This window comes from Canis lupus, chromosome 23 (assembly GCF_003254725.2).
Source record: "Canis lupus dingo isolate Sandy chromosome 23, ASM325472v2, whole genome shotgun sequence".
NCBI classification, from domain to species: Eukaryota; Metazoa; Chordata; class Mammalia; order Carnivora; family Canidae; genus Canis; species Canis lupus.
In genome coordinates this window covers 45,355,578-45,427,255 of record NC_064265.1, presented here as the reverse complement: position 1 = coordinate 45,427,255, position 71,678 = coordinate 45,355,578, and the positions used below count along the sequence as shown (strand labels likewise).

Below are 71,678 nucleotides of genomic sequence, written 5' to 3'. Positions count from 1 at the left end.
GGCAGGTCGGTGGAGCTAGATCCTTGCCCTGTGAGTCCAAGGCTAGGGGCTTGGATTTCCTCCCAGGTGCAATGGGAAGCCACTGGAAAATTTTAAGAAGGATCTGACTCAGAATTTAAAAACTGGCTCCAGCTGCTCAGCAAAGAAAAATGGTAGTAATGGGCAAGAGTGGGCACATTTAGGATGATACCGCATTAGTCCAGGTGAGACAGAATTATGGCGTGGACAAGGATGGGTGGAGGAGAGCTAAATAGAAGTGGGCAGATTTGGGCTGAGTTCTGTGTTTATTGTTTTATGTTTTAAGATTTATTTATTTGAGAGAGAGAGCATGTGTACTGGGTCGCGGCAGGGGATGCAGAGCAAGAGAAAGAGACAATCCTAAGCAGACTCCCCACTGAGCATGGAGCTCAATGTGGGGCTCAACCCCACAGCCCTGAGATTATGATCCGAGCCAAAACTCAAGAGTTGGACACTCGACTGACTGAGCCTCAGATTTGGGCTGAATTTTACAAGTAGGGTTGGTAAAAGTTGCTAAAGGACTGGATGGAAAGATGGGGACCTGGACTCAGAAAAAGGGAAGAACCAAAGGTGATCACTCCTAGGTTTCTCCTAGTAGAAATAAGGTGAATTCCAGTTGCTGAGATGAACGAGACCCGAGGAAAGAGCTGGTTTCAGGGAGACTCCAGAGTCACATGGGCGAAGGCAGCACCCAGACAGCTGCTTGAGTCTGGAGTTCTGTGGGGAGGCCAGGCTGGAGGTATCGTTTTGGGGGGTCAGCCCCATATGGATGGTGAGAAGATCAGGAGGGATCATCTGGGTGGAGGAGAGCGAGACTCAGGCCACGTCACACAACTGCCACATGAGGACACATGAGGAACCAGACCCCAGAAATGCCACTTCTAAGAGTGGCTGCAAGGTGGGGGAAACCCTCCAAGATTTGGTGTCACCCCCCCCCCCCCCGGAAAATATCGGGTTCAAGTAGAACCGAGGGGCCACTATAGAGCATGGCTAGAAGACTGTCCATCTCTAATTCCTGCGAGACAAGCCCGAAGTACCGCTCCAGTTACTGGCTCCAGTCCCTGGGACAGTGATACCAAGAAAGAGGCACACTGCAGCTCAAAGGCAGAGTTTCCATTACACCAGACAAGCACACGGGCTACCCGAGCCCTGGAGTTACAGAGGCTTCTGCTGACAAGAAGAGATGCCCCCTCCAGAGCCTGGCACACTTGCTACCCTTCTCCCTGGCCAACCCACCCTTCGCCCCTGTCCCCTAAGGGACGGGAGGGCATACATACCCAGAGGTATGCACTTTCCTCTCTCCAGCTATGCTAATGCTACTCACCGTGCAAGGCCTAACTTGGTCCTCCTCATTCAGTACACACCAACCAATTGTTCTGTGCTCTTACATCCTTGACATGATTTCGTTCTCATAAACAAGTTGAGGTGAATATATCATTTCCATTAACAAGTGAAGAAAGTGAAGCTCAGAAAGGCTAAGGAGTTTATTTAAATTCACCCAGCTTGCAAGTGGTGAAAATGGGATTGAAGCCCAGGACTGGGGCCCTTCCAACAGGCCCGCCCACCTGTATAGGTGGCTAGGACAGGGACTCTCACAGTTTGGCTCAAGGCTGAAAGCAGAAGATTTAAAAAAAAAAAAAAAAAGGCCAATTAAGATCACAAAATGTGCAACTACACAAACTATGTCATTACCAAGCAAATTACAGTCAGAGGACATGCAAATTGCTATGGAGTTCAAAGTGAGATCAGAAATGCTTCCTGGAAGAGATGGTGTATGCAATGGGCCTTGAGAGCTGGGCAGGATTTTGCAGGGTTGAGGCAATTGGGAAGATGTGCAAAGAGAAGGACCAGCCTCTCCCTGACCAACCTCAATGCACTCAGTGCCTAGGCCAGCCTTGTCCACCTCCCCATCCCCTTTACAGAGTTTTCCATCTCTCATATTTCCTTTATCCCTACATCCCCAGCCCCTAACCCAAGCTTATCTACACAGAAGGCGAGTGAATATTTGTTGAGTCCAACAGTACCCTGTCTGATCTCCTAATTCTAGCCTCTCCTTTATCTGATCCATCCCTGTCCCGGCTAAGTTGCACAGCTAAAGCTAGCCCATGATTAAACCTACTCCTTCCAGAGAATTTGCCTAGTTTCTGGAAAACTCTATGCAAACCCCAATAACTCACACCCCCACAAACTCACAAAGCTGGCCTCAGTTGGTAATGACCTAACCCAAGGCCAGCCCATTCATTGCATCAGCAACCAACCTGATTCTCTTGAGAGAATGGAAGACTGTCTGTGGTGGACACTGTACCCACACAGTCCTGGGAAGTGGGGCTGCGCCAAGGTAAGCCCAGCAAGAGAAGCAGAGACATGGGAGCAAAGGGGCTCTGAGAGGTGGAGGGAGCAGCCACACTGCCGACCCTTCCAGGTCCCAATCCTCACCCCACAAGGCCCAGTGACACTCCTTTCCTGTTCTAAGCTTTCTGGGAGATGGCCTGTTATGCCTTCCCAGTGAACCCCCTTTGTTACTCTTTACCCTTTCTCAGTTTTAGACTGTATTGGCTCCCACCACCACCATTACAGAAAGTAACACACACTTCCTCTCTCTGATTTTTATTCTGTGATTATCGTGATCAAGATTTATAATGTTTTTAAAAACCTTTTATTATGAAATTTTCATAAGGAAGGGAAGACCATGTAATGAATTTGTTGTACCATCACCAACTCCAACAATTATCCACGCTTGGCCAATCCTGCTCATCTATACTCTCACCTACATCCACATGTGGATTTTTTTAAGATTTATTTATTTGTTTCAGAAAGAGAGAGAGAGAGAGAGTGCACAGGTAGGGGCAGGGGGAGAGAGAGACTCTTCCAGCAGACTCCCCGCTGAGTGTAGAGCCCAATGCAGGGCTTGATCTCACCACCCTGAGATCATGACCTGAGCCAAAATCAAGACATTCAACTGAGCCACCCAGATGCCCTCCACATGTGGATTTTTAAAATAAAATCCCAGGTATTTGTATCATTTCATCCCCAAAAACTTCAGCATAGAGTATCTTAAAAAAATAGATACTTTTTTTTTTAGATACATAACAATACTGTCATCACACCTATTAAAATTAACTCCCTAATGTAATCAAATACCCAGTCAGATTTCTTATTTCTCTGGTTGATGTATTCTGTTTGAATGGGAATCCATGTGAGATCCTACATCATCATTGATAAAGCAGTTATATCTCTTTTAACCTATAGATTCCCTCTCCATCTCTTTTCTTTCTCTGAAACTCTTTTTTCAAGAACCCGGATTTCCAATCACAGTTTGCTGTAGTTTCGTTGCATCTCCTGATGATCATTTAACAGAATCTTCTGCACCTTGTATTTCTTTTAAATCAGTGATTAAGACAAGAGGCTTAATCAAGTCAGACTTGGTTTTTTCTTTTTTTAAATGAGACTGCTTCATAGGTGGTGAGGGTATTGTGTACTTCCATCACAGGAAGGACAAAAAACAATCAATCCCTCAATCTCTATCGGTTATGTTACCAGGCCAGTGATAGCCCATACTCACTCACTAGGGATGACAGAATGATATTTTCCAAATCCATCACTACATCTTTATTAGCTAGAAAACTTCTATAGTAAAAGAGACTTCCCCTTTTCAACTATTTAAAAGTACATTTTACAAAGGAAAGGTAAGATACATGCTTATTTTCCTTCATGAGTTTACAAAGTAGTAAGATAATTTCTATCCTCCAAAGTAACCAATAAAGCAACGTTTTGAAAATATCATTATGTATCATGGATTTAAACTTTTTTTTTGGAATGTATTTCAATCCATTGTAGGTATTATCCTTATTGACAATCACAGCGATCCATGTTGGCCTGGTAAATGCTGATTGAGCTTGATTCCTGGTTTCTTTTAATATGACTTAATAGTCTTTGATGTTCCAGAGTCATCTCATTTCTTTCCTGCCTTCAAGCTAGCATCAACTATGTCTCTGAGGAACCTTCGATTCTTTTAATGGGAAAGAATAATTCAAGATCACAGCCTAACATTCACTGCAGCATTATAAGCATACCTCGGAGACATTACAGGTTCAGTTCCAGACCACCACAATAAAGTGAGTATCCCACTAGAGCAAGAAGAATGATTTTTTAGTATCCCAGTGCATATAAATGTTTATACTACACTGTAGTCTATGAAATATGTGATAGCATTATGTTTAAAAAAATGTACATAACTTTAAAAAGTTCATTGCTAAAAAATGCTAACCATGATCTGAGCTTTCAGCAAGTTGTAATCACTGATTACAGATCACCATAACAAATACAATAATGACAATGAAAAAAGTTTTAAATATTGCAAGAATTACCAAACATAACACAGGGACATAAACAAGGAAATGCTGTTGGAAAAATGGCACTGAGAAAGTTACTCTACGCAGGGTTTCCACAAGCCTTCATTTTGTAAAAAACACAATATCTTCAAGACACAATAAAAGGGATCCAATAAAATGAGGTATGCCTGTATTTACAATAGCTACAACATGGGAACAATCTAAATATCCATCGATGGATGAATGGGTAAAGGAAATGCGATACACACACACACACACACACACAGACACACACACACAAATGGAATATTTATTCAGCCACAAAAAGGAATAAAATCTTGCCATTTGCAACAACATGGATGGACCTTGAAGGCATTATGCTAAATAAAATGAGTCATACAGAGAAAGACAAATACCGTATGATCTCATTTATATGTAGACTCTTAAAAAAAAAAAAAAAGGACAAGCTCATTAATACAGAGAAAAGATCAGTGGTGGCCAGAGCTGGGGGTAAAGTGGGTGAAAGGGGTCAAAGATATGCATTTCCAATTATAAAATAAGCAAGTCATGGGAATGTAATGTACAGCATGGCGACTATAGTTAACACTACTGTATTGCATATTTCAAAACTACTAAGGAGTAAATCTTAAACGTTCTCATCACAAGTAAAAATATTTATATGTAACTATGTGTGGTGACAGATATTAACTAGACATACTGATGGTCATTTTGCAATATATACAAATATCAAAATCTTACATTGTGCACCTAAAACTAATATTAGATGTCAATTATACCTCAATAATAATTTTTAAAAACTAAAATGTTAAAAAATCGCAATCTAGGCAGTAGAAGCATTTTCTCTATTCTTGAACCAGTTTAAATGTATTTTTTTTTAGTTTAAATGGATTTTATGCCAAATACACTTTGACTAGAATTTTCAATGCTGCCACCGAAATAAATCATAAAGAAGCAAATTAGATCACACAGATCTGATTTAAAATTTTCCCGTTTTTAGACAATGATGCCAAGACAATTCAATAGGGATAGAATAGGTTTTTTTCAACAAATGGTGCTGAAATGATTAGATATTTATATTCCAAAGAATGAGGTTGGTCCCTACCTCACACCACGTGTTAAAATTAACTTAAAATGGATCAGAGACCTAAATGTGAGAGCTGAAGCTATAAAACTCTTATAAAACTCTAAGTATAAATCTTTATGAGTTTGAATGAGGTTATTATTTCTTAGATAGGACACCAAAAGTACAAGCAACAAAAGAAAATGGAGGTAAACTGGACATCATCAAAGTTTAAAATGTGCTTCACTGGATACCATCAAGAGAGTGACACGCAGCTCACAATTATTTTCTTTTCACAAATCTTACATCTAATAATGCTCTAGTATTCAAAATACATAAATAATTCTTATAACTCAACAAAAAGACAACCTAAATTCAAAAACTGGCAAAGAATCTAAACAGATATTTCTCCAAAGATATGCAAAAGGGCAATAAGCACATGAAAAGACGCTCAATGTCATCAGCCATCAAGGAAATGCAAATCAAAGTCACAAAGCAGTATCATTTCACCTCTCCTAAGATGGGTATAATAAAAAAGACAGATACTAATGAGCATTGATGAGGATGCGGAGAAATTCAAAATCCCATACATAGTGTGGGGGGGGGGGGCAGTTCTCCAAAATGTTAAACATAGAATATCATATGACCCAGCAGTTCTATTCCTAGGTATACATCCAAGAGAAATGAAAACATATGCCCACACAAAAACTTGTACACGAATGTTCATAGCAGCATTATTCATTATAGCCAAAAGTAGAAAAACTCAAATGTATGCCAACCGATAAATGAATATGGTATATTCATATACTGGATTATCATTCATCAGTATAAAGAAATAAAGCACTGATACATGCTGTAAGGCAGATGAACCTTGAAAATGTTATGCTAAGTGAAAGAACCAGATATAAAAGGTCACATATTGTACGATTCCATTTACATGAACTATACAGGATAGGCAAATCTACAGAGATGGCAAGTAAATTAATGGTTGCCTAGGGCTGGGGATATTGCAAGCCAGTGAAGAGTAGACTGCTAATGAGCATGGGGTTCTTTTTAGAATGATGAGAATGTTTTAAAATTGATATTAGTGATGGTCGCACAACTCTGAGTACACTAAAAACCATTGAATTGTATATTTCAAATGGGAAATTGTATGACATGTGAGTAATATCTCAGTAAAGTAGATAGATAGATAGATAGATAGATAGATAGATAGATAGATAGATAGATAGATAGATGATAGATTTTTTTTTTCATCTCCTCCTGGTAACTTCGTGCTTTCAGGATTTAAAACAACATTCATTCATTCATTCATCTGTTTATTCAATACACATTTACTGGGCATCCACTCCTGAATCATTCATTTATTCAACAAATATATGTATTGACTACGTACCCTGTGCCAGGCACTGTTTCATACACAGAGGATCCAGCAAAACATACCAAAAAAACTAGCCTTTGTGTTGCTTTCATTCTCAGGGACAAAATCAGGAAATAAATAAAATATACCAGAGGATTTTATATCGTGTATTATATAGAAAGTAATTGATGCTATGGAGGAAAATAAAGCAGGGAAGGAATAAAAATAAATCACAGTCAATGGAGGAATAGCGGAGGGGAGGGGTTGCAGTTATAAATGGGGTGGTCGGGTAGGGCTTCACTGAGCGAATGACACATTTAAGCAAAAGTCTGAAGGAGGTGAGGGCGTGAATCAGGCTGACATCTAGAGGAAGAATATTCTAGGCAAGAAAAATAGCAAGTGCCAAGGCCCTGGGGTAGACATGCCTGGTATTTTCGAGGACTATTTGGGGAGCAGAGTCAGTAAGAAGGGAAGTAGAGTATATAAAGTCAGAGAAATAAGGAGAGAGACAAACTACTACTCTTTTGAGGTAGAGCTGAATGGAGAGTGCCCCTGTAAGAAGAGCGAAGATTATTCTGGACACTGGCCCCATGAGGGGCACATAGCCAGCTTGCCTGTTCTCAAGACAGGGCTACAATCACTAAAGTTACAATCACTGGTATACTGGAGCTGACACAAGTTTTGAGCAAATTTTTGAGGAATCTGAAGATTCAATTGATAAGCACAGCTATTATTAAAAATCAAATGTATGGGATCCCTGGGTGGCTCAGCAGTTGAGTGTCTGCCTTTGGCCCAGGGCATGATCCTGGAGTCCCGGGATCGAGTCCCACATTAGGCTCCCTGCATGGGGCCTGCTTCTCCCTCTGCCTGTGTCTCTGCCTCTCTCTCTCTGGGTCTCTCATGAATTAAAAAAAAAAAAAAAAAAAAGTCATCTTTAAAAAGTGTGTCATAATAGGAACCATTACATAGCAAACAGTGAGGAAATCTTGCTCTAGTACCTGAAAACCATTAGGCAGTTTAGCAAAGCATTGGCTCCCGTCATTGAGGACATTGATAAACTAGTGAAATTCCGACAAATGTCTTTGCATCTTCACTCTGGGCCTTCCTAGTACCAGCCACCTGGTACCTAGACTTGTTCCTCGGTTTCAGCCCAAGTTGGTACAGAGGGGAGTCCAGCCAAGAGCAGTGGGAGGCTCCCCGGGAGCTGACTGACCGTAGAGAATTCCCAGTACAGGGAGTACTACGGATTTCTCCTTGTGACTTGTGTGCGACAGGTCATGGGTATGGGTGCGATGTGTACTGTGTGTGTGTGTGTGTGTGGTTACGTGTATTTTCGGAGCGCTGGCTGTTACGCCCTCACCGCCCCCACCGCACCCCTCTGGCTCCAATCCAATTCCAAATCCCTGGTTACGGATCTTAAGGACCAGACGGATAGAGGGGGGAGAGGCTCCTCAGGCCCACCGATCCACGGAAAGGGATGGAGTTATTTGGAAATCCCTCTGCTCCCCATCAGTCAGCCAGGCCCGAGGCCAGACGCTCCAGTGCATTGCTGCGGATGGTTACTCATCGAGGGGGAGGCGGGCTGTCCATTTATGGAAGTGCCACCGTGTCATTTTCAAACAAAAACTGTTTAAAGTACCAGGAAGAAAAGGGCACCTGGGGGGCTCAGCGGTGGAGCATCTGCCTTTGGTTCAGGGCGTGATCCAGGGGTCCCGGGATTGAGTCCCGCAGCAGGTTCCCCCCAGGGAGCCTGCTTCTCCCTCTGCCTGTGTTTCTGCCTCTTTCTCTGCGTCTCTTATGACTAAATAAAATTGTTAAAAGAAAAAAAAAGTACCAGAAAGAAAAAGACCCACTTCCAAAAGAAGAGCACGCAGTAACTAATACAGACCTTGGAAAGGACATAAATTCACACGCAGGCTGCGACGAGCATGCCCTGGGCAGCGCTAACCCGGTGCGGAAGGCCAGAGGCTGGGAGGGCAGAGGCTGGGAAGGGCAGAGGCTGGCAGGGCCAGAGGCTGGCATGGCCAGAGGCTGGGAAGGGCCAGAGGCTGGGAAGGGCCAGAGGCTGGGAAGGGCCAGAGGCTGGGAAGGGCCAGAGGCTGGGAGGGCCAGAGGCTGGGAGGGCCAGAGGCTGGGAAGGGCCAGAGGCTGGGAAGGGCCAGAGGCTGGGAAGGGCCAGAGGCTGGGAAGGGCCAGAGGCTGGGAAGGGCCAGAGGCTGGGAGGGCCAGAGGCTGGGAAGGGCCAGAGGCTGGGAGGGCCAGAGGCTGGGAAGGGCCAGAGGCTGGGAAGGGCCAGAGGCTGGGAAGCTACCCCGGCCCCCTGGGGCATTCCTGACGACCCCTGCCTACAGCCCTGGGCCCCGGGCCTGCCCACAGGGACCCGAGTCAGGGAGACACTGGGAGCCAGGGCCTGGCACTCCTGCCGCTGATCCCGGAGGGGCCTGGAAGGGGGGCAAGGGGGGGCCTTCACCCTGACTTTTGGCGGGCGCCGCGGGCACGTCCTGCCCCTGACAGGTGTGACGTGCCCCCCCAGCCACCCACACAGCAGTTTGCTCCCTAATCGCCTGGGCACAGCCGCCGGCGCCCTGCGGCCCTGACTCAGCAGTCCTGCCGCCCGGGGCCTGCTGGCCGGGAGTTCAGGCCCGGCTGCCCCCAGCAGCACAAGGAACTCCCACCGCCTCTGCGGACTCTGCAAGTACTTTCATGTTCTCATCCTTTGTTTTTTGTTTTTTGTTTTTACTTTCCTAGGTGGGAGATTTTTTTTTTTTTTTAAGATTTTATTTATTTATTCGTGAGACACACAGAGAGGCAGAGACAGGCAAAGGGAGAAGCAGGCTCCCTGCAGGGAGCCCGACGCGGGACTCGATCCGGGGACCCTGGGCTGGTGCCCCGAGCCGGAGGCAGCCGCTCTACCACTGGGCCCCGCGGCCCCTAGGTGGGGGTTAGGGGTGCTGTTAGAGTAGGCGAAATAAACGTGACTAGATACGTACAGGCAGGGGCGGGCTGGCTCAGTCCCTCGGTTAAGGGTCTGCCTTCGGCTCAGGCCACGATCCGGGGTCCTGGGGTTGAGCCCCACATGGCTCCTTGCTGAGCGGGGAGCCTGCTTCTCCCTCTCCCTCTGCCCTTCCCCTGCTAGTGCTCGCGCTCTCTCTCTCTCTCTCTCTCTCTCTCTCTCTCTCTCTCTCAGTCTCACTCTGTCAAATAAATGGATAAAAATCTTGAAGAAAAGAATACAGTGATCCCTGGTTGTGGAAGTTTCGATCCCTCTGCATGGCCTTCAGGGTGGACCCGAGGGCTTGTGCCTGTCACAGGCCCATCAGCCCCGGGCGGCCTGCGCGGGGACAGAGGCCGCAGGCCCCCTGCCTGCAGGGTCCGGCCCAGCTGCCAGGCCAGCGCGGGCAGCAGCGTGTTCCGATTGCCCCCGGGCCGGGCCTCGCCTCGCGCTCCCCGCTGGCCCTGCTCCGCGCTGGGCTGCTTGGCTGGCAGGGAACGCAAACCCGTCCGGTTCCGAGGGGACAGCATCTCCTGTAACGTCACGACAGCGGCAGCAGTTAGTGGGCATTGGTGTCGGGGGGCTCGCCGGCTGTCGGGCCTCCTCCCCGCCCTGGGCCCGGGCGGGCAGACTGTGCACCTCCCCACCAGCCTCCCCGCCAGCCTCCCCGCCAGCCTCCCCGAGTCGCCTCCAGCTGGATTGGCCTTTGGGTGGTATGGGCAGGCGATCGCGGGGAGGGATGGTGGGGCTTGGGGTCTGTGTCACCCCCCCCCATTTCTTCCCTGTAGGGCTGACTGGCCCAGCTGCACTCCTGACCACAGCCCCCAGTTCCTGTCCCCACCCCCAGACCCCTGGGTGTCTGCTAACTGGCCCCTCCTCACCCCCTCAAGCCGGGAACTGGTAAAGCCTCCCTGCAGGTCCTAGCCCCAGGGGCTCCCGTCTGTCACCCACACATTTGCAAAGGGTCCCTCACAGTCTCCTCAGTTACCAGCTGAGAGTCCTGCCCACACCCAGACGGCTACCTGGCTGCAGAGCGCTCCCTACGTGCCCAGCTCCTCCCTAACTCCTACGGTCATCACGAAATCCCACGAGGCGGACACCAGGATTAGCCCGGTTTGCAAACAAGGAAACTGAGGCACAGGGAGGGCAAGTAACTGCCCGAGTTCACACAGCAGTAGGTGGCAGGGCCAGCCTCCGACCCGGGCAGCGCAGGGTCTGGATCGGCTCCTGAGAGCACAGGCCCCGCCAGACACATGGATCTGGGGTCTGGGGCGGGGTCCAGAAACGGAAGGCTCCTCCCGGCCCCTGAGGAGCCCTGGCTATCTCCCAGCTCCCAGCGCTGCTGCATCACTGTGACTCAGCCAGGCCGCCCCTGCCCACCCTGTCGCCAGCACCCTGCTCCTTGCCGCTCTTCCTCTTTTTTTTTTTTTTTAATTTTATTTATCTATTTATTTATTTTGAGAGAAAGGGGGAGCGTGCATGGGGGAGGGCAGGGGGAGAGAGAGAGAGAGAGACCCTCCAGCAGACTCCCCACTGAATGTGGAGCCCACTGTAGGGCCCTTCCTCGGGACCCTGAGATCGTGGCCGGAGCCAAAACCAAGAACCGGGAGCCCAATCAGCTGAGCCCCCCGCCCCCCAGCACCCCTCTGCCCTCCTTCTCTTGTCCTCATTGCTTCTGCCCAGGGCCTTCTCCGTGTGTCCTTCCATTTCTACCCTCCAGCAACTGCTGCTGACCCAATGCCCTCAAGAGAGGGTCTGCCTGATTGGGTCAGTGCCCCGTCGGGATGCCCTGCCCTGGAAGTCAGTGGCCTGGCCCACAAGGCGATGGAAGACCGTGGAAAGGCCCCCTGCAGGACTGTTTCACAGCAGAGAAGTCAGAAACATGCACAAGCTAGAGTCTGCACAGCGTGCACCGGGGCAGAGATACGGGCCTTCTCCTGGCAGGTGAAGGATAGACCTCACCACTCCCAACTGTTCCAGAAGCCCTGGAACCAGCTGGCTCTCCTTGCGAGCAAGAAACGGATGCCAGAAAACCCTTGCACGTCACCACGAACTAGGTGAGGCAAGGCCCCGTTTCTCAGGAGCGCCGCAGCAGGCTCAGGCCTGTCCCAAGTCCGTCCATGCAGACGCCCACCCCGGTCAGTGGCTAGGGCCGGAGTGGGAGGGCCACCCAGGACAGAGGGACGAAACCAGGCAGGAGACACATAAGTCACTCCGGGCCCCTTCTCACACCTCTGGGCGTGTAGCAGCACCCAAACCCCGATAGACTCCTCTGTGTACACTCCTCACGTGCCCCGTTTCGTCTCCCCGAACATTCCACAGGTTCCAGACATAAAGCACTCCTGACTGCCTGTCTGCCCGAATGAATTCCCTCAGCCCCAAAGGTCTTCCTCCACTTTCTTCCAGCCAATTACTTTCCACTCCACAAAACCTCCCAGGTACCCCAAACTGGATCCACTGTCCTATCGCCTGTGCCCCCACCTCTTGGTTCTCTGGAATGGTCTTCGCCACGCCCCACGGCCAGGTCTAGCTACCCCCCTCCTCTCTTAAGCCACCAGCTCCTCAAGAACAAGGCGAGGGGCTCATTCATGGCTATGTTTCAGGGCCCTTCCCCAGGCCAGGAACATGCTCCGTGGCCCCCAAATGATACTAGAGAAACAGAGAGATGAAGAGCCGGGAACATAGCCAGAAAGCAGCAAGCAGGAGGGTGGCTGCTGTTTCCCGCAGGGAATAGTGGCGAGGGCTGGGGGAGAGGGGAGCAGGGGGAGGGACAGCAGCACGGGGGCGTCCCAGCCGGTCCCACGTGGGCACCTGGGGCCTCTGCCCCTGAGACTTCCGAGGAGCCACGTCGAAGGGCCTCAGAACTGCCCACCGAACAGACGGGGGTCGGGGTGGTCTTCGGCCTTCAGCTCCCTCCTCCGTTGGTCGGAGTTGGGCCCACAGCGCGGGGAGCCCCTCACACAAGAGGGCAAGAGGAGACCAGCGTGTCCACACCGCAGAGGCAGGGAGACACCGGACAGCAAGTGTCAGCGCAGCTCAGGGGAGGGCCGTGCGCCACACAGCAGGGGCCTAGGAGCAGCTGGGCCAGAAGGATGCAAAGCATCATCGGTGCAGGCTTCTGGAAGGCATAGACACTGGGGCGCCTGGGTGGTCCAGGGCGTGATCCTAGAGGCCTGGGATCGAGTCCCACGTCGGGCTCCCTGCATGGAGCCCACTTCTCCCTCTGCCTGTGTCTCTGCCTCTCTCTGTGTATCCTCATGAATAAATAAGTAAAATCAAAATAATAAAATAAAATAAAATAAATAAAATAATAATAAAATAAAATAAAATAAAATAATAAATAAAATAAATAAATAAAATAAAATAAAATAAATAAATAAAATAAAATAAATAAAATAAAATAAAATAAAATAAAATAAAATAAAATAAAATAAAATAAAATAAAATAAAATAAAATAAAATAAAATAAAATAAAATAAAATAAAATAAAATAAAATTTTTAGGGACACCCAGGTGCCTCAGCAGTTGAGCATCTACCTTCTGCCCAGGGTGTGACCCCGGGTCCTGGGATCAAGTCCTGCATTGCAGGGAGCCTGCTTCTCCCTCTGCCTGTGTCTCTGCCTCTTTCTGTGTCTCTCATGAATAAATAAAATCTTAAAAAAAAAATAAGGCATAGACATTAAGGCTGGAAAAGCAGGGTGAAGGTTATACTGCAGGAGACTTGATCACCAGGCTGAAAGCTGGACGTGGTAGGTTTCCCAGAACCACTGCGAATTTCTGTGCCACGCAGAACATAGGACGGCAGCACCAAGGGGTGGCTGGAGTTCGTTGTGGTCCCCTCCCTCCCTCCACGGACCAATCTATCCTCTCCCCAGACCTCTGCAAACAAACCTAGGATTTAGTAAAAACGAGTACAACGGCTGCACCCCTTCTCCGGTCGATCAACAGCCACACCTGAGCCCCCACTCCCCCACCCCGGCCTCCAAGACAGAAATACTAAGCCCCAGGTGGTGCTGCTGGCTCTCTCCCCTCCCAGGAGGAAAGCCCTGTAAACACATTTTTCAATATTTAGTTCTTTGTGTTTATCTTCAAGATCTAAAGAAAGAGGAACTTGGGAACCTTTTAAGAAAAAAGCCAGTCGTGACCGACTTGACTTCCTCGTGGCCAGCCACCAGGGTCTTTTAGCTACTGAGGAAGTAGTTCCATTCCAACTTCCAAAAAGGTTTGGGGAACTGAGAGGAGAAAGGAAAAGGAAAAACAAACAAACAAACAAACAAACAACAAAAAAAAAACCTTCAAAATGGTAGAGAATCAAGAGGAAGACACGTGGAAAATGTCAGGACACCGCTGACACTACTTGTTCAACTTCTGAAACAATTCCATTGGACACATACAGTGAGAGCCGGCCTTTGGGGCACCTCACACTTGTGCCCCACGTTCCCTGCATTTCTCTATCTTACCTTCTGACTCTGGGGCCACATTCATCGGAGTCTCCCCCAGAGTCGCTTTCTTTGTCCTTTCGAGACAAATTGGATTTTCCTGAAGGGTCCGAGATCAAAGGCAAGAGGAAAGAGGAAGATTGACTTTCCCGCCTGAGTCATCATCGCCTGGATCACCAGACACAGAGTTTGCCAAACGTTTTGAGTGGTGATGACACTCCGCAGACAAGATTACCGAATTCCTGCGTGATGTTTAAGGAAAACTTTTCATCCGATCAAGGGCGCTGTCGCTGTCGGTGACACTGTAAATTACCCATCACCCAGAAATTCTGCTTCTGGGAACTTATCCTAAAGGAACTAATAAAGAATGTGGGGTGAGGTTTAGCTCCGAGGATATCCGGCAGACTGCTCTTGAAAAGAAAAGGTGGAAACCACGACGATTCCCAAAAGAGGGGGATTAGCTGGAGACAGTGCCATCGTGCAGTGGGGTTGTATGTTCCACGCTGCTGTAAAGGTAGACACCGCGTGTTTACACACACCCAGGGCCACATTTATATAGTACGCTCCGACACAAAGTGAAAAGAATCCGCGGTATTCCCCAGATTTGGGTAGACGGGATTGTGTGTATGTTAAGTGTTGTCTCTGCTTGATTTGTTCCATTCTGAGCATGAACTGCTTTCCTACTACAGAAAGAATAAATTAAAGAACAGGCCTACTCGGGGAGGTCCCATGGCTCGTGTACAAGGTGGTCAGAATTTCCCTCTTTTTTCCAGGCTCAGGTCATAGAATCGTTTGGTCCACTAGACACTTATCCAGCCTCACCAGGACACGCCAAGCCCTGCACATTCCTGGGGACACAACGGTTGAAGGCACGGAGTGGCTCCTGGCCTTGAAGAACTCATGTCAGGTGGGAACACAGCTACCTCAACTGAAACCCAGCAGCGACCTCAGGGAAGCCGAGGGCCTGAAGCACAACTGCACCCCCCAACCCCCAAGGTCAGATTCCACAGCCACGTGCTCTGAGGCAGCACTGTCCTAAGGGCGGGCTCCCAGGCGCCTCCCAGCAGAGCCTCCCTTCAGAGGGACCAGCCCTTAGGCACAGCTAAGTGTTCCCAAGGGGCCGCATGTGAGGAAATGGTCACAAGCTGCTTTTTGGCAGCCTATGTGGGTAAAATCTGAGCAATGCTGTGGTCAGCCTTCTAGCAGCAACACCTTTCTGATCTAATATTTCCCTCCTCCAGAAGGATACTACAAGGCCCTATAGTAAAGAAAGACCTTCTGCTTCCCTGTATTCTAGATGTGTTAGACCTGGTCTGAGTTTCAAAAGTGCCTTTTTTTTTTTTTTTTTTTTAATTGCAATTACATGTTGCCCCCTCGTGTTCATCTATATGGTTGCACCCTGTAGTAATAGGGTGAGGATGAAGCAGCGGGAGGTCTGGGCCCTTGACTTCCCAGAAGGGGAAAAACTAAACGTAGGCGACAGGCCTGGCAAAAGCACACAAATAAGAGCCACTTAAGTTGCAAAATATGAGTCATGGCTCTATTTTTTTCTGTAACAATATACAACCTTCGAGTTTGGGTCCGGATAGTAATAGGCAATGTTTAGTGCACACTTGCCACGTGCCAGACACAATGCACGGCATTTGTTAACTCACTTAATGCTCGCAGCAATCCTGAGAACGATTAGCTGCTCTGCGCTTGTGGTGCACCTCACAACTCAAGGAAGCAGACAGACGTGAAATGTCACATCAAAACGAAGCAAACGAAGCTAAGGGGCCCATGGTCTGCAGAGGGTAATGGAATGAGGAGCCACATGCAGATCTTTTTCTTCTTAACAGCTTTACTGTGATATAATTCACTTGTCATACAATTCACCCACTTAGAGGGCACAACCCAATGGCTTCTAGTATGTCCACAGAGCTATGTGACACCACAGTCAACTCCAGATCATTTTCATCATCCCTGAAAAAAACCCACATGTCCTTTAGCAGTCATTCCTCATTTCCCCACACCCCACCGATTCTAGACAACCACTCACCTACTTTTTGTCTCTATAATTTTGCCTATTCTCCATTTTACAACAACGGAATCCCATAATGCATGGTCCTTTGTGACCGGCTTCTTTTACTCAGCACGTTCTCGAGGTTTAGCCACGTCACAGCATGAGTAAATACTTCATTTCTTTTTACTGCCAAATAATATTTGATTGTATGGATAGTTCACATTTTAATGATCAAGCTACCGGTTAATAAACATTTGGATGATGTCCCTGAATAGCACCGATCCGAACATTCACGAACGAGCTTCTGTGTGAACGTGTTTCTGTTTCTCTGAGGCATATTTCTGGGAGGGAATTGCTGGGTCATATGGTGACTCCACGTTCATCGCTATCGAGGACCTGCCAGATTGTTCCCAAAGTGACAGCACCATTTTGCATTCCCACCAGCTGTGCGTACGAGTTCCAACTTCTTCACATTCTTCCCAACACGTGTCTTTTTGACTACAGCCATCTTAGCGCACGTGCCGTAGTAGCTCATCGTGGTTTTGTATGATGGCTAATGATGTTGAATGTATAAAACCATTTCTTTTTGATACTGGTAATATGGTAGCCACACGGGCCAAAGTCACATAGTCTAATCTGATTTTTATGAACAGCCTAAACATATTGATAAAATATGAGTAAAGACCAATCAGAAGGGGTGGAGTTGAAAAATTCATTCAACTGAGCCCCTATTGGAGATAAGAGACTGTTTTGGGTGCTGGAAATAGGGCAGACAGCCACACAGGAATAGTTTCTGCCCTTGTGGAGTTTGACATTCTATCAGGGGACACTGACCAAGCAACAGTCTACAAAATGAAGTAATTACAACCACGAACAGCTCTGTGAAAGGGAAGTGGAGGCTCTGAGACACAACAGAGGGTCCTGACGTGTCTGAGGGCTTTTAGGTAAGTGAAGTTTGAGCGGAGATCTGCAGGATGAGTTCATGGTCAGAAGAGAGGGCGGTGGCATAGAGGGTGCTGAAGTGGTGCAGGTCCTGTGGGGTGGGGAAGCTGAGCAAGTGGGAGGGATCAAAAGGTGGTGGGTGTGGCCGGGATGCAGACACCAAGGAAAGGAGGCTAGAGACACAAGCCAGATCATACGAGGAAGATTGTATATTGCAACTTGTGTTCAGGGTTTTGACCTTTCTCCCAAAAGCAATAAGACCCCACTGCTTGAAGGGTTTTAAGTTGAGAGCTGGATGATGGGATTGGATTTGCACTTTTCAATGATCACTCGATCTGCAATTTGAAGAATGCAAAGATAAGAAGGAATGTAAGTAGACCTTTCAGGAAGGGATTTTAACTAAGCCAGGCCAGAGAGAAGAGTAACTTAAATCTAGAATTGGGGACACTAGAGAGATTTGAGAGATAATCTCAACTAGGAGAAATTTTGAAGAAACTTAGGGAGTGATTGGATTCAGGGGCCGGGAAGTGGAAGAAGTCAAGGATGACTCTACAGTTGGATAGATAATAGCACCATAGACTTGATAATGGGAACCCAAGGGAAGGAGCAGGTTGGGGATGGGGGAACTCATGAGTTCATTCCAGAGAAGCTAAATTTCAGTGCCCAGGAAACAGTCAGCAGAGAGGTGGGGTGGACAGTCTGATATACAAGTTTGGAACTCATGGGATGCTCAGGGTGCAGATGGTAAATGTAGAGTCTTAGGTGGAGATGAGCTGATTTAGGGGAAAGGTGTGGAATTAGAAGAGAAGGAGCCTAGTGATGAGGCATGGGTCACTGAAGTATAGTTAAAGTCACATAGAAGAGCATTTGCCAGCAAAAGGGCTGAGGAGAGATGAAAGAGATAGGACGAGAACAGGGAAAGTACTTGAGTCAAGAGGGAAGAGTTTCAAGGAGAGAGTGATCAACAATATTAGAAACAACACGATAACCACTGGATTTAGCAACAGAGAGGTCACCGGTGACCTTAGCAGGATCTAACGTGCTGAGTGGTAGGGGCTGAATTCAGGCTGCAGTGAGGTGAAGAAACTGAGAGGAGAGGAGTAAACAACTCCTTCAAGAACTAAGGAGGTAACGGGCGGAAGAGGGGAAAGAGCTAGAAGGAGATGTGTTGTCATGGGAGGGTTACATTTAAGACGGCAACCTGAGGCATATTCAAATATGGACGGACCAGCCTTTTTGCCAAGTGTGAAGGCGGCTTGGGATTCTGCAGAGGTGATGCTAGAACCCCAGCTGCCTTTGTCTCTGAGCTCAAAAAATTTGGGGCCATGGCCACTCCCTTTCCACACTAAGCTGGGGGAGCCCTAGTGGGACAGTATCTATTTCAACTGGGAACTGCTTTCTAGCCTGTGTGGGCTATTGAGCCAGACCGGCCCTCAACACAGACAATCGTCTAGAGCCCAGAACACTTTGGAACCAGACTTAGACCTGTCTGCTTAGGAGCCATTACCCACCAGCCAGAAGGAGTTAGTCAGCCCCAGGAGAACAGGGCACTATAGAACACTGTACCTGCCATGGCTGACTCTTAGCCAGATCCTTCCCGCTCTAGACACACCCCCGAAGACAGAGACCTGCAGTGGTGGGGACTTCCAGAATGATGCTGTCCTCCTCTACCCCACCCCAATACATGCTACTTTTGAACCGTGAGCTGTGCCTTAGGAAAGCTGAAGGGTCAGCCTGGGAACTTGTCTCTTCTTTCAGTCCCTAACGAGACAATAAATTGTTGTTTTGAGAGGCCTTAAAAAAAGCAAAAAAAAAAAAAAAAAAAGGAGACAGGAGGATGAGGTACAGAAGTGACAAGGCTGAGTGACAAAGAGCTCAGTTTCCGGAGCCAGACCACCTGGGTTCAATTCTATTTCCTCTATCTGCTGCCTATGTGGCTTTGAGGAGGATGTTTGACCACTCTGTGCCTCAGTTTCCTCATCTCTAAAATGGAGGAAAAAGGGACATCTGGGTGGTTCAATCAGTTGAGTGTATAACTCTTGGTTTCTGCTCAGGTCATGATCTTGAGGTCATGGGATCAAGCCTGCTTTATGCTCCAAGCTCAGTGGGGAGTCTGCTTGAGATTCTCTCCCTCTGACCCTCCCCCTTCTTCCAGCTCACATGTGCACTCGCTCTCTCTCTCAAATAAATAAATCTTTTTTAAAAAAATAAAATAAAATGGGGAGGTGGGGAATGGGACTACTGTTGGAAGGGTTAAATAAGACAACATACGGAAAGGGGTGAGATGTGGAAAGAGCCACTTTGCTAATGCAGGATTCCAGAACCACACTGACCACCCTCGCCAGCCACCTGAGCTTTGCTCTTAGAGACCCCCATTTGCTCCCATTTAAAATCCGATAGCAACAACCAGACAGTTCCTGAAACAAAGGCTGGAGGTGATCATAAACTGTTTCTACAATTAAAAATAAGGCACCAACAAAACATGACTATATGCTCACCAGAAGTCATAGACTAGAAAGTTCTAGCAGCATGATTCATAATAGCCTCCAAGTTGGAAGCTATTCAAATACCCATCAACAGAATAATCAATAAATAACTAGCATAATCAGACAACGAATACCGTATGGCAACGAGCATACACAATCTACCTCCACGCACAGCACTACGCATGAAAGAAGCCAGATGCAAGAGTATATGCTGTATGGTGCTATTTGTATTAAGGGCAAAAACAGACAAAATGAATCGACACCCTTAGATAAGAGGACAGGGATTTCCCTGGGGGGTGGGTAGTGACTGGAAGTGGGGGAGGTCTGGACAAAAGGGAGTTTCCTGGAGGGCTGCTAACATAGACTTTAATAATTTTGAAGAAAACATTCAATAAAGGACATAGTTGGAAAATATACTCCTTGTACGCTCTAAAGTCCTCTTTCAAATTCAAGTTTCCTTATCGGGTTGGTGAAACAAATGCATACATTCTGAAATGCAAAGCAACAACAGGCTTTTGCGTTGTTTCCACAAAGGCAACGACCCCAGACTCTATAAAAGGTGTTTAAGAGGCACCATTTCTCAGAGGGATAAAAAAATCTCTTATGTTTTCTTAGGACTTAAGTTCTTTCATTTCCTCAGGACGTTCCAGTTGGGTAGCTTCAAAGGAAGCATCTTCCTGACTCAGCCTCAGGAGAGCCACTGGGTCCGGCCAGGCAGCCTCACCTGCGTGTTTGAACCAGCATCTAACTGTTGACCCTCTCTCTGGCACATGGTTTCCCAGAAAACTAGGAGTTTTGACTGACAGTCACTTCTCATCTGACATCGAAATCCCTGGAAGTTTCTAAGACAAAGCTGAGTTGCAGCCATAGTCCTACCTGACCTTCTCCGGCCTGGGTCTCTTGACCTTATTTTTCTCTTCATTCAGAGCCTTTGCCTGGACTGCTGACAGAATGATTGGCGTGACCTCTCTCTGAAACTAATACCAAGACATTTACCAAATTTTCTCTGAAACTATACCTTCAGCTCCTTTCCACCATATTGGATTCCCTGTGATTTGAGAAAATAAGAACTGCACTGGATAAGTGACATGCTGCTTGAGACTTGACCTGAGTGGTGGCCTCCTCACCGGGCCTTGCTTCTGTCCCTACTTGTCCCTCATTTCTTGTTCTCTTCATATTTGGGCTCCTCCCCATTTTCCCAAGTGTGTTCCCTAATGCCCTGCTTGGGGCCAATTGTGATACTACAGGGTTAAAATTTTCCCCTTTCCTTTCCCCCACCTGCCTGCTCAATGCCACTTGGAATCAGAAATAAAACCATCCAAATTCAGCTAAGTTGTAGATATCAATCATCAAAAATGAAGCCTATAAATGGATTCCTTCCAGTTTTTGGTAATTTCCACCAGAAACATAATTCTTCTTTCTTTCTTTCATTCTTTTGAAAAGAGAGAGTGAGACAGAGCATATGGGCAGGAGCAGAAGAAGATGGAGAGAGAGAAGAGCCCCACACAGGACTCAATCTCATGACCCTGAGATCATGACCTGAGCCAAAATCAAGAGTCGGATGCCTAACCAACTGAGCCACCCAGGTGTCCCAACATAATTATTTTCAAATTGATCTGCCTTTGTTTTCGACTTCATTCTATAAATTACTATATGGAAATTAAACTACCTCACTTAGTCGATGCCAAAGGGGAGGAAGCAACTAAATAAATCACATTCCATTCTGTCCCAAAGAACAAAGTTCCATTAAAAGGTGAATAAACAGCCATAAAAATAATACACTGCACATATCTTTGTGAGGTAAACAGTGAAATCTGCTTATCAGAGATGTTTCAAGTGAAGAAGTTTAAATGGCTTTGCAGATATTCTGTTGGAATTAGCCTGGAGAAAGAAACAGAGCATTAGGAAATCAAAAGTAAAGTGGTTATGCTCATTTGTGTTGAGGAGTTGATCTAGTCTAAACTGCAATAATCTCCCCAGTAATATAATGGTGAAGGATTCCAGAACTTCACGACTGAAATGTAGGGTTCAACTTTAGTATTATTGCTATACACACCCATCTTTGTCAATTCTTATAAAACCAATCCAAACATGACGGCACAGACAGGGTGCTCTCAAGGTTTGGTCCCCAGACCTGTAACAGCATTATCTGGCAAACTGTTTGAAATAAAAAATTCTCAGAACGATCTCAGACCCACAGAATCAAAAGCCTAGGGGGTGAGGCTCATCAATCTATATTTTGACAAACCTTCCAGGTAATTCTGATGCATGCTTAAGTTTGACTAGGATTCATTTTCCCCTAGCACACAGAAATACCAGATGCCCCTACTTTTTTGTGAAGTCATGAAGGTGTCTCTCCTTGTCCCATTAGCTCACCTGGGTATGAGACTTCATTCTCTACGTCTCTTAATCAGGGCCACAATAGAGACTGTTATCCTCAGGATCCATTTTTCCTTATCCCTCCTACTATTACAATCATTGCCCACCCCATTCCACCACAACTTTTAACAGATCATAGGGCTTTCTAGCAAGAAATTACATAACCAATCCTCTCTTACCTCTAGATAAGACTATGCAAATAATTAGTCTGGATCAAGAACCCATGAATGGAAGGGATACACTCAACTTCCAGATTATATCTTTCAAAAAAATCCCAAACAACCTGGTTACCCTCCTCTTTGTCCCACCGCCGCCCCCCCCCCCTCCGCCCCAACTAACTGGAATACTAATATGGTCATTTGGTTCTAAGAATGAGGACCACCTTGCTCTGGTGGAGCAGCAAGACAGAGGACACCTGGGTCCTTGGATGGTTCTAGATCAGAGCTGCCTCAAGAACCTCAACTACAGTCTTCTGGAATGTTATGTGAGAGAGAAACACTGTGGTTTTATTTGAACTGCTATCTCTCTCTGTTACAACCTAGCCTGTACTTCTTTCGTGGTCAAATCTTCCTTTCTAGAGTTTCAATCGTATTTCCTTTCCTAAGGCTGGGATTTCACGCCTCATTCCCATAAACCCACCTTTTACATATATTCCCATCCAAGACAGTTGCCACTTTACATAATGGATTTCTAGAAATAATGGGTTTGGTCATTTGGACCAATTTCCCCACTGAAGAACTCTATAAAACCCAGACACCTCTACTTAAATGTTTTTTTTTTTTTAAATCTACTGAAAGTCACTGAAGAGGTAACAAGGCAATTTAAATAGCTAAGCTAAGCTAATGGACAAGAGGGAAATCCAAAGTGGTACATGTGGGCTTGCTTTCTCCCCGGGCATTTGCCAATTCTAAAAGAGGTGTCTGAGAGGCCGAGCAAGACTTTTGATAGCCTTGAATTGGCTAAGGAAGTTTTTTTAAAAAAGAGAATCAGAGCCCACCAACTATGGGAGAGGAGTGCTGGTAACCCCCACACTTGAGACCAGGATGCTGAAGGCTGCGTGGAAGGATGAAGTGGAATAATCCTGGTAGGGATGTGATCTAGCTTTCAATCACTGTAAATCACCCGAAATTGGATTAAGGTAATCCTGGATTAAGAGCATTCCTAGGTTCCTTCTTAAAGCAAACGTAATTCCTCTCCAGAGAAAGATAATATTTTATAAACCTCAAATCACTACTACAATTTTTTTCAAATAACAATGCCTGGCACAAAATAAAAAATAAATAAATACCCGGGTATCATGGCGACAGATGGGAGCTACACTTGTAGTGAGCACAGCATAATGTATAGTATATTGAATCACTATGTTGTACACCTGAAACTAATGTAACATGTGTGAACTGTATAAAACAAATTTTAAAAACCCAGGTATTTAAAGAGATAAGACTACATGCACAAAAACAGCAACAAAATCAGCAGGGAAAGAAACAACAGAAACAAATCTGGAGGCTTCTGAATACAGGAGCTTTGGGACACAGGCTTAAAAATAACTGTGCCAAAGACCAAAGGTCAACAGGAGAGCTGAAAATATTAAAAGGGACAGAACAGAGTCTTTTTTTTTTTTTCCTAGAATTTCCAAATAGAATTAGGCATTTTCTAGAATTAGGAAACTGTGGGCTGACTCCTGCTCATGGAGAGAGGTTTTTGAGATCATCCTCATCTAAATCCCATGAAAAGGGTTCTCCTCAAGACAGAGTAGAGAGAAGGAATGCTGTGCCACCAAGAACAGTCACTGTCCACCAGAGGGCTTCATGACAGTGACAGTGGATGATAGCTAACACAACCAAACAGGGGACCTGTCAACTTTCAGAAAGTATCCAAATTAAACGCATCCTTAGTAAAGAACTTTTGTAAAAAAAAAAAAAAAAAAAAAAAACCTTTTGTGACCTACATTTTCCTCTATGCTCGGCCATGTTTTTTTCTTGCTCGGCCATGTTCCCACCCCCATCCCTCCACCCCCACAAATACCCCTGCACAGCCCCTGCTTTTCTGTGTTTTTGTCTCTGGAAATCCCAGACCCCATCTGCTCTTCATGGTTCTGCACTCAAAACCTAAGCTCCCACCACTTTCCCACTGAGTCATCCGGTGGAAGGAGCTTCTGAGTCAGCAGATGGGTTGATGGAACAAGCCCCTAGGCTCCCCCCAAACCCATCCAAAGACCTGAAGTTGCTTCCTCACCTCTGGAAATAACAGGACACATTTCTACTTCTTCCTTCCCCTCCCCTTTCTCCCTCACCTTCCCTCTACTGCCTCACACCCACCAATGGACACAAGGCATGAAAGGGACCAGAGAGCTTTTGGGGGGGGGGGTGCGCTGTGAGCCTATACCATTTAGGCTTACAGAGACAATCTCCTCCCATCTCCCAAGGGAAGGAAAACCCACAGGGCTATGGTTGAGAAGAAAGGGGACTGGGTCCCCCAGGCCACCAGTTGGGGTCATAAAGCTCCTCAGCATGATGTCGAAGGTTATTTACCCAGTGATTAGGTATGATCCACCAAGTAAAATCAGTTATTTGTGGAGTATATGTGAACCTACACACATTTTATTATTTATTTTTAAAGATTTTATTTATTTATTCATGAGAATACACAGAGAGGAGAGAGAGAGGGGCAGAGACACAGGCAGAAGGAGAAACAGGGTCCATGCAGGGAGCCCGACATGGGACTCAATCCCAGGTCTCCAGGATCATGCCCTGGGTGGAAGGCGGCACTAAACCACTGAGCCACCTGGGCTGCCCCCTACACACATTTTAAATGTAGTCAAATATTTTGCATTCTGGGGCACCTGGGGGGCTCAGTCCATTAAGCATCTGACTCTTGATTTCGGCTCAGGTCACGATCTCAGGGTTGTGAAGTCAAGTTCCGTGTTGGGCTCCATGCTTGGCGTGGAACCTGCTTAACTCTCTCTCTCTCTCTCTCTCTCTCTCCTTCCACCCCTCCTCCTCTTCTCTCTCTCAAAAATAAAAAACCAACTCAGGTGGTGTTATAAATATATATTTATTGCAAAAACACCTATATAGAGGTGTATACAGAGCTAAAATTAAAGGACCTCTTCACTCCCACTCATGACTCATTCCTAGTCCCCACAGGATTTGTTTCTAACAACAACAACAGCCTTCTCTTGTATGTACATATATACACGTGTATTTATCTCCATCTGTACCCAGGACGCTACTGTACCCGAGGCATATCACATGTGTGTTTACTCATTCCTTTAGAGAAGTTCCAGTTACTGCACTATCTAGGCTACAACAGAAAAATCACTTTTAACTCTGTCATCTACTGCCATACAACAAACCACCTCAAAACTTAGTGACTTCAAAGACAAAAAACTCACCATTTAGTTCATGATTCTGTAGTTCAGCTGTGCAGTTCTGATCGGGGCCAGCTGGCTCATCCCAGTAGCCAGTTGGTGGGTGAGCTGGAGCTCTCATTCACATATGGCAGGTTGGCAGCTGGTAGGGGTAAGGGCCCTTGGCTGTACCAGCTTGTCCCAGCTCTACGTGGTCCAGCAGCCTAGCCCAGCCTCGCCACATGATGACCTCAGGGTTCCTAGCAGCAAAAGCTGCCAAGCTTCCCAACCAGTGCTCTGGTCTTTCACCCACATCACATTTGCTAATGTCCCATTGGCCAAAACAAATCACATGACCAAGCCCAGATTCTAGAGTAGTCGAGAAATGGACTCACTTCTTGATGGGAGAGGATAATTGTATTGCAAAGGAGTGTATGGACTGGGTGGGTGGGAATTTGTAGCCTATTTAAGCCACGAGGCTCCTTGAGGGCATGTGCAGGGCACCTGGGAATTCCTAGGGATGTCTCTCCTAGAAGCTCTATCATTTGGTCAGAAGGGCAAGTAGCTCCAATGTCTAGAGGGAAAGCACACCCCTTTACAGGTCCTTTGTCCTCTGGAAGTTTAAGGGAAAAGGTCTTCCCTCAAGAGCAAGACCTCAGGAGAGAAGGCTGACAGGAGTTCTGGGTCTGAGAGGTGGTGGATCCCGGGACCTGGTCTGGGGCAGCTAAGATGGGAACAGAAGGGGCAAAGAGTTGCATCTTACGATCCTAAGAGACGGGCACTTAACAACTAGGGAGTGGATTATCCTTGCTCAGCTGCCTCTGCAGGTGAGCTAATTTAAGGGCTAACTTGATTAAGTGGGACAAGAAAAGGTGACTATTTTCACACCAAGTCTATAGAGTCTATACTAATTATACATATTTTAGTTGTTATCTAATCATCAAAACGTGTCCTAATGTGTTAACTTTGAGAAATTTGCCAAACTGTTCACTTAACAATCTGCACACTTTTCTATGTTGTCTATTTTAATTAAAAGTCTGTATTTTTAAGAACTGCCCCAGGTTGAATATTAACCGCGTGAAGGACACGTGGACTTTTTGTGTTGTTGTCAAGACTGACCTGGAGCCAGGTGACTTGAGTTGCAGTCCTCATGCTGCCACTAACTAGTTCCGGCCTGAGATAAACCGCCGAGCTTCTCTGAGCCAGAGTTGTTCACCTGTGAAGTGAGGGATTATAAATTTAGCTAAAACCCACTTAATCTACTGTGATCCACCTCCTTTTTTTTTAAGTACCTACTAGGCCTGTAGGACATGTTGGAGGACAAGATAGATAGGTGTCCTTCTCTGGTGGGACTTACAAAACAGACACAAATAAACAAGCAGAAACTGCCCGGGATCTGTGCCATCTCCTGAGAGGAGCAGCAGAGGGGTAAAAGGGTGTTGGGGGAGCCTGGTGGAAATCATGACAGATGAGCGTTAGCCAGGTGAAACACAGGGAAAGGCAGACGGGAGCAGGAACAGCATGCTCCAAGTCCTCAGAGGAGAGATGGCACGGGGCATTCAAGGAGCACAAAGACCTTGGGTAGAACCTGAACACCGAAGTGGGTAAAGATCTCACAAGACACAGCTGGAGAGGCAGGGGCCATGGCTTACTAAGTCAGCCTATGCCTAAACCCCAGCTGACCCATCCACCTCCAGAAGTCCCTGACAGGACAGAGCCCTGAAACACGCCCTAAGGGCCTCTTCCCTACAAACAGGCCTTCCTCTCCTCATTAAGCTCACCCTGGGAAATGCAGCAAGACTTCCGCACCCCATGGCCAGACCCTCCTGCAAGTCCAAGGCCCGATGCATTGTCAACAGTTCCTTGTGGCGAAGGATGAAACACTGTAATCCAGAAAGCAAAGAGAGACCCTGGCTGTAGCTCGTCTGCTCACAGGTGCACCTCCACACTTCCCCTGCATAGATCATTCCTATTATAGGGTCAGCTGGCACTTACTCAGTTGCTCATTTGCTAAAAGCCACTGGGATGATACGGAGCTAACAAGTGGAGGGGAGTCCCATCCAACAAGCAGTTTACAATCAACCTCCCACTTCCTTCTCAGGCCATAAATACACTTGAGTACTTCTTATCTATACCTTTAAATCTCTTTTTTGGGGACGCCTGGGTGGCTCAGGGGTTGAGTGTCTGCCTTTGGCTCAGGGTGTGATCCCGGGATCCAGGTTCGAGTCCCATATCGGGCTCCTTGCGGGAGGCCTGCTTCTCCCTCTGCCTGTGTCTCTGCCTCTGTGTGTGTGTGTCATAAATAAATAAAAATCCCTTTTTTCTCAATCCCACTGATTTTTTGGATCACTGACAAGCTTTGAAAGAGGCATCCACAGGGCCGCCCCCATCCACTGTTCCTGCAATTCCGACTAATTCCAAGACAGCGGACAATCACAGATGTAAACAGATAATGCAGTCGGGACAATGTGCCAGGAGCTGGTCCAGGTTTTTACTATGTTAACTCATTGAGCCCTCGTGACTGGCCTGTAAGATCGGTGGGGAGGATTCCAGCGCCCACCTCATGGGCATGTCAGGAGGATCCCATACTGCTCCCATTTTACAGATGGGGAGACTGAGGCACGGAGAAGCGAGGTGTCCCGGGTCAGGCGGCTGGTCAGGATCCAGGCCAGGATTTAAACCCAAGGAGCCCCGCTCCTTGAACCATGCCCTTACCCGTTTTACTAACGCCACCAGGGCCAGGGAGGAGGGCGGGAGACCCCACTTCCACATCCACCCCGAAGCCTGCACCCCCAGCCAAAGGCCGGCGACGGGGGTGCCCGGGTGGGCACGTTCCTGCAGGCGCACGCTGGCTCTGGCTCGGGCACTCCCGGCGGCTCTGCCAGACCTCCGGGGGCCCCGACTGCGGCTAACGCGCTCCCCGGAGCCTGCCGGCCTGCCTTCCCCCTCTCCGGCCCCGCACGCAGACCCGCAACGCAGGCCGGTGGGACGCCCAGCCTCTTCGGCCCTCCTGGGCCTTTTCTTCTCAGGCGTTGCCCCAGCTTGGCCTTTTCCTCTTGGAGGACCCAAAGGAACACAAAGCGCTGAAGGATGAGCACACGTCCACCCTGTGCCTGAAGGGGCCTGTCCAGTCCAGTCACCAAGAACCCCTAGTGTGTCCCCAGGCCTCGGCCACCCCCTGTGGCACAGCGGCGCACCTGAAACCTTGGCGCCTCGGGTGTCTCCTTCAAGGCGCATGCTGTGCCCTGAAAGTTTGTGGCCTCCCCAAATTCCAGAGGTTGACATCCTAATCCTGGGGCTGCTTACAGGTGGAGGTGGGGCCCTGGTCCGATGGGGGAGGAGAGGCCAGAGAGCCCACCCGACTCCACTGTGCTCACACGACTCACGGGAAAGGCCAAGCAGCCGCCTGCAAGCCGGGACGAGGGCTCGCCCCAGAAACCAAATTCACTGGCTCCTTGGTCATGACTTCTGGCCTCTACAACTGCGAGAAGACGCATTTCTGTCGTCTCGGTCAGCCAGTCTGTGGTGTTGGGCGACGGCAGCCCTGGCCACCGATACAGGCGGTCGTCAGCCTTCCTTTGTCCCTTAGAGATTGAAAGGGGTGGAGGCAACAGGGCCGTACAGCCGGGCTTGAGCTCAAAACAACTAGTGAGAAGATGTGAAACCAGGTAGGAGAGAGCAGGGGGCTTTAGGGACTTGGGGGTAGAGGCAAGTGTCGGCTGCGGCACCTTTCCCAAGGCCGGCTCTGCTGCATGCATAGCAACCAGGGATAGCACTGGATGTAAAAATTTTTTTTTAATTTATTTATGATAGTCACAGAGAGAGAGAGAGAGGCAGAGACACAGGCAGAGGGAGAAGCAGGCTCCATGCACCGGGAGCCCGACGTGGGATTCGATCCCTGGTCTCCAGGATCGCGCCCCGGGCCAAAGGCAGGCGCCAAACAGCTGTGCCACCCAGGGATCCCTGGATGTAAAATATTAAAGGGAAAGATAAAGTGGATGTCGCTGCCAATTAAGAGGCATTAAACATGCTCTCAGAAATCATCTTGCAAAAGGAGCTTGTAGGAAAGGAGGGGGACCTGACATTTACGGAGATTGCCCTCATAGCTGATTGTCACGGTCGGAACGCTTGTGTGCCCCCTAAAGTCTTCTGGGGAAATACTACATCAAGCCCAACACGGTGGAATCAGGAGGTCAGGGCTTTGGGAGGAGGTGCTTGGGCCCTGAGGGGGGGGGGTGCTTGTGAAGGGGATTCCTGTTCTTCTAAAAGACCCCACAGAGCCCTCTTCCCCTTCCACCCCCCGAAGAGAGAGCAAAAACAAAAACAAAACCCAGAGGTCTATGAACCTGGAAGCAGGCCCTCACCAGACACCAAATCTGCCACCACCTGGATGGTGGACTTCCAAGTTTCTAGAACCGTGAGAAATAAAGGCCTGCTGTTTCTAAGCCACCCAGTGGGTGGTTATTTGGTTATCGCAGCCTGAATGGACTAAGACACTAACGCAGCCGGGCTCATTCGTCGCCAGCCCTCCTCAAGGCTGCGTGGTTCTTTGTGCTCGTCCCTCCACCATGAATGAGAGCCACGCTTAGTTTAAAAAAAGCATTCTGAGGGGACCCCGATGCTTTCTTTCTGGACTGAGAGCTGCCTACCAAAATATCCTGCAGGCGAGTGTTTGCACTGGGCAAAAAAATCCTCTCTTGCTCTCTCAGAGTGGATGCATTCATGTCAGTTTTCAGAGCGACAATGCTACATAGAGAAACCATATTCCAGATGATGACAACAACTACCTAGGACGCTACTGTTGGTGGGGAAAAAAGCTAAGTGGACTTAGCACTGGAAGCACATGAAAACATTTTACAGATTGTAAAAGTAACATTATTTTCTAAACGAAACTATGTGATTCTAAAAGGAAAGTACAAGGGGCACCTGGGTGGCTCGGTCGGTTAAGCGACCGACTCCTGATTTTGGCTCAGGTCGTGATCTCAGGGTCCTGGGATTGAGCCCCACATCCAGCTCCACGCTCAGCGGGGAGTCTGCTCCTCTCCCTGGCCCTCAGCTCCCCCCACCGCCCTCGCTCTCGTGTGCACGTGCTCTCTTTCAGGTAAATAAAGGAGTCCTTTTTTAAAAATAAAATAAAAAAAAAAAAACAAAAGGAGAGTAAAATATAAGATTAGTCCTCCATAAGAAAAGATGTTAATAACATACGTATAAAAATAATAATTCAGGGGATCCCTGGGTGGCGCAGCGGTTTAGCGCCTGCCTTTGGCCCAGGGCGCGATCCTGGAGACCCGGGATCGAATCCCACGTCGGGCTCCCGGTGCGTGGAGCCTGCTTCTCCCTCTGCCTGTGTCTCTGCCTCTCTCTCTCTCTCTCTCTGTGTGTGACTATCATAAATAAATAAATAAATTTAAAATAATAATAATAATAATAATTCAGTTGCATCTCAAGATAGCCCCGTGAATTAGGCAGATCAGAACTCTCAGATCAAGGCGCCGAGGCTGAACAAGCTCAGAGTCCGTTAGTGAGGGGTGACGGTGTCTGGTTGTCCAAGCCCAGGCTCACAATTTCCGAGAGCACCTGGAGAGGGCGGGGGTGGGGGTACAATCATGGCCCGGTGCCGTCTTGTCTCTGATCGGCCCAAACAGAGAATGATGTTCCATTAAGGGGAAATCAACTTTGATGTTCCATTAAGGGGAAATCAACTTTTTTTTTTTTGCAGAGTAAATGGATCCAAGGGAAGAGAGTCTTAAGACTTTCAAAAAGGCCTTCACAAAGGCTCTAAATAGGGCTGACTTAAAAATGAATTCAGTAGGGGCGCCTGGGTGGCTCAGTGGTTGAGCGTCTGCCTTTGGCTCTGGGCCTGATCCCAGGGATCGAGTCCCCCATCGGGCTCCCCGCAGGAGGCCTGCCTCTCCCTCTGCCTGAGCCTCTGCCTTTCTCCTTATCTCTCATAAATAAATAAATAAAATGTTTTTAAAAATATATGAATTCACTACGCCACTGAGAAAACGCTGTGACCGTGGGTGAACCGAGCTGAAGGCAGGCAACTCAGAATAAGCACCAGCACTTTGACCCTTGCCCTCTCCTCCTCCCCCAGCTCCCCCGCCCCCCACGTCCTCATTTCCATTCCGCTTGCCTCCCCTGGAACAAGTCACCTCCCCATGTACCCGTAGCTGGCGAATTTTATGACCTCTGAGGTCCCTTCCAGCATCGAAATGCTTTTATTGCCCAGAAATAAAATACCACTTTTTTTTTTTAAATACCACTTATCCTATTTGTGCCTCGACCTCTCTACCGCACTCCCCTGTGCCAGCCCTCTTTCCTGCCCTGAGCCTGCTGGCAGGCTTTCGCATGTTTTTGACCTCCTCTCCAAACACCCGCATTTTACCCTTCCTTCCAGAACAGCTCAACTATCTTCTCTCATCTGTACCAACTGCTCTGCTAGCCTACGAGGTCCCTCCTTCTTCTCACAATTTTCTGTGGATTTTTTTTCTCTGATTCTCTGGAGTGCTTGGGCGGTCTTGTGCCTTCACCTGCCCCGGTCTGTCCCAGTGCCCCATAGCTGGCCAGACTCCTGCCTAAGGTGCAGGTGCTGTCCTGTCAACGCCATGGCCCAGCCCCCAGCAGAGGGCTAGCTCATAGAGCTTGTTAAATATTTGTCATATTGCGCAGTGATTCCAGATACCTAACTTCTCACTTCCTGCTCCCTTGAGAGCCCTGTGAGTACAAGTCTTCTGGGCTGGAAAGCTCATAATGGAAGTCCCTGCAGCAGGAACTGACCCAGTATTCACAGCTAGGTCTCGTTATTACCACAAGCTGGTCTGACACAGCCAGGCCGTTTCGTTTTTCCTGTTGGACAGAAACATTCTGGAAGAATAACAGCCTCAGACAAGATGCTGTAGACTGAGGGACACCTGGGGGGCTCAGTCGGTTAAGTGTCTTCCTTCGGCTCGGGCCCTGACCCCAGGGTCCTCGGATGGAGCCCAGCATCAATCCTGGGATCCTCGCACTGAGCTCCGCGCTCAACAGGGAGTCTGCTTCTCCCTCTCCCTCTCCCCCTCTCCCCTGTTCACACTCTCTCTCAAGTTAATAAATACAATCTTCCAAAAAAAAAAAAAAAAGCCATGGACTGAATCTGTCCTCTTAAAATTCTTATGCTGAAACCTAATTTCCATTGTGATGGTATTTGGTGGTGAGGCCTTTGGGAGGTGATTAGGTCACAAGGGGAGAGTCCTCATGAATAGGATTAGGGCTCTTCTAAAAGAGGCCCCTAGGGGTTCCCGTGTTCCTTCTGCCGCCTGAGGACAGAGCCAATAGTCGGAGGCGCAGGGACATGTGGGAACCAGGAAGCAGCTTCTCACTAGATCCACATCAAGCCAGCCTGATCTTGTTCTTCTCAGCCTCTAGCACTGTGAGAATAAATTTCCGTTGCTTCTAAACCCTCCTGTTTATGGTATTTTGATACAGCAGCCCAAACTAAGTAAAACACTACTCTGACACCAGGATAAAATTGCAATTAAACAAAGCCACTTGGTAATTTTGTCTAATCACAAAAATAAGGTCACCGAGCCACCACAAACTACTACCCCCACTGTCTGACAGCATCCGATTCAGAGCAAAACCTGGCTTGTTTAGACCTTCTCCCAAATCATCTAACCGAGTCTAACCATCCTCACCCTATAGGTTCTTTCCACCATGCTCTTCCTAAGACACCTGGCTATAATTGGTGACAACCTATTTAACTCTGGGTGTGTTCCCAGGGTGGTCTTTGGCCGAATGCACAGATGGTGATAGGCTCCCATTTCACATTCACTGATATCCACAAACATTTTAGGGGTAAAGTAGTATTATTCCCACCAATTTACCCCCAGAGAAACTGACGGTGAACGTGGTCAACTGATTTAACAGAGATCACATCCGGAGACTTCTAGGCCTAACCCTGCTCACTTAATGCAGGGGTCAGGCCCCACCCTTGGAACAACACCCAGTGGCCTCAGCCACAGGGAATCTCGGTTTGCGCTCCCCTGTTCCCCTGCCTTACAAGTGAAGTCAAACAGCAAAAGCCCAATTCATCCCACCAGGAACATTTCTCAGACTTGAGAGGCTTTAAAAGGAAGCTGAGGGACACCTGGGTGGCTCAGTGGTTGAGCGTCTGCCTTTGGCTCAAGGCATGATCCGGGGGTCCAGGGATCAAGTCCCACATCAGGTTTCCTGCATGGAGCCTGCTTCTGCCTCTTTCTCTCCTCTCTCTCTCTCTTTCTCTGTCTCTCATGAATAAATAAATAAAATCATAAGAGAAAAAAAAAAAAGGAAGCTGAACTCTGCAGTGAAGATGTGTGTTCCAATCTGGGTGGTAAGTGAGTGGACGTCCCTTACATATTATTCTGTATACAAATGTTTTGTGTGTGTACACATATTTTACAAAAGTGCAATGAACTGAAAGCAAAGCCCCCAGGAAGACACAGGTGGTACCAGGCCTCGCAACTAGAGCGAAGCACCCATCTCAGGCACAAGACTGGAAGGGTACAAAAATCTCATTAATTGGGAAAAAAAAATCTCATTAATTGGGGCACCGGGATGGCTCAGAGGTTGAGCATCTGCCTTCGGCTCAGGTCGTGACCCCAGGGTCCTGGGATCAAGTTCTGTGTCGGGCTCCCTGCAGGGAGCCTGCTTCTCCCTCTGCCTGTGTCACTGATGAATGAATAAAAAACATCTTTTTTTTTTTTTAATCTCATTAATCAAGATAAATGCAATTTAAAAATCAAGTTGTCAAACTACGGGGCCGGGACCTCTTTTTGTAATAAAGTTTGATTGTGAGTTCCCAGCAGCAGGTACCTACTCAAAACCCAAAATAGCAGGTGGCCTGGGGGGGGGGGATCCCCAGGAGCCCCCGCCTGCACACCCACCCGCTGGGAGGCGCAGCGAGGACCCGGAGCCCGGGAGAGAAGGGGAGAGAAGGGGAGAGAAGGAGAGAGAAGGCGGGGGGCCCACGGCGAGGGGGTCCTGCCCCTTTAAAACCGGGGGCTCGGGCGGCGCTGACTGGCGTTGCCCAGGGAGACAGACACACCCGGCCTGCGCGCTCTGGCCCGCCCCGGTCGGGACGCCGTGCTGGCCACTGCGCTAGCGGCAGCCCTGCTCCCCGCAGCCATGGCCAACCTGTACTCGAGTCCTGGCTTCAGAAAGCCGGAGGAGGAGGGCCGGGAGGGGGAAGAGGAGGAGGAGGAGGACGTGGAGGAGGACGTGAAGGAGGGGGAGGAGGAGGAAGAGGAGGTGGAGGAGGAGGAGGAGGAGGATGTAGAGGTGGTGGAGGACGTAGAGGAGGAGGAGGAGGAGGTGGAGGTGGAGGAGGAGGAGGTGGAGGTGGAGGAGGAGGAGGTGGAGGTGGAGGAGGTGGAGGAGGTGGAGGTGGAGGTGGAGGAGGTGGAAGAGGTGGAAGAGGTGGAAGAGGTGGAAGAGGTGGAGGAGGTGGAGGTGGAGGAGGTGGAGACGCAGCAGAAGGTGGAGTTGGTGGAGGCTGCGGAGAGGAAGCTGGAGGCGCACGGGGCGTTCAGCGATGCGTACCTCTGGGGGGCCACGGCCTTCGGGGACAGCAGCGTCGAGGGCTCCGAGCCCCTCCTGCCCCGCCTGGCCAGCGTCGCCAGCCCCAGCCTGAGCCCGACGCCTCCGCTCAGCGCGTCGCCCAGCGGGTCCTGGAGCGAGACGCCGAGCAGCAGCGCGGGGTCCAGCACCTGGTCCCAGAGAAGTAGGGGCCCCGCGCCCCCCGCGCCCCCGCATCCCCCGCCCCCCCCCCCAGTCCCGCCCGCTCCCGAGTTAGGGCGTCAGGGAAGCGCCTGGTGCACCTGCAGGCCCGGTGCCCGCCCCGGTCGGGAGGCCGCGCTGGCCACTGCGCTAGCGCAGTTGTTTCGAGGATTCTCCACCTCCCAGGACTGACATTGCTGTCGGGGCCGAGGTTGGAAGATGGCCTGCCTCTGGCCCCGAGCCCCCACTCCCCCCCCCACATCCGCTTTGTAAGAATCAAAAAATGTCCTCAGATGTTGCCAGAGGTCTCCTGGGGCCCGAGGCCTAGGGAGGGGGGTACAACTTGGCCTTTTGTGAACCGCTGATTCAGAGGCAGGGGCTACATCTTTTGATGTCTCCTTCAACAGATTTTCCTAAAATATTTCAGACATTTCGGAAAGACCTGCCTGGAATGAATTTAGATCGGTAAGAAAATGTTTTGTTTTCTTATTATTTTTTTGAAGCTGGTGTTGGTTACCTCTTGGATGAACACGTCTGCAAGTAGAGTCAAATGATCCGGGGCGCTTATAACGAATTTATTTATCCACAAAGGTTTTTTTGGAAAAACCATGCTGTTAGACACTTCGGAGATTGAGACGAGGTCCCTTGTCCATCTACCTGCGGACGTGGCCCGTCCACTTAATATAACATGAAATGATAACACTGTGCCAGGGGTACAGGAACAAGGGCTGTGAACATTCGAGGTGGAGGGCTCTGCTGGCTGAGACAATGATCAGAGACGCCTTCCGTGAAGGACACTGGAAATTTCGGTCTCCCCCTCCCTTTTTCTTACTATTGTTATTGCTATTAGCCCTCAGGCACAGGAAGACACCAGAGAAATACTTTTTGGAACATCTTTATGAATCTTCCCTGAAATCTCACAGCAAACCTGAGTCCACAATCTTGAATGACCATTCACCTAAGCTTTGCTTTCACAAGCAACTTTTAAATTCTTAAGCATGAGGAGGGCTGTTCTGTCCTTTTAATTCAACTTTTTAAGAAAAAAGTAACATGCACATGGTTAAGTATGAAAGGATACAAAGGCATAAAATTAAAAATCTCCATGCCCTTCTTCATCACCACAGCCCCAATCCCCAGTTAACATATTGCTAACAGTTTGTTTCTATTATAATTTTATTTTTAAGTAATCTCTTCACCCAAGTGGCTCAAACTCACACCTCCGAGGTCAAGGGTGGCATGCCCTACTGATTTTGGCAAGCCAGCCACCCCTCCAATATTATTCTAAACAGCACATTTTCATTCCCTGATTTATCAATTTTTGCCATAATTATAGGCTTCCTACCCATGAAAGATGAGAAATATAACTCATACTAATTCCCCCCCTCTTCATTTTTGGTATTTGTTATTTTTTAGGTTTTCTAGCCTTTAGGACTTTATTTAAACCTCTACTATCTGATTTCTCAACTTTAGCAACTATCTACTAACTCATTATGAAGTTAACACACTAATGCACTTCTACTTTCTTCTATCCTCTCACCCCTTTCTCCCCCAATTAACAACAAATCATACACATTTTATAACAAACTATATTAATGTGTAATATATATTCACACAAAGTCATTATTTTGCCAAGTTTTATTATGTTCATATTATGTTTTTACATAGTTAACTCAGTACAGGTTGATTCTAAAAACTGAAAATCTATCAACAATATAATTTGATGCTGAGAACCCAACAATGTGATTGTATTCGTGCACACTCAAAATATAAAAAAATAATTATAATAAAACAAAAAACACCCAAAATCCTATGTCAGTAAAACTTGCTCCTAAAAGGGAACTTGTCAACTCTCAGTTGTTAAGTGTCTTCAGCTTTCCTGAGCTGGGTTCAGTGGCCACCGTTCCTTGATTCCCATAGTGCTTGCTTGCTTCGATTCCTTCTCTGTTTGCTGGACAAACTCCTCAGGTAATTATCTCATGCAGATCTTGTGGGTAGTCCTGTCTGGAGGTTTCTTCACTTTACCCTCATCCTTAATTAATCACAACCTGGCATAAAAGAATACATTTAAAGCCCCTTTCCTCAGAGCTCAGAGGGCATTGGTTCTTTGACTTCTAGTACTCCGTACTGCTGATCATTCTGAGTCCCAGACACCAGCGATATGGGATTACTTCCTTCCCTTCATTTGTCTCTGTTCTTTCCTTCAGAACCCCTCCTGGATAGCCGTGGCCCCTCTTGGACGGCTTCAAGCTGTTGGGTGTTTATATGATAATATACAGCCCTTGAACAAGAAATCTTACCTTGGTATTCCTATTTGTCATTTCCCAGAAGCCAGGTCTTGTTCTCTGTTTCTGTTCAAATCACTGTTGCTCTTAAATCTCTTTTCAGAGTGCTCAAATAAAAATCAAGTTCTTTTTTGTTCTTCTAAGTTTTTTTTTTTTTTTTCCAGGATTAGTCCTGTTTATCCAGTAGGTAGCCGGGATGGAGTCATTTCTGCAGCTGAGTAGCTCCTCCCAGGGCTGGCCTGGCAGGTTGGGAGCCCTAGTGAGTGGATGGGGGACGTCAGAGCCAGTGGATGGGGGACGTCAGAGCCAGTGGATGGGGGACGTCAGAGCCAGCCTCTGGTGGAGTGTCGGCAGGAAGCAGGCAGGTAGATACCGACTATAACTGGGGTTGGGATGAGGAATGTCGCTGTGTGGTTGGAGTTCTCTGTGAATTTTATTTCTAGGTGGCATGTGCCTTCCTCCTTTCTCATCCAAGCCTATTAGGCAGGTCCTGCGTAACCTCATGCTGTGCTCTGCTTCTCTTTCTGACCTAAAAACTCCTTAGAGACGCTGCCCACTCTGTAGAAAGCAGTTCTTTGGGCTTCATCTGTAAATAAAAACAACTGCCCCTGTATGAGGGGAGAAGAAGGGGTTTGCCTGCCTGGCCCACTGCTTTGAATTAACTTCTCGAACTCCTCCGATGGCAGTCCCAGGTCCCTCCTCTCTGCATTTGGTTGAGCCTGAGCCAGGAACTTCCCAGAAGAACTTTGCTTACCTCTCTTGTCTTGAGCTGTAGTGGTCTGCACTCTGGTTTTCCATCAAACTAAAGCCATTTCTTTTTGTTCCTTAAGGACTTCGGTATTATTTGTCTACGGATGACACCTTTCTTATTTTCCAGGGTTATCTTTTTCATTTGTTTTGTTTGTCTGTGTTATTTCAGGAAGACCTTGGAAAGGAAGGGGAGGAGAGTTGGGTACTCCACTGACATCTTGACCCGAACTTCCTATTGTAGGGGAACATCTCTTTACATGATCAAATTTTTAATTCCTCCTCATAAATCTTGTTAAGAAGATGCTTCTTTTATATTTCAAAGCATTCTCTGGTGAATTTGGTAAGATGGTGTTTTTAAGGAAATCTGCCCTTAAGAAGCCATAAAAATGCAATCGATACTGGCTCGCCTAGTTTTTTTCCTGTAAAAATTTGGAAAGGTTTTTTTTTTTTTTTTTTATTGAAGTTCGATTTGCCAGTATACAGTATAACACCCAATGCTCATCTGGTCAAGTGCCCCCCTCAGTGCCCATCACCCAGTCACCCCAACCTGTGCCCACCTCTCCTTCCTAACCCTTTGTTCGTTTCCCAGATTTAGGAGCCTTTCATGGTTTGTCTCCCTCTCTAATTTTTCCCACTCCTTTCCTTTATAATCCCTTTCACTATTTATTATATCCCCCGTATGAGTGAGACCATATGATGATTGTCCTTCTCTGATTGACTTACTTCACTCAGCATAATACCCTCCAGTTCATCCACATCAAAGCAAATGGCGGATATTCATCCTTTCTGATGGCTGAGTAATATTCCACTGTATATAGAGACCACATCTTCTTTATCCAGTCATCTGTCAAAGGACATCAAGGCTACTTCCACAGTTTGGCTACCGTGGACATTGCTGCTGTGAACATTGGGGGGCAGGTGTCCCACTGTTTCACTACATCTGTATCTTTGGGGTAAATACCCAGTAGTGCAATTGGTGGGTCATAGGGCAGTTCTGTTTTTAACTCTTTGAGGAACCTCCACACTATTTTCCAGAGTGGCTGCACCAATTTGCATTCAGTGCAACAGTGCAAGAGGGTTTCACTTTCTGTTTTTTAATTACTTTAATTACTATTGTTTATTACCTTTCTGGTTGAAAATGGGATCAACTGTAGGTGGTGAGATGAATGTGGAGAAACACAGGTTTTGAAGCCGAATAGGTCCAGGCCTCATCTGTATCTGCCACATGCAATTTTTCAGAAGTTCCCTAGAGCCTCAGTTTCCTTGCTGGTAGAAAGGGAATATTAATAGATGCCTTGATTAGTTTTTGTGAATATGAATGAAATAATGTGAGTAAAGCAACTACTCTGAAGGTACTACTGCATAGTAAGTTCTCAGTGTCAATTCTGTTACCCTCAGTCACCTGCCAACTTTACACAGAATTTCAGGAACAAGCTTTGGTGTTGGTTTGAGGAAGGCAAAAAGACCTTGATGAATAATGTATCGATGTTGCTAACCATTGAATTGGGAAAAAAGCCAAACGTTAAACATTGTCTAGGGATTGCTCTACACCTTAACGCTTGGTCCCTGTAACTTGTCTCTCTGGGAGCTTAGATAAATAGGAATCCCCCAGAGACTTGCACAGGTGGCTTCAGCAGAGCTATTCTTCACTTATTAAAAGACACAGTCATCTCAGAATTAAAACAACCCACTGCTGCAAGATGCCAAGGAACCAAGCATTAAAAAAAGGAAGGTGGAGACCTAAGAAAACGAAAAATGGTAAAAAATAAAAAATAAAAATAAAAAATAAAAAAACGGGGCGGACACAGCCCTAAATCTGACTCATTCATTTGAAAAGGATTTGATAATTTTATAAGATCCAGCAAATTATTTAAAAACCTGAAATTCAAAGAGGCAAAGGAACTTGAAGCAATAATTATTTACTTGTTACCAATTAACAGTCATTTTAACTAGTGAAAGTCCATGTCTGCCTTCCTGTCATGTCAGTGATAATGCAAGTGACTGAACCACTTGTAGAAAGAATACAAGTTGTTTGGTTACAATGCATTTAACTTCAACCCTTTAAAAAAAAAGGTTGTATTATTTTTTTTAAACTATTTAATTGAGGCACCTGGCTGGCTTAGTCAGAGGAGCATACGGCTCTTGATCTCAGGGCTGTGCATTTGAGCCCCACACTGGGTATAGAGATTACTTACATAAAATGAGCAAAATGTCTCATTGAAATTCAAGTAAATGTTTAAACACACGCACCGTCACTGCCACCACCAACACACATGCACAGAGAAAGTTGTAGTAATTTATTCCCTACAGGGAAAAATATGGTACTGGGAGCCTCTGGGGCTTAGGAAGGAGTACTTTCCCTATGATGCAAACACACTGTGCCTGACTTTACTGAGAGATAAGAATGGAAGAAAACATTTCAAATAGAAACCACGATCTTCTCATGTAGGTGCGTTGACCGTTAAAATGTGCTATATTTGGAAGAACTGCTAACAACTACATAGGTATACTCAAAACTAACACTTTGTCTAAACTTCAGGACTATGTATCACACTTTGTATCCAGGAATTCCAACATCAGTGCAAACAGAAGAAAGCTGGCTTCAAGAACTTTCTGGCAGAAGGCAGAGGAGTGAGTAGTTTGATTTCTTAGCTTTAACTGGGAGATAGGCTTGCACATTGGAATGAGCATGGTGGTAAGAGGTGGTGGGAGAGCCGGGTTTGAATCCCAGCCCAACGCAAACTGACATGGAGATGCCAGGGCATGAAATCTTAGCTCCAAGGAGTCTCAGAATCTTCATGTGTCGGTAATAAGAATAATACCTCAGTCACAGAATTGTTATGAAGATCAAAATGAGATTAAATATTTAAACTCTTTGGCCCCTAGTCTGTAATAAATGCCAACATTTATGTTCTCCATTATATCTTGATACATAGCTTCATTTTTTATTAAGAAGTGATATGCACTTCTGTTTCTAAATGTCAACCATTAGGAAATAAACAATACAAAAATTAAAATTGTAATTTATCCCAGGGTAAGTAATTATGAATAGCCTTTCCTTTTACCTTTTCTGTTTGTTTTATATTATGTCACTTATTCATCAGATGCTTGTTGAGCACCTTAGCACATGCCAAGCGCCTGTCATTGTCCAAACCCTGTTCTAGGAAAATGGCGATGGAGAAAAACAAAACCCCTGTCTTAGTGATCTGGTATTAAAGTGTGGAAGGTAGAGGTGATGGTGAGATAGATAATACATAAAATAAGCAAATATATAGTAGATTAGGCGATAGAAGTGCTGAGAAGAAAAAGCAAAGGAAAGGGACAGGATTTGTTGGGTGGGAGGGGTTCAAGGTTACATAGGGTGCTCAGGGAAATCTTCACTGAGAAGCTAAAATATTTGAGCAAAGGCTTCAAGGAGGTGGGTGAACAAGCCAGGATGATCTCTGGGGGCAGGCATTGGGACTAGCAAGCATCTCCTCCTAGAACCAGGGGACAGTGTGTGTGGCTGCAGCAAGGTAAGTAGGAGGAGAATCTGAGGAGAGAGAGAGCCAAAGGATCAACTGAGAACCAAGCTCATTCAATGGGAACAAAGTGAAAAGATGCTAGAGGGTTTGCCCAGAAGACTGACAAAATCTAACCTAAAAAATGAACCAAATATTAAAAAGTTGTTAATAATCCCCAGATGAACCCACACAGTCAATGTAAATCTGATGGGATTTTTCAATGGCCTCTGACGAGTTGTTTTGTGGCCCTGGCCTAGCAGTGTTAAAAGACAAACAGGCATTTTCAGATTTCTAAGTTTGAGCAAATGTGGATTGAAACAGAGCAGTGCCAGACAGGAGATAGAAGCACTCCCCAGACAGGAGTGAGGCCAGAGCTTTTGACAGAGAAGACACCAGAGCAAAACAAGGAAATTTTTTGATTGGCTATAGTATAGTCTAAAGAGTTGAGTTATTTGGGAAAGCCTGGTTGGCTGTTTTCAGGTTGGCTATTCTTAACTTTGAGGCATTTACAGGAATTGACTATGGCAGATTTCGGTTTGTTTACCGAGGCTACCAAGGAAGGTGCTTGGGCCACCTCGTCTCATGGCCATTGGTCTGCACCAAGCAGGAACCTCGTGAACCTAGATGTGCCTCTCCATTTCTTCCAGGTCTCCTCTCATAGTTTTTCTTTTTCCCATAGAGGACTCATGCAGCTCTTACGAGTTTATTCCTAGGAGTTGTAGTTGTACTGATGTAACAATTGGACACTTTTTTCCCGGTTTTATTTTTTTAATTATTGTCAATGCGAAGGAAAATTATTGATTTCTATATATTAAGCTTGTATCTGCCCCCCCCTTGCAAAAATTTCTTATCAATTCTAATAGTTTGTAAGGTGAAAGTCTATGAAACAACATTTCCTGTGAGCAATAGGCAAATTTGTCTCTAATTTTTTTTTTTACTTAGCAGTGTATCATGGGCATCTTTCCATGCCATGAAAGGTCCACCTGATTCACTGGAACAACTGCACAGTATTCCCTTATACACAGTTATTGTGGCTTATACCTAATAAAACTGATTGCTAGACATTTCAGAGTCGGTTTGGTTTGATGTTTTGAGCTCTCCCCATTAACAAAGAATGCCTTTTTTTTTCTGCTTTTTTTATTTTTTTAATTTTTATTTATTTATGATAGTTACAGAGAGAGAGAGAGGGAGGCAGAGACACAGGCAGAGGGAGAAGCAGGCTCCATGCACCGGGAGCCCGATGTGGGATTCGATCCCGGGTCTCCGGGATCACGCCCTGGGCCAAAGGCAGGCGCCAAACCGCTGTGCCACCCAGGGATCCCAAAGAATACCTTAATAAAAATCTTTGTGCATTCATTTTTTTTTATATACTGTGCTGGTATTTCTGTTGGACAAGATGCCTAAAACTTATTTAAAATGTTTTCAGATACTCCACATAGGAAGGGCATCATTTTCTGAAGCCCACTTATTTCTTCACCCGCAGTCCTTGCTGGCACTGGCTCCGTGAACAACTAGGCCAGCTCCCTTCCACTACCTCTGTCCTGTTGTAGGTAGATCTGATTGGTTTTCCTATTCCAATTCTATCAGTCTAAATCTTCTAGATGTTTATTCAAAGTTGCCGATGGGTACCTTTCCCATTTCCACCACTGCCCTGGAATCTGCAGAGGGAATAATCCTCATAGTTGAGTTCAGTGTCTTAAACTAGAACCTTCAGCACCCCTCCCCCTGAAAAATCTCCTACACAGTAACAGACATAAGGTAGACAAAGCGGTACTTCAGAAAAGCAGAAAACAAGAGTTGGCAACACAACATTTATAATCAAGCAAGATGTGCATCTCTGCAGTAGTCTAGGACCAGAAAGAAACAAGGAAACACTCTTAAATGTGCTCATCAAGGGTGACTTTCCTCTGGTCCTCATTGTTGATAAAAAGGTTATTTGGAAAAGGCAAAAAAAAAAAAAAAAAAAAAAAAGTATAAGGTAAAGCAAACACAAATAAGGGTATTTATTTTTCCAAGAGGCATATCTTGTTTTACGTTACGTCGCTTTCCTTCTCTGTCAGAACTGATGACAAACGTGCACTCATTTTACAGGGAAGAAAACCTCCTCTGTAACTAAGGATACTGAACATGAAAATCTGGCTTCTAAGTTAAGAGGTAAGTGGATGTTTGGAGTTCCCTCCCTTTGAGGGCAAAGGCCAACTGGCCCTGGGGAACCAGCCTGAACTGGACAGCGCCCGCCTCCTCTAGAAAATCCCTCCCCTGAGAATATACTCGAGGACCGGGTGAAAAGGTTTCAGGGCATTTAAACTGTGTGTGTGTGTGTGTGTGTGTCTGTGTGTCTGTGTGAGTATGTGATGGGGTGGTGGGGGTAGTGGGTGACGAGAAAGTAGAGCACACCGTTATAAAAGTTTTAAACTTTCCTTCCAAATTGATGCTTTTCAGAAAAATGGGTAATTAATCCCAAAGAGCGAAAACTGAGTATTTTATGTGAGCTGGAGGTAAGAAATGTTTATCAGTCCAACAGCACTCAGTTTTCATGGTAAATGTCACTTACTCAGACATCAGTTCTCTCTTTTTAAAAACTTAGTTTAAAGAAGACTTCATAACCCTGTTCGAGCCTTCCCTGAGGACCTTGCCGAGCATCGGGCCACCGTCCGTTCTGCAATTCAAAGGAGAGAGCTCCAATTTAGGCATTAGCTTCAAGGTGATTTTTAAATTCATGCTATTTTGAAGTTTTAAAATTTTTGCCTATTAATAAATGATGTAATAAGCCACAGGATGATTTGCCTGGAAGACAGCGAATCTACTTTAAAAAACAAAAGCGGGCAAAGAGCTCTTTTACCTGGAATAGCACTTAGGGCAGCTGTGTTCCTTTGCTAGGATTGCTGGAACCATCTACCGCCAATGAGATGGTTAAAACCACAGCAACTTATTGTCTCACGGTTCCGAAGGCTAAGAGTTCAAAACCCAAGTATCAGCCAGCCCGGCCTCTAGGGGAGCATCCTTCCTTGCCTCCTCCCCGGCCCCAGTGTGGCCATCCAACCTTGGCCTTCCTCCAGCCCCGTGTTGGCTGTCCCAGCATTCTCTGCGAGCCTGTGTCCCAATGTCCCTCTTCTCCAAGGACACCAGTCTTCTTGGATTATGACCTAATGATCTCTCATCTGCACTTGGTTCCATCTGCAAAGACCCATAGCTAAACAAAGCCCCATTCACAGGTACCAGAGGTTAGGACTTCAAAATATCTTTTCAGGGGACATGATGCAACCCATCACAGTGGCCACCAAGCCTGGAAACAAAGATGAACATCTGCCATACTTAGTCATCTCAAGTGACCCATTAGTGCCTCTGTCTGGTGGGCGAGGGAAAGGCCATTGTAATAACTCTCACGGGATGGCACACCGCCCCGCTGCCCTGGAGCAGTGAGGGACTGATTGCTGGTATGATTACTTCCAAACCCCGATGGTCTGGCTGTGTGGAGAGAGCTGCACCCCTCCCAGATCGGGGCCCGTGAATTACTTCCTTTGGGGTATGCTAAAGGTGCAGGCTCCCTCACTGGAAATAAGAGCCGGCCATGGTGTGAGGCAGCAGGCCGCAGACGTGTGTGCAGGGTCAATGGGAGTGCTGTGTGGACCCACCGACGTGCGGCTCATTGCCGCCTTGGGGTGCATTCCACTCTGCAAGTCTAATGAAGGGGTGACACAGTCAATATGTCATGTAATAGCAGTCAGTGTTTTCCTGTTTATAGTGGTCCAGGTTTCTAAACTCTGGACTCTTCAGGCTGAAATTCTTTTTTTTTTTTTTTTTTTTAAGATTTTATTTATTTATTCATGAGAGACACACAGAGAGAGAGAGAGAGAGAGAGGCAGAGACACAGGCAGAGGGAGAAGCAGGCTCCACGCAGGGAACCCCAGGTGGGACTCAATCCCGGGTCTCCAGGATCAGGCCCTGGGCTGAAGGTGGTGCTAAACCGCTGAGCCACCTGGGCTGCCCTGAAAATCGTTATTCAAACCAGCTCCTTTCTCTTCCTGAACCATGAAAGCTTGTACCCCAGGAAGTTGCTGGAGTTTTCTTCAGCTGACACCCGGAGACGGTCCTGAACATGGGGAAAGCCCAGTTGCCTTTCTTCCAGGGAGTTGTCCCCGCGCTGGCACCCAGATCTTGGGCAGATGTTTGAGGTCTGCGTAGATGGGGCTCTGACGGGTGGCAGCCCCGCCCTATTCGTGGTCTTTGGAAGCACCTCCACCTTGCTACCCCGTAGGGGAAGGGACTGTGGGCTGAGAAGCTAATCACTATGGAAATGGCCTGGCATCAGCACGCTCTCTTTCTGCCTGCTAGGTCACTTTGGGAGCCAAACTAGATGTGTCACCACCATCTCTCCCTGACAGGGCTTTACCCGCCCCGCCCCACCCCAAGGGTTCTGCTCTCACCCATGGGCAGTACTTATCTGTGGGTAGTTTCAGTAGCCTCAAGATACGGGCCATCACTCCAGAGTGGTGAATGCCTGGCTGCGCTGGCCACCTCAGCCACCCTTTGGCCCCACGGTGGCCATTTTGCCGGGCCCAGAGACTGGCGAACACAGCTGGCCTGGTGGTGTTCATGACCTGCAAGTGCGTGATGAGGGGTTCCCCTGGAGGCCTGTGCTGAGGCTTGGCTGCTTGCCTGCCCAGGAGCCCCTACAGTCACAGCCGTGACCTCAGATCACCCACGTGACCATAGAGAGAGCCTCAAGCCGTGAGCCCCCCAACTCCAAGTCTCCCATTGCTTCCCCTGGTCTCCCCCACACTCCTGAATTACCCTTGCAGCACAGACAGAAGAACTCAGAGCCCCAGCTGGGGCTAAAGTGTGTTATCCTTCGGCGCCTGCAGCTGGTGACACACTGTAACCCCCTCCCCCACAAGGGACTCTGATGTCAACAATAAAGTCACGCGTGCAATTTTCTTCTTGCACTCAGGAGGCGTCCTAAGGACCCAGGAGCTCCTTTTGGGCTCAGCTGTGCTCTGGCGAAAGGCACCAGACAGAGGCCCTCAAAATACCACCTCGGCCTCCTCAGGCCTCACCAACCCTTGAACAGAAATAATGTCTCATTACTGGAATATACGGCTCTTCCTGGCTTGGTGCCTTCTGATATAGGATCTCAGCCTCCTGAAAGTTCCCCTGGCAGCTATTTCTGGGAACCCCCAGGGATTCTGACAGTTTGGCACATCCCCCAGCACCCCTGCTCCCCTACTGGACTTTTGCCGGCCCTGCCCTGAGCCCTGACTCCTACTGCTCCCAGAGGCTCGGGCCTCTGTATGGGCCTAATTCATTTTTATTTTCCCCTCTCTGAAGGAAGAAGAGGAGGAAATAGCACTGCAGTGTGAATTTTGTGGGGGCGATCTAAGAACATTTCTTTCCAACATGGATGTTTTCTCTGATGATGATAGCTCGGAACCCACAGGTGTAAGTTCTAAAGCAGGTTTATAGAGGAAATTATGTTATTTTTAAACAAAGGAAGTATTTCCTCCAGCACCTTTCCCTGCACTGCAATTCTTAAAAGAGTTACATGTTAGCTGTTGGGGAAATGCAAATCATAACCACAATGGATTACCGTTTCGTACCCACAATGATGGCCATAATCCAAAAGATGGATAATAACAAGTGCTGGCAAGAATGTAGAGAAACTGGCACTCTCCTATACTTCGAAGGGGGAAGATAATATGGCATAGGCCCTTTGAGAAACCGTCTGGCAATTTCCTGAGAAGTTAAATACATAGTTACATATAGCCCAACAATGACAATCCTAGGTATATGCCCAAGAGGATCGACAACATATATCTACACAAAAACACGTACACAGATGTTTAAAAGTTGGCTGCGGTGATGGTTTCGCACATGTCTGTGAATTCACTAAAACCCAGTGACTTGTACGCTTCGAATGGATGAACTGTAGAGTCTGTGAGCTCCATCTCAAGATCACTGTTACCAGAAAAAAGTCGATAGATGGGTATCCAAATTTCCTTGGCCATTTTTGTTTTTTTTCCCCTCTAGTTATCTTCATCCAGGACTGGTGAGATGAAAATGACCTCTTTGTTTTCCAGGCCTGCTGTTGCAGTTATTCTCAAAATCTGATTGACTACATCTATGAGGAAAAAAAAAAAACCCAAAGCCCTAAAGCTGAATTAATCTGTATTGACCCTCATGCAGCCCACGGCAGTGAAGCTGATAGACTCAAAGCAAAGGAAAAAGCCCTGCGGAGGTAGCCTTTGATATTGAGATGCAGGCCCACTTGAGAGCTTGGGGGGTGGGGGGGAAATTAGAGAGATCCCGAAGGTCCCAGAAAGTCTGTGAACTCACCAATTTAAAGTAGAAATCTACCAACGGCAAACTCTTGGAGCAATTGAGAATTCCCATGTTGGAGAAATTTGTTGACAAAAGAGAGTAGAGACCCATATGTACTGATTACTACATTAACTACCTGATAGAAAAGAATAAAAAATAAATTTAAAAAAAGGGATGGCATTTAGACAGTTAAATTTTGTACTAAAATTCTGTTTTAAGCTTCAAATACCTTTCAGATTTTTTGTCATATTTTTGAATTTTGTAGAAAACAGGAGCGACAAATTGCCAGACAATTTGCAATAATACCAAATGGACCAGTTAATTTTTCTGAAGAAGGTGAGTCCCTCAACACTGATGTTCTAGATCAGTTGTACCTCAGAAAGCTCAGATGTTTGAACAAGACCAAGACAAAAAAAAAAAAAAATATATATATATATATAAATATTTAAATATTTAAAATTAAAATATTTAAAATATTTAAAATGTTTATTCCAGTCAATGCCTCAGTAAAATGGTTCAGAAAATCTGGTGTTTTAGGGACGTCTGGGTAGCTCAGTGGTTGAGCATCTGCCTTTGGCCCAGGGTGTGATCCTGGGGTCCTGGGATCAAGTCCCACATCCGGCTCCCAGCAGGGAGCCTGCTTCTCCCTCTGCCTATGTCTCTGCCTCTTTCTGTGTGTCTCTCATGAATAAATAAATAAAATCTTAAAAAAAAAAAAAATCCAGCATTTCAGTCATGTGCCTTTTGAAGTTTTTAGTGTTCAGTTTACTGTGTAATTGATCGAAATAAATTAGCAACATCTGTAGAGCACCTTGCAGAAAGCTGCAAAGAGCTGATGAGTTGCTATAGCATGGGTATATTGGAGGAGCACTGACTTTTAGAATCAGAAGTTTGTATCCTTGCTTTTCTCCCTATAGGCTCCCTATAGTTTGGGGTACATTAGTTAATCTTTCTGAGCATCAGGCTGCTCCTCAACCACTGAGAGACATGGAAAAAATACTTAGAAAACATACATGTTTGTTTTGGTTTAAACTAAATCCCTAGTATAAAGTTCCTTGATATTCAACTATTTCCTACTAAATATAAGGCCACAGCATTCCACATAATGAAAATCACCTTTCTTCTTTTAACAAAAGAACATTTTCATTCTCTTAACAAAAGAAGGCACTCACTTTAATGAAGAACCTCATTTTTCTTCCATTAAAAAAAAAGTGATGATGGGGATCCCTGGGTGGCTCAGCGGTTTGGCGCCTGCCTTTGGCCCAGGGCGAGGTCCTGGAGTCCTGGGATCGAGTCCCGCGTCGGGCTCCCTGCATGGAGCCTGCTTCTCCCTCTGCCTGTGTCTCTGCCTCTCTCTCTCTCTCTCTCGCTCTCTATGTCTATCATGAATAAATAAATAAGATCTTTAAAAAAAATAAAAAATAAAAAAATAAAAAAAGTGATGAATCAATGCATTTGTAATAGGGTTTGAAATTTCATTTTAGAAGAGAGGTTTTGGAACATCTTAAACAAATATGTACTTTCATGTGATTCTTTTCCCATTAGATTCAAAGCACTTAAAAACAATTTCTTATCAACTTTCCGTGGATATCCCAGAAAAAGAGCTAACTACTGACAGTCTACTTGATTTCCTAGTAGAAGATAGAAACATTTCCATTGATTGCTGTGATGCTAGAATAGCATGTGGAAAGGTAATTCTCTTGTAATTTTTTATTTGTGACTCTTTAAAGTCAGTTTTACCTAAAATTGTAAAAGCTGTCATAATGAATATAACAGGCTGGCTACATAACACATTTAACTCTTTGTCAGGAAGAAATGGTACAGACTTGGCTTTTTAACTAGACTTTACTAGTCTCTACTAGACTTTATAACAATGCTTTTACATACATTTTCTAATAGGGGGTTATTCTGGTTAAAGCCTTTTTATTTTAAAATGTGATCATTATACATTAAGGAACATTTGGAACCCTTAAAACACTAGAAAGAGGGGGAGAAAAATCACCAAAAGGCTCAAGCACTTCCCAAAAGTCATTGTTAATATGTCAATATTTTCTAGATCCACACCACCCGATAAGGTAGCAACTACTACATATGGCTATCTAAATTTAAAATGACTACAATTAAATACAATTTAAAATGTAATTCTTGGGACACCTGGGTGGCTCAGTGATTGAGCATATGCCTTTGGCTCAGAGATCCCCAGATCATGGATGGAGTCCTGCATCGGATTTCATATGGGGAGCCTGCTTCTCCCTCTACCTGTGTCTCTGCCTCCCCCCCCCCCACTCTCTCTGTGTCTCTCATGAATAAATAAATCTTTAAAAAAATAAAAAATAAAATGTAATTCTTCAGTCACACTAGTCACACATTTCGAGTGCTAAGTAGCTATGTGTGATGAATGGCTACCATGTGGTGCAGATACAGAACATTTTCACGGTCACCAAAAGTTCTATCAGACGGCACTGTTCCAGACTTTTCACACGTTTTTTTTGGTTAACATACTTGTAATTATATTACATATGTAATTTTTATCTTTTTAAAATTTATTATAAAAATATCTCTAATATACAGCTTACATTGACAGCATTTTAATTCTATGTGCTTTTTTACATAGTTTATCTAACCATTCCCCTGTTATTGGACATATAGGTTAACAGGTTTTTTGTTATGCTAAATAACATTGCTTTGAACATATTTATGTATAAATGTATTTTTATATATTTCTTCAGGATAGATTTCTAGAAATTAAATTATGGAGACCAGATTTGTTTCTCTTGGGTGATATAGAATTTAAGGGGTGACAGTGAACTGAGGTACCCCACAGAATCAAATCCAAGTCATATCTGAAGGAAAGTTATCTGTCTGGCCCTCAAATTTCTCCTACAGATTACCCTTCAGGTTCAGTTACTAGCACACAGTGAAAACTAATTAAGAACACAAGGAAGCGTGACACCACAATTCAAACCCCAGAGGAGTAATATCTCATTTTAAAAAGACCTGCAGGGATCCCTGGGTGGCGCAGCGGTTTGGCGCCTGCCTTTGGCCCAGGGCGCGATCCTGGAGACCCGGGATCGAATCCCACATCAGGCTCCCGGTGCATGGAGCCTGCTTCTCCCTCTGCCTGTGTCTCTGCCTCTCTCTCTCTCTCTGTGTGACTATCATAAATAAATTTAAAAAAATAAAAAAATAAAAAATAAATAAAATAAAATAAAAAGACCTGCAAAGACTTTGGAAATTGAAGTAAACTATGCTTATGAAAATAAAATATCATCCTGAAGACATATAGAAGGAACAGAAAACTATAGCGTCATAATCGTTTTAAAAGAAAAAATGGAACTTATAGAAATGAAAAATATAACAGTTGAAGTTAAAAACTTAAAAGAGGACAGTTAGACACAGGTTAGGCCCAACTAAAGAGAGAACTAATGACATGGAAGAAAAAGGTAAAAAAAAAAAATTATAAAATTCTCCATGGGAACAAAAATAAAAATATAGAATATGATATGAAAATGATGTGTTTAAAACATATTTATTCAAAATACCAAAAGGAGAGGAGAAAGATAATGAGGCAAAGGCAGTATTTGAAGAGGTAATGGATAATTTTATAGAACTGATAAATGTCAATAGCCCACAGATTTAAGAAGCCCAATGAATCCCAATCAAGATGAAATAAAGAAAAAAGAATCTTAGATTTGTCAGAAAAAAACTTTAGGACACAAAGGGAAAACAAAAATCTTAAAAGCAGCAGAGAACAAAAATTCTGTTTGTATTTAAAGAAGAGTTACATGGACACCCGGGTGACTCAGTGGTTGAGCAGCTCCCTTCCTCTCAAGGCATGATCATGGAGTCCTCGGATCGAGTCCCACATCAGTCTCCCTGCATGGAGCCTGCTTCTCTGCCTGTGTCTCTGCCTCTCTCTCTCTTTCTCTCTCTCTCTCTCTCATGAATAAATAAATAAAACCTTTTAAAAAAATAAAATAAAGAAGAGTTATGTCAGATGACCTCCCAATAGCAACAATGGAAGCCAGAAGACAGTGGAATGTCTTTAGTGGGCTTAAAGAAAATAGTAGTCACTCAAGAAGTCTATAACCAGTTAAAATATTTTTTTCAAGAAAATGTGCCCAAAAAGGACATTGTCTAGTAGTATCAAAGATAACTTGTCACTAGTAGCCCTTCACTAAAGGAAATTCTAAAGAATACTTTGTGTTATTGGATGGTCTGAGATTCAAGAAAGATGAAGAGAAAAAGTGGTACATAGACTTTCTTTTTTCACATTGATTTAGAAAAATTCTTTAAACATTTAGGATATAAGCCCTTTGTATGCCATATTGCCACAAATGCTTCTCCCTTCTTGGCTTGTCTTTCACAATTTTAATTGTGATTTATCAAATCCTTCGTGGGTACTGCTTTTTTTTCATTGGTTGGGAAATCCTTCCCTGACCTGAGGTAATAAAGCTATTATCCTATGTTAAAGAAATCTCTGTAGTTCTGCATTTCACATTTGAGTCCTTAATCCACTTGGAATTGATTTTTACATTTAATGTGAGATAGTGGTTCTAATTTCATTTAAAAATATGGAGGGCACCTGGCTGGCTCAGGTGGTTAAATGTCTGCCTTCAGCTCAGGTCATGATCCCAGGGTCCTGGGATTGAGCCCTGCCTTGGGCTCCCTGCTCAGTGGGGAGCCTCTTCTCCCTCTCCCCCTCCCCCCCATTCATGCTTGCTCTATCTCAAATAAATAAAATCTCAATATATATATATATATATATATATATATATATATATATATATATATATATACCTGATTGTATTCAGCATCACGTATTGAAAAGATTTTCCTTCCTCCATTACCATGCAATGGCACTGCTGTCCTACATCAGATGTTTATGACTGCATGAGTCTAATTCTGGTCTCTTTATTCTGTACCACGGAATTCTTTATCCTACCCCAACACTACATTGTCTTAATAATACATTTGGTAATAGATCTTAATATCTGGTAGAGCATATTCCTCTCTCTCAGGCTTCTTTAAGAATGTCTTGCCTTTCCTAAGTTCCTGATATTTCCTGTAAATTTTAGAGTCAACTTGTCGGGACCTCCCTTACTTCAACACACATAAATAATACAATCTTGTTAATATTTGAATTGCAGTTGCATTGGATCTACAAATCAATTTGGGAAGAATGTCATTTTTAAAATACTTAATCTTCCAAAACATGAAGATTAGGCTGAATTTATTAAATGGGTTGTTCAAATATTCTATTATTACTTTTTTTCTGGCCTAATAATCCTTGTAATTTTTGAGAGAGGTAGGCTAAAATATCCCATTATGATTATGGAATTTAAAATTTTCCCTTTCAGGGACGTCTGGGTGGCTCAGTGGATGAGCATCTGCCTTTGGCTCAGGGTGTGATCCTGGAGTCCTGGATCGAGTCCCACATCGGGCTCCCTGCATGGAGTCTGCTTCTCCCTCTGTCCATGCCCCTGCCTCTCTCTCTCTGTCTCTCATGAATAAATAAATAAAATCTTTTAAAAACAAATAAATAAAATAAAATTTTCCCTTTCATTTTGTGAAATTTTGCTTTATATATATTGAACCTATCTTAATATGGGAAGAATATTTTATAATGTTATATCTTCCTGGGAGATTAAAACTTTTATCATTATGAAGTAATCTTTATCTCTAGTAATACTCTTTGGTATTTTCTTAGATCATTTTTATTTATAATCCTTTTGTGTCTTTATATTTTAGATGTGTCTCTTGTAAACAATATATGGTTGGTAGGCGGGAGCAGCTGAGTGGCTTAGTCGGTTAATCGGTTAATCATCTGTCTTCAGCTCAAGTCATGATCCCAGGATCCTGGGATCAAGCTCCCGCATTGGTTTCCCTGCTCAGCAGGGAGCCTGCTTCTCCCTCTCCCGTTCCTCCTGCTTGTCTGCTTGTGCACTCTTGCTCTGTCAACTAAATAAATAAAATCATATATATATATATATATATGATATATAGAGAATCATATATATATATGATTGGAATTTTTCCTTTAAAAAAAGAGCTAATCTGACATTCTTTGTCTATTAACTGGAGTACTTAGTCTATTTATATATAATTACTGACATGCCTTGGTATTTTCTATTTGTTCTCTGTTATGCATTTTTCTTTTCCTTTATCCTTTCTTGTCTTTTGGGGGAGTGGGATACTTAAAATATATCATTCTATTTTTTGTACTACCTCTACAAGTTTGGAAGTTATACTCTCTGCTTCTGTTATTTTTCTGCTTACTCTAGAAATTTCAGCAAGTAATCTTAATTTATCCGAGTCTGAAGTTAAGCTATAATATTTGCCCTTCTCTCAGATATTATACCCAGAGGTGGAATTGCTGAATTCTAAGATATGCTTGTCTTTCACATTACTAGACAAAGCCAAAATGATTTCCAAATTGTTGGACCAAATTGCATAGATCCACTAGAGGCAAACAATAGTGACTGTTGTTCTGCATCCTTTCCAATAGTCAGTACTATCACTTTGCCAGTATGATAGGTGTGTACTGTTCTCTAGTTGTGGTTTTAATTCTCCTTTCCCAGGTTACTAATGATGTTGAGCACCTTTTCGTGTTTATTGACCATTTGAGATTTCTCCTTTGAGAAGTGCTCATGGGTTTTTTGGGCCCGTTTTTCTCAAATGGTCATAATATCCAAGAGGAACTAGGTATCAGCATACATGCATAAGAATGTTCACAATATCACTATTTACAATAGTCAAAAACTGGGAATGACCCAAATCTCCATTAAATAAGTAATGATAAATTCATACCATAAAGTACTATACACAAATGAAAGTCAGAGGACCACAGCTACACACTGGAACATGCATGAAACTTACAAACATAAAGTTGACAGAAAGAAACAAAATATTAAAAATATATGATGTATGTTTACTTATGTAAAATTCAAAAGGAGAAAAATTAAAGGTATATTCAGAAATTATAAAAGTGCGAAGAAATTACTATGAAATCACACTAGTGGCTGTGTCTAGGAAAGAAAGGTATCAACTTTGAGATAGACACACAGAGGGTCTCCTAGAGTATCAGCATTGTTCTAGTTTTTGACCTGGATGGCTACACCAATGAGTATTCACTTTATAATTGCTCATTAACAAAATAGTCTTTTGGGGGAGTGGGATACTCCCCCAACATACATAAAATAGTATGTTTTAGCACTTTTCTGAATATATTTCATATTTCACAATTTTTTAAATGAAAAAAAATGTGTTATCTTCAAAATAAATGGCAACATTTACATGACTATTCAGGTGGTTTCATGGTTTAGCCCTAGAAACTTTTTTTTTTTTCTTTAAGGTTTTATTTATTTGTTCATGAGAGACACAGAGAGGGAGGCAGAGACACAGGCAGGGGGAGAAGCAGGCTGCCTGCAGGGAGCCTGATGTGGGACTCAATCCCAGGACCCCAGGATCATGCCCTGAGTCAAAGGCAGACACTCAACCACTGAACTACTCAGGTGTCCCTGCCCTAGAAATTCTTGAATCTATCTTACTATAATTCAAGATTAGGAATATATAGAATCTTTAGTTCATTAGAAAATATTATTTGGCACAAATTTATTTCCTTATTGAGTATTACATATAAAATAGTTAAACTTGGAGACATAAAAAGGATTAGCTCCCTGTAGATCTTTCTTCATCTTCTCATATGCCTGTAGTGTTTTGCTCAAATAACTTTAAGAACAACCTCGAAGAGACCCAGATGCTACAACTTATATTTGAGTTTAAAGTCAGTCTATTGAACTATAATTTATATACGGTAGAATTCACCTTTTTTAGATGTATAGCTCTATGAAATTCGGCAGTTATGTAACCACTACTATCATCAGCATATAGAACATTTCCATTGTGCTAGGGCTGGTATTTAGTCTTCTGTTTTGTTTCTATACTAATATGTGACTAAGGTAAAAAATTTTTTAAACCCTTTCAAATAGAAACGTAATGTTAGATTCCTGCCTGAAATTTTTATCAAGTAATCTGCAGGGTTAGGAACAATCTTTAGTGATTCCTAAGAATTGTTCCCTGTCACTGTTGCAGGGACAAAAATTTAAATTAATAAATGGTTTATATCACTGTTAGCAAGCAAAGATTTACTGTTATTATCATAATGCGTTGTATCTGGAACAATTAATGGTTAAGTGTCCTTTCATTTTCTCTGGTGTCTATATAGATGATGAAGAATGAGCTCTTAGAGAAGCACTACAAACATGGGAGCAAGTTTCTGACTTCATTTCCGGATGGAACAACGCAAATATTGTATCCTTTCAACAAGTTTTCATTAGCTTTATTTCTTCAGAACAGATGAAGAAAAAAATATATGGAAAACTATAAAAGAAAAAATAGATATTACCCCAAATCCTACCACCCAGAGAAAAGCTGTTAACATCTTTTTTATAGATCTTTTCTTACTTTTTTCTATAAGCATATATATATGATTCTTTATTTTTTCATTATTTTTTTAATAAACATTCTTTTTTAATAATTTTTTATTTTTAAAGATTTTATTTATTTACTCATGAGAGACACAGAGAGAAGGGGTGGGGGGCACAGACACAGGCAGAGGGAGAGGCAAGCTCCATGCAGGGAGCCTGACGTGGGACTCGATCCTGGGTCTCCAGGATCACACCCTGGGCTGAAGGCGGCGTTAAACCGCTGAGCCACCCCGGCTGCCCATATATATGATTCTTTAAAAATCAATTTTTCAACTCGTTATTGCCCTTTTTGTATAATACTATATAATAATGTTATGATGTATATGTAATAATATATGCATATTATATATGCAACAAAGAAATACACCAACATTGGAGCATCTGGGTGGCTCAGTTGGTTAAGCCTCTGCATTCAGCTCAGGTCATGATCTCAGGGTCCTGTAATCAAGCCCCAGCATCTGGCTCCCTGCTCAGCAGGGAGTCTGCTTCTCCCTCTTCTTCTGCTGCTTCCTCTGCTTGTGGTACTAGCTCTCTCTTTCTCTCTCTCTCTGTCAAATAAATAAATAAAATCTTTAAAAGAAGGATAGGATAGGATAGGATAGGATAGGATAGGATAGGAAAGGAAAGGAAAGGAAAGGAAAGGAAAGGAAAGGAAAGGAAAGGAAAGGAAAGGAAAGGAAAGGAAAGGAAAAAGAAGGAAGAAAGAAAGAAAACCATTTTTATAACCATATGTACTATATAATTTACATACTATATAATTCATTTGACCTATCCACAAAGGTGGTTTCACAACGTTTTGCTATTATGTAGCACAGCTAAATGAACAGCTTTGTGCAGATTTCATTGCATACTTAGTTCCTTGAATCCATGGAACATGCATGTCACAGGGTAGAAACTGTGGGTAAGAAATTACAGACATTTTAAACTTTTGATAAATTTTATCCCCCTGAAAATGTGTACCAATTTACACATCCACGAGCAGCACATTATTTTTTAATACAAAAATCCGATACCCACTTTATGGAGCACTAAGTTATTTATCACTTGAACTTCCGCCTGATGGCCAGGCCATTTGCTATTTTGACATAAAGGACATTTACTACCTCAAGGAAAGTAAAAAACAAACAGAACTATGAAATGAGGAGAGCTTTTTGGTGAATGAAGGCCCCACGTTTATAGGAGAAAGTCATGTTTAGTTACAGTTTCCTAAAAGTTTAGTCAAACCAATAATCAGCCAGGAAAATGACTTTCATGGCCTAGGAAGTATAATGAAGATTTCATTCCCTAGGCCCTGTGAGAAAAAATGTAGGTTTTGTTTTAATTATATCAATAAATTTTATATAACTCCTCCCATTTTTTTATTACTAGTTATCATTTATGCCCTGGCTTTAATTCTTAATTCTCTTGAAGGCCATGGCTGCTTTTCAAAATGATTCAGTCAGTCTTGTGTTTACTTCACCTCTAGGCTTCCAATCAGCTTAGACAGGACTGCAGTAAATTATCCTCAGTAGACTTTATTCTTTTTGATGCTATTGTAAATGGAATTATTTTTTTAATATATTTTTTTAAATTTTTATTTATTTATGATAGTCACAGAGAGAGAGAGAGAGAGAGAGAGAGAGAGAGAGGCAGAGACACAATACAGGCAGAGGGAGAAGCAGGCTCCATGCACTGGGAGCCCGACGTGGGATTCGATCCAGGGTCTCCAGGATCGCGCCCTGGGCCAAAGGCAGGCGCTAAACCGCTGCGCCACCCAGGGATCCCATGGAATTATTTTCTTAACTACATTTTCAGAATGTTCACTGCCAGTATACAGAAATATAATTTATTTTTATATATTGGTCTTTTTAAATATATTTACATATATGTTTATATATAGTTTCTATATTTCTTATATATTTTTAAACATTTTTATATATTGGTAGCCTACATCCCTCCTGAACTTGTTAGTTCTAATATGTTGTTTTGTGGATTCCTTAGGATTTTCTTTATATAAGAGCATGTCACCTGCAAATAGAGATAGTTTCACATCTTTCCTTTCCAATCTGAATGCTTTTCATTTCCTTTTCTTTCAGAAAATTTCCCTGGTTAGATCTTTAAATGCAATGAATAGAAGCGGGGAAAGTGGACATTTTTGTTTGGTTCCTGATCTTAGAGGGAAATCACTCAGTCTTTCATCAATAAATATGATGTCAGCTGTGGGTTTTTGTTAGACACTATCAGGTTGAAGAGTTTCCCTTTTATTCCTAGTTCATTGAGTTATCATGAAAAGGTACTGGATTTTGCCAAATGCTTTTTCTGTGTATATTGAGATGATCTTTTTTTTTTCTCTCTTTATTCTATCAGTGTAATATGCTTCACTGATTGATTTTTAGGTGTTAAGCCAACCCTGCATTCCTGGGTAAACTCCACTTTGGGTCATAGTATATAATCCTTTTAAATGTTGCTAGATTCCATTTGCTAGTATTTTGTTGAGGATTTTTGTGTCTTATAAACATATTTTGATCTCATGAAAAGCATGAAATCCTTTTTGTAGTAATAGTAGCTCCCATACCTGAATGGTTTCAAAGGCTCTCTCATAAACTGAATTTATTCCCAGCATAGTCAAGGACCATTAGAACAGCTCAAATGACCTTATCTGATCTCAGCTACCCATCTGGAAACCTAGCCATCATCCGAGTGCCCAACAAAATCAGTGGTTTCACTTGTATAGTCCAAGAAGACATGCCCACTGACCCTGCAATCTTGGCATTGCTAGATTCTTCTGGCAGAAGTTCCTGCTATCATCCCAATGGAAATGTCTGGTAGGTTTCTAAGTTTCTTTTACTGCCATTTGGGACGGGGGTGGTGGTGGTGGTGGTGGTGGTGGTGTGTGTGTGTGAAATTTTATTTTTCTTTTGTTTTTTTCCAACTTTATTGAGATATAATTGACATATATCATTGTGCAAGTTAAAGGCATAAAATGTGTTGATTTGATACACTTGCATATTGTAAAATGATTATCACATTGCATTAGCTAACACCTCCCCACCATGTCACATAATTACCACTTCCTTTTTGTGTTGAGAACATTAAGATATACTCTCAGCAACTTTCAAATATATATATATATATATATATAGTATTAGCAAGAATCTTTATGCATCACATTAAATCCCTAGAATTTATTCATTTTATAACTGCAAGTGTTCTTCTTCCTTTCAAATGATCAAATGGCTTTAAGAATTATTTAAGTTGGGCAGCCCGGGTGCCTCAGCAGTTTAGCACTGCCTTCAGCCCAGGGCCTGATCCTGGAGACCCGGGATCTAGTCCCACGTCAGGCTCCCTGCATGGAACCTGCTTCTCTCTCTCTCTCTCTCTCTCTCTAGTCCCACGTCAGGCTCCCTGCATGGAACCTGCTTCTCTCTCTCTCTCTCTCTCTCTCTCTCTTTCTGTCTCTCATGAATAAATAAACAAAATCTTTAAAAAAAAAAAAAAGAGTTATTGAAGTTAGTGCTCTTTAGATAGTAATATTCAACTCCGTGAAAGTTTTATTTATGTCACTCCATACCTTCTCCATGGAAAAATCCCAGGCAACTATGTAAAACAAAGCTCATCATATTCTTCCCATAAATAATAAGAAAATATGAACATATAATTTCAATATTAGAAAAAAGAGGCTTTAAATAAATTACATGGTCACCCCAGGGCTTTGGGATAGAAACCCAAATGGTCTCTCTAGAGCCTGCCTGATAATGTTATACTGCCTCAGCTATGGAAATAATCTATAATGGATAGCTGCTACACCGTGTTGTTATAGTTGTGTGTGTGTTATTATCATTTGAGCTATATCCGTAACTATTCCTCTATTCCTATAGCCATAACCAACAATAACATACAAACAGAATCTCTAGAGATCCTGATCTCATTTTGATCTGTGAGCTTATCTACTCTGACTTCATATTATTTGATTTAACCCGAGAAAGTGAAATTTGGGCTCTAACTTCAAATGCAGTTCCAACTTTTCAAGCTCTTCAGAAAGAGATACTCTCCCTTTAAATTCTCTACAGGAATAACAATCTCATCTTGAGAAACTCTGTCCATGATTGACAAAGTCTGGACATTCTGCCCATACTTGAGAGAGTTAGGACGTTTGTGTTTTTTTGGTCTAAAGCAGTAGTAGTCAGTCCGTTACCCCCATGTGAACCGGAGAATTTCAACTTATCCTCCAGAATTCAATAGCAGTTCTGTATCACATTCGTTGGAGCAGTGTATTAATTGTCCCCAGATATTCATTAGTTTCTAGGACTTCACCCTTGTCTGGGAAGTCCTCTGCCCCACTAGCTGAATTCCTGGCCCTCTGATGTGACTTCTGCATACTCTTATTGCCCTTTCTAGCTGCCTCTTGGGTAGCAAGCCCATCTCCCCTGCTGGACCAACGTTCTTTGCAGGCACTCTCCGAATCTTTGCCACTACAAGCATGTATCTGTGCATGGTATAGACTCAAAGATTATGCTTATTTTTTTTAATTTTTTATTTATTTATGATAGTCACACAGAGAGAGAGAGAGAGAGAGAGGCAGATACACAGGCAGAGGGAGGAGCAGGCTCCATGCACCGGGAGCCCAATGTGGGATTCGATCCCGGGTCTCCAGGATCGCGCCCTGGGCCAAAGACAGGCGCCAAACCGCTGCGCCACCCAGGGATCCCAAGATTATGCTTATTAAATAAGGAGTGACCTAGATCATTTTAGCCAGGTATTATTTTCATCCACATTTCAAGATGAAAGAAACCCTCCTCCTCTCACGTATGACAAAATAATCACCTAAATTTCCCATGTGTACTTTTGTTATTAGATCACTGCCAGTAATCAACGGTGGGGAAATAAGATATTAGTTCTCTCCCTCTGGGGCACCTCGTGGCCAATTTGTCTAGTTTAAAAAAAAAATAATTTGTTATCAAATGCAGTCAACTTTCTAAATACCCACATTTGCACCTCTTCCCACTCCTCAAGAAAGGGAGGGCAATCCAAGTTGGAAGAAGGTGAGAGAGCACAAGGAGGAGATAACTAGAATGGTCATCACTTGTGTCACTGAAGCTCAGATTGTGCTGGGCTTCGTATGTATGTGATGTAGTAAAATGTGGCATCACCTAAACGAAGAGACAGGGAAGGCTCAATTTGTCTAAGCTCCACCTTGCCCTCCATCACAAGGCACTGAGCCATTTCAGAGATGTTCCCTGAGCCTCTCTTGCCCATACCCCACCCTGACTAGAGCCCTTCTAGGACTCCTGGCTCCCAGTTGTGCTGGGTGCTGTTGGAACATGGTTGTTCTGTACTGAGGCTGATTAGAGCTTCTCCAGGACTTACACCCACTGGTCTTCATTTCCTCCTGGGGAAAAATCTAAGCACTGGTCCCCCCTCTTCGGGCACAGTCTGCTCTCCTCTCCTGCTCTCCAAAAACTTCCCTGCTCCCCCTTCATTCTTCCCAGCACACAGTTTTCCAGGCTCCTTTACCATCCTGGGTTCCATCTTTTGGACCCAGTTTGGTTCAGCGGTGGGTCTTGAATTGGATCCACTATGTTAAACTAGTATAAAATTCACAGTATTGCCACTCCCAAGGTCACCTGTGAAATAGTTTGCGCTATTCACACGCAACTGGCTAGCATGAACCGTTGCTTCCCTTGGCTAGCAAGTGACAGGGCTAATTTCAAGGTTGAATTATAATGTTACTTTTATGATGGTAATTTTTAATTTCCTTTCTGCCCAGGGTATACATCAATATCTTGGGAGGTCAGTATTCAGATCAAGCTGGCAACAGATTAAGGGCTTGGAATTGGTCCAGTTCTGTTGCTTCCTCACCCTTTGTTTCATTTAAACCTGTCTTTCTGGCCTTGAACCATTACATTGGAGTTCGCATCTTAGAACAAGACAAGATTTCAGTCACTTTTCTAGCAATGGGCCAACAGGCAAGAATCAGTGTTGGGACCAAAGTGAAGGTAGGTGCATTTTTGAAAATAGTTAAAGTCATTTGGAATAATAAGAGTAAATGACTCTGGTCAGTGTTGTTACTGACAGATTAGCCTTGTGTGTAATGTACCATCCACGAAAAGTTTCAGAATTCAAACAAACAAACAAAAAAACACACACAGTGAAGATGTCATGTGGAATTGAGGCAAACCGTCGTTGTTTATTCTTCAGAAATTCCTTTTAGTTCAGATTTGGATCTAACTAAAATTTACTATTTACTTGGTGACCAAGTAGGCTACTTTGGGGGTTTGATTTTAGGATTTTGTATTGTGTTTTTCCTCTGCCCTATAGCAGAAAGGCCTGGACTGAGTCAGGAGACCTGGGTTCTAACTATGTTCAAGACCAAGCATAAGTCCCACCTCCTCACAGATGCTTCCCAAACCTCCTAGCCCTTTGCCCAATCAGTGTCCATCATGGTCTTCCCTGGGGTGTCCATGAACTCACCTCTGTCCCCACGCCTGCTGCTGGACCATGCTGCCCTACTTGCCTTTATGCCTGCCTTTCCTCCTGGACAGTGAGCTCCAGAAGGACAAAATCTCTGCCTTTCTGATTCCTCTGGCCCACCCAGGGTATGTCCTAGAGTACACTCTCAGTGACTGGCAATGGTTAAGAACATGGCCTTCAGGTTACAGGGACGTAGTTTCTTTGCCACTTAGCTAAGTGGGTGAACTTGAACTTCAGTTCCCTCATCTATAAGATGGGGATAATGATTCCTAGCAAACAGGTTGTTGTGAAGATTCACTGAGAATACAAAGTGCTTAGCATGGTGCTTGCTACTAAGTACTCAGTAAATGATAGCTCCACATATAGTTTGCCAGTTACATCTCAACAATGTTGAAACATATATATTGATATAGAAATAGATATAAATAAAGGCCCATGTAGCATATCTAGTGTGTGGCTCCAAACAAGTCCCTTAAACACTGAGGCCAATTGTTTTCATCAATCATTGAAGGAAGAGATTGCTCCAGATTTCAAAGGTGTTGTCCATCTCAAAAAACTCTACACTTTTAAGGTAATTGGAAATATGACCTCAATATTTAGCACAAGCAGGAATAATATCTCATAAAGACCAAATAAGGGACACCTGGGTGGCTCAGTGATTTGGCGCCTGCCTTGGGCCCAGGGCATGGTCCTGGAGTCCCAGGATCGAGTCCTGCATCAGGCTCCCTGCAGGGAGCCTGCTTCTCTCTCTGCCTGTGTCTCTGCCTCTCTCTCTCTCTCTCTGTGTCTCTCATGAATAAATAAATAAAATCTTAAAATAAATAAGTAAATAAAAGGGACACTTCAGAGTCAGCCAACAGAGAGTGAGGGTCTGCAATGTGCTCAGTGCTATTCCAGCCAATCTCATTCTCGGTCAGCCTGGCTACTGTAGTCAGCTGCTCAGGCTCTAGACAAGCTTCTTTATTTGTTAGAAATTTATAAGCTAGGCTTCTTTTGGTACATTACATTCATGGTAAATACATTCTTACCAAAAATGTAAAAAATGTTCTCCCTCTCCCCATCTCCCTCCTTAGAAACAAATTTTAATCAGAAAGAGAGCCATTTTGATGCAAAAAAAAAAAAAGGAATTTGATGTTAAAAGTTTTTCTAGGGCAGCCTGCTTGGCTCAGCAGTTTAGCAGCACCTTCAGTCCAGGGTGTGATCCTAGAGTCCCGGGATCGAGTTCCACGTCAGGCTCCCTGCACGGACCCTACTTCTCCCTCTGCCTGTGTCTCTGCCTCTCTCTCTATGTCTTTCATGAATAAATAAATAAAATCTTTAAAAAAAAGTTTTTTTTATTTCTCACTGTCCTCATGATCACCCTTTCTTTAGGTTTTTAAAAAATTACAAAAAGTGACATACATGTTCAATACCTTCTCATATTTGAAGATTCAAATAATAGAGAGAGTAAAAAATAGAGATTCCTCTTTCATCCTTTCATTTATTCTAACCTCTTTCTCAAAGGCAATCACAACCCAAAATTTGGTGTGTATTTCTCTTTTCAGTGTATTTATAAATTATTGACACACATCTTTTTTAAAATAAGCATTGGATGGTATTGCTTGTATTGTTGGGAGGATTCTATTTGTTTTTGTTTTCCACTTAAGGATTATTAAAGGTTTTTCCTCATCCACATTTCCAAGAATATTCGCCTATTAGATTTTTAATTGCTCCATAACATTTCATATGCACTATAGTTAATTTATGCTACACAGAGTGGCCTCCGAGTGGCACTGGCCAGTTATCCACTTCCCCCTCCTGGAAGCATTTCTTGCCTTGCTTCCAGGACACTGTTCTCCCTTGATTTTCCTTCCACCTCAGCGACTGTTTCTTCTCATTTTTCTTTGCTGACTCTTTCTACCTCCCCATTTTCTTTTTATTTTTTAATTTTTATTTATTTATGATAGTCACAGAGAGAGAGAGAGAGAGAGGCAGAGACACAGGCAGAGGGAGAAGCAGGCTCCATGCACCGGGAGCCCGACGTGGGATTTGATCCCGGGTCTCCAGGATCGCGCCCTGGGCCAAAGGCAGGCGCCAAACCACTGCGCCACTCAGGGATCCCACCTCCCCATTTTCTAAATATTGAGGGGCTCCAGGCCTCCTGCGGGGGCTCATACTCATCTCCCTCGGTGAATCACTCCCTAGGGGGGTCTCATGGAGTCTCCTGTCTTTAAATACCTCCTACAATGTTGATAACCCTTTCATTTTATTTCCCATGAACTTTTCACCTGTACATCTCAGATTCCAATCCTGCACATCCGTTTGGGAGATAAAAGTTTAGCAAAATTACCTCTGAGAGCCTGCTCCACCCTCAGTCTTCAGACAAAGACAACTGCATTCTTTCAGTAGCTCGGGCCACTTTGGAGCAGTCCTCCCCCTCTCGGTGTCACAGCCTCACATCTGTTCCCTGCCAGTCCTCCAAGCCTCACCTCATATATGCCTGATCTCAACCCTTCTCACATCCTCTGATACCACCCCTCCTGTCTGCCTTGTGGGCCTGGCCCATCTCTTGTTTATATCATTACAGTTGCTTCTAATGAGACTCCCTGCTTCTGGTCTTTTGAGCCTGCTGATCAAAATCTTTCCTATTTCCTAGAACCATTATTGATTCATTCCCTTAAAATATTTTCTGTCATTTTATGGAATTTGGGATTGAAGGGAAGGTAAAAATGCCAGTCCATTCTTTGTTATTCATCCATCTGAAACCCCCCCGCCCCCATGCCTGCCCTGCTACACACACACCTACCTTCTGATGCAGGGAGAGTTGAAACTGCTGTGTGTTCTTATGTCTCTTGCAGGTAAGTGGTTACTCTCTTTGCATTTATCTCACCCCACTGAGGCCAAACACACCCCTCCTAGGCTGGTCCTTCATCTGCATATGGGAAACACAGGCAAGAGTGTCCTGAGAGATCCATTCCCCTTCTTGCAGTTGCAAGGAAACATCAGCCTAAATCACCAAAGGCTGTGAGGAAGGGGAAGAGCAGAGGCCGAGGGAGGGTCATGGAGAGGTCAGTGTGGAAGGCGTCCTGGAGGTAGGGGCACATTTTAGAAGGGAAGGAGTTTTAGCCATCCCGGTCTCTCCTGAACACTCAACTCTGGTGCTACCTTCTGTGAGGAAGGCTGTCCACTCGGTGCCTTCATAGCCTCTAGGCCAGCCCTGACCAAGCTCTCCCCACTGGGCAGCTCCCAGGGGAGGGACTGTGTTTGCTGCATCTTGGTGCCCCCTAGTATATGCTGGTAAATGACTTGAATATATTGTAAGCATTTGAAAGTATCCAAATTCTATGTGACCGGCCTGCTCCCACCTCCCACCTTCCACAGGTGGTCTCTGAGCTTCCCTTCTCTTTCTCTTTGCTGAAAAGCTACCTAACCCTGAGGAGATTCCAGTTCTCCGATACCTGAATGAGGATGACCTGCTGCTACTGGCCAATTTAATCAAGATTCGACGCCTGTTTCATAAACTTGAAGGATGTGCAAGTTTCCCCTCCAGCCAGGTTTGGGAAAAATTAAAGCAACCTTCCTACCTTTCCTCACTTTCTCTAAAACTAATTGCCCTTTGTCACAATTCTGGTGTAAGGAAAGACACCATGAAAACAATATCAGCTATAATAAATGAAAACGCTTAACAAACGATGGGGCCTTCATGTGTTTTGTTATTTTGGGAGGGGGTGTGAGGGATTTAGAGAAAAGTGTAATGACCAAGGAAATATCAAGAAATATGCTTTCTTAATACACTCGCAGTCAGAAAACTAAACAACTCACTTCTGGGACTCTTTGCATTTAGCTCACCCCACTGAGGCCAATGAGCAAGTCAGCACAAGTGTCCATTATCAGAGTTCTAGCAGGAAAACAGCAGAGGGGATTAGATAATCAGATAAATCTTTCACCTTTTAAAACCATCTTTACTTTAAAAATTATGATTACATGTAATATAGAAATTGATGTTGCCTCTTTAAAAATGTATTAAAAGTAAAAATGTTTCCAAGTGAAAAAATATATCTATATCTATTAATCTATTAGGGTCATATTTCAAGGCAGTTTTATTTACTTAACAGTTTGGCTTGTTAAAAGTGACAATAAGGGTATGTCTTATTTTGAAAATCTATATAGATGAAAAGCGGATTCGGGTGTGCCATAGATTTTATATATTAATGTCTGCTTTTCCATATGTCTGTTTTAGGTAATCTCAGTTCTGAATAATCCACTCTGTTAATTCATGCATTGTTGTTTTTTCCCCCCACAATAACAAGTTCTTCAAAAAAAAATTAAGTGCATACATATATGCACTTTAATATAACTGGTAAGTAAAGAGAGTATAACTCTTTGCTCTAGATAGTGTTGGCAGCAAAGCCCTGCTGGTATCAAGATGTCAAAAACACATCCAGTGTATTAGCCTATGCAAACATTTTAAGGTGTATGAGCCAAATATTTTAAACTACATTTCATTGGTGGCCTTTGCTGCTAACAAAAGTAATACTAACTCATTGCGGAAAATGTAGGAGATTACAGAAAAGTATAAAATATAAAGATTTTAAAAGTACTCATAACCCCCACCACCAGGGAGCTAGCCATCTTTAATTGTGCTCTGTTTCTTTCTAGTCTCTTATCTGTATTTGTGTATGGATATGTTTTTGAAAAAGAATTTTTTTCCAAGCAGGGAAATAAGTCATTGCCAACACGAATTTTGAAAACTAGGAAGAAAACTAAATTTCTACTTCCTAAAGAGACTCATAGAAAATTAAGCTCTATTAAGTAGAAAGTTACCAAATAAGCCAAATAAATGCCCATTATTTCTCAGTAAAGAAATAAATACCTTCTGGAACTGTTAGTGTTCCATTTTTGCTGGTAAATTTACTACCAGTTTATAAAAAAAGAATGAATAAGTAAAGCAAAATCGTTTAGAGTCTAAGGTTTAACGGAGGTACTAAATAAAATTGATAACATTTGGGATGCCAATCACATATTCGGAGGCAAATGCTATACTTTAATAATAATTTTTTTAAAAACACAGAAATGCACTGTGCTTTTCCCCAGCTATGTTAGATAATACACAAAGGATGACTTAAAAATGTTTTTTACCTCAGGGGTGCCTGGGTGGCTCAGTTGGTTAAGGGTCTGCCTTCAGCTCAGGTCATGATCTCTGGGTCCTGGGATGGAACCCCACATCAAGCTCCCTGCTCAGTGGGGAGTTTGCTTCTCCCTCTCCCTCTGCTGCTCAAGCTCTCTCTCTCTTTCTCTCTCTCTCTCTCAAATAATAAAATCTTAAGGAAAAAAACATTTTTTTTACTTCAAACTAAGTAATTTATTATGATCATTCTATTGTTTCATTTTCCTATGAGACAACAAATATTACATATGTATATATTTTGGGCTCTACCTTATTCCAGAAACAATGCAAGGAATCTTTTAGGAATATACTCAATAGAGAAGAATAAAATAATTTTAAAGCATGTAAATATGATTGAGGCAATATGAAATGAGTTATATTGTTTCAAAAACACCCCCCCCCCCCCCGCTTTCTTGCTAAACTTGGAACAAGAACATCTATAATGAAAAGATAACTCTCCTCAAGTTACACATTTCCTTGGAGGGAATGTCTTTCAGGTATTACACTTGATCTTAGCTAAAAGGCTGAGAAGCGATGGGGAGTGTCTTATCAGTTTTTCCCCTATGACACAGAGTGAGATCCAGGAATTAGGAATACCCTGATTGGAGCCAAACTGGTGAATCAAAAGCAGGTGATAAAAAGACTATGTGTGTGTCCACAGCCAGCAAGAGAACCACTGGAGTTTCTCTGTTATGCCTCGTGGTGGCCCAGCGGTAGACAATGCACCGAGGAGCCCAGGTGTGAAACAACGCTGCTATTCGCACCCACTGTCTACTACTGCTCTACAGGGCTAGCACTGGGAAATGAAAATGATAGTGTAACATCCACCCAGATTCTTTCAGAGATGATACTCTCCATTGAGTCATTTTCTGAATATCCCAGACACTCCCTCTGTGTGAAATTATTAAGCAAAGTGACAACACAATGGGACAATAATCAGCCTCTTGCTCCCTTGTTCATGTGAAAACATATAAACACCTGACATATGTTGAATGAATGAACAAACTGAAATCTCTACCAGGGACAGACACGGGCATGAAGTGGAGTTCCGGGTGCGTTACCTCCAGCCATGCTTCATGTTGTGGTTGGAGGTCAGATTAACAGTGCCCCATGCAAAGTCTAGTTCTTACCTCAACTGTTTGTGGAGAACCTGTTTTTTTGTTTTTTTTTGTTTTTTTTTTTTTGAGAACCTGGTTTTCTCTGGAGCTGAGTTGCTACCGCTTACAAATTTCTGTCAGACACAGCTGATACTCTCTGCATAAATCAAATGTATTAATAAGCCAGATTTTTATTCCAGGTCTAGAATTCACCCCATCTGCTTAATACACATTTATTAAATGACTACTTTGTGCCAAGCACTGGTGATACAAAGCTTACAATCATAGTTCCCTCTCCTCAGGGAGAAAGAGACCATGACAAAACAATAGGTGAGTGCAGTGATTAGAAGTAGGACAGGAAGTACCCAAAAGAGACCACCTGTCCCAGCCCAGGAGCTAGGTGTCATGAGGGGTGGAGGGCACAAAGGTGAGCAAATCAACTGATCCATCTCAGAATAATCATGGTATTGTCTCCCAGAAGCAACAAGTAATCCTTTAGTAAAATCAGCTGGATGCAGGAATCACAGGTGACTCAATGGTGCCCACAAAGTCACCGCTGCCCGCTGCCCAGACAATGAGTAAATGAATATACACTCAGCACCTTGAGGAGTCTTCCACACCACCAGTTAGTAAGAAAGGGGCAGAGATGAGTCAGGGAAACCTCGTCCTTTACCAAACATTTATGGAAGCCACAATAACCTCCAGAAAGATGGAGAGAGAAGAGTGGGAGTCATCTGTTCTGGGCATTGTGGGTAGAGGGGAATGGCCTGACTTCAGTCCAAAGAGAATGGTTCAACTGTGGGTAGAGTCAATGGGTGAGATCTTGGGACATTTCAGAGGGAAATAGGTAGCACTGGACAGGGTGTCTGTATAGGATTCTATCAAGCTCTTTTACATTCATCCTCATCTCTACATTACTGGTCAGCAGAATGCTGGGACAGTAAATGTGGGAGAAGCGATAGGAAGGGGTAACAAGTTACCAAGTGGAGAAGGCATCGAGGTGTACATTCGCTCACTCAATAAAAAATTGGCACATGTCAGGCGTTGTATGTGACCCTCATAGGATTTACATTCCAGTGAGCGAAACAAAGTAAATCATTTCAAATTGCAATTAACACAATGAAAAAAAAAAAAACAAACACCCAGTAATGTAAATGAGAGCTATGGGGTAAGCAGGAAGATAAATAGCAAGACTAGTTGATATTTTGTAGTCAGAGAAGGTCTCTCCGATGGGGCTGCTATACAATGGTCAAGAAGAAACCAGTAATGCAATGAGCTGGGAGGAGAGTGTTCTAGGCAGAGACAACATCCAGTTCTGGGGTGGGAATGAGTTTGCATGTTCTAGTAATAGAAGGAAGGCCACCCTAAGTGAGGTGAGGCTGGAGAAGCTGGCCAGGTAAGAGGAAGCCAGGTAAGGCAGTGCTGTGTGTGTCATGGTAAGGAATTTGGATTTTATTCCACAGACATTTGTCCTTTTCCTTAAAGGGCTTCAATTTCCAGTCTGCGGAGTTGATCCAACCACTCGCACCTCTTCTGTGCGAGTCACCGCGCACTTCTTCTCTGTTCCATCCAGTAATGACAGCTGAGAGAGCAAGGATGAAAAGCTATGGGAATGCTCAAATACCTTTGGAGAAAATGTAAATTGTCAGCATCACTTTGGACAGCGATCTACACTCTCTAGGAAAGATGAGGATGTGTACACCCAATACATGGAAGTTTCAACCCTACACAGATACATCCCAGAGAAAAACACATTTACAAAAGAGACAAAAACAAGCTTGGGCACTGCAGCATTGTTTGTAATAGCAAAACAAATTTTCCATCGACAGAAGAACAGGTAAATCGTGGGATATTATGGACTGTTTGTGTTCCTCCAAAACGCACAGGTTGAAATCTAATCCCCAAAGTGGTGGTATCTGGAGGTGGGGTCTTTAGGAGATTATTAGGTCATAAAGACAGAGCCCTTTAGAATGGGAATAGTACCCTGATAAGAAGAACCCAGAGTCAACTCATGCTCTTTTCTCCATGTAAGGATAAAAGGAGAAATCAATCTGTAGCCAAGAGGAAGGTTTTCACCAGAACCCAAACATACCCTACACCCTGATCACAGACTTTGGGCTTCCAGAACTTTGAGAAATACATTCATGTTGTTTATAAGCTCCCAAGTCTGTGGTGTTTTGTTTCAGCAATCCAAACTAAGACGTGGAATTCCACACAGTGGAATTTCATACAACAGTGAAAATGAATGAACTAGAACTATCTGAATCAATATAAACAACCCTCCAAAACAGTCTCACTTTGAAGGAAAAAAAAAAGAGGGAAGAGGAATATCTTTAATATTATTCTATTTATATGAAGTCTTAAAACATGCAAAACCATCCCACCTATTATTTAGCTAGACACATCTATGTAGAAAAAGCATAAATAAAGGTGTGGGTGGCTCAGGTCAGGGCGTGGTCCCAGGGTTCTGGGATCAAGTCCCACAGTGGACTCCCTGCGGGGAGCCTGCTTCTCCCTCTGCCTGTG

At 44.4% G+C, this 71,678-nt stretch overlaps 1 protein-coding gene and 1 long non-coding RNA gene across 4 annotated transcripts; one reads left to right on the top strand and one right to left on the bottom strand.

Moving 5' to 3' along the window:
* Positions 1-34,474: 34,474 nt before the first annotated feature.
* Positions 34,475-66,581, top strand: ERICH6 (glutamate rich 6). Of its 3 annotated transcripts, XM_049099689.1 has the most exons (15): positions 34,475-34,769; positions 34,902-35,121; positions 35,525-35,582; positions 40,689-40,780; positions 43,744-43,806; positions 44,095-44,150; positions 44,240-44,356; positions 46,981-47,091; positions 47,730-47,887; positions 48,236-48,306; positions 49,516-49,661; positions 56,198-56,283; positions 59,108-59,263; positions 62,206-62,434; positions 66,311-66,581. In XM_049099689.1, exons 1-15 carry the CDS (start codon positions 34,527-34,529, stop codon positions 66,572-66,574), a joined length of 2,070 nt encoding a protein of 689 aa, XP_048955646.1. In that variant the 5' UTR covers positions 34,475-34,526; the 3' UTR covers positions 66,575-66,581. The 3 variants fall into 3 exon arrangements, with proteins under 3 accessions (XP_048955646.1, XP_025291929.1, XP_025291928.1); XM_025436144.3 differs by lacking the exon at positions 34,475-34,769 and having other exon boundaries at positions 35,022-35,121; positions 35,545-35,582; XM_025436143.3 differs by lacking the exons at positions 34,475-34,769; positions 34,902-35,121; positions 35,525-35,582 and adding an exon at positions 37,645-37,764.
* LOC112652535 (uncharacterized) lies at positions 36,738-66,326 on the bottom strand. The gene is made up of 6 exons (XR_007405118.1): positions 65,695-66,326; positions 44,495-48,106; positions 44,207-44,311; positions 39,274-39,415; positions 38,873-38,993; positions 36,738-38,568 (listed from the first exon to the last, which is right to left on the bottom strand). It is a non-coding gene; the product is annotated as an uncharacterized LOC112652535 (long non-coding RNA).
* Positions 66,582-71,678: the final 5,097 nt, after the last annotated feature.

Bases quoted from the DNA above. Each gene is read 5' to 3' on its own strand.
- ERICH6 (XM_049099689.1), top strand. From the start codon at position 34,527: ATGGCCAACCTGTACTCGAGTCCTGGCTTCAGAAAGCCGGAGGAGGAG. The intron at 40,781-43,743 runs GTGAGTAGTTTG...CTCATTTTACAG, and splicing joins TTCTGGCAGAAGGCAGAGGA to GGAAGAAAACCTCCTCTGTA. The intron at 48,307-49,515 runs GTGAGTCCCTCA...TTTTCCCATTAG, and splicing joins AGTTAATTTTTCTGAAGAAG to ATTCAAAGCACTTAAAAACA.